The sequence below is a fragment of the Salvelinus namaycush genome, unplaced genomic scaffold (genome assembly GCF_016432855.1).
Source record: "Salvelinus namaycush isolate Seneca unplaced genomic scaffold, SaNama_1.0 Scaffold117, whole genome shotgun sequence".
Lineage (NCBI taxonomy): Eukaryota > Metazoa > Chordata > Actinopteri > Salmoniformes > Salmonidae > Salvelinus > Salvelinus namaycush.
Window position 1 is genome coordinate 338,815 of NW_024057864.1, and position 64,833 is coordinate 403,647.

General features: G+C 43.2%; 5 protein-coding genes across 5 annotated transcripts; 3 read left to right on the top strand and 2 right to left on the bottom strand.

Moving 5' to 3' along the window:
* Window positions 1-364: 364 nt before the first annotated feature.
* LOC120035960 (zinc finger protein 436-like) lies at window positions 365-4,409 on the bottom strand. Its single transcript, XM_038982445.1, has 2 exons — window positions 4,229-4,409; window positions 365-2,686 (listed from the first exon to the last, which is right to left on the bottom strand). The coding sequence occupies exon 2, from the start codon at window positions 2,611-2,613 to the stop codon at window positions 1,228-1,230; it is 1,386 nt and encodes a 461-aa protein (XP_038838373.1). The 5' UTR covers window positions 2,614-2,686; window positions 4,229-4,409; the 3' UTR covers window positions 365-1,227.
* A 7,250-nt stretch (window positions 4,410-11,659) lies between these two features.
* Window positions 11,660-16,443, bottom strand: LOC120035964 (vascular cell adhesion protein 1-like). The gene is made up of 5 exons (XM_038982451.1): window positions 16,301-16,443; window positions 14,737-15,003; window positions 13,263-13,628; window positions 12,856-13,095; window positions 11,660-12,257 (listed from the first exon to the last, which is right to left on the bottom strand). Exons 1-5 carry the CDS (start codon window positions 16,344-16,346, stop codon window positions 12,184-12,186), a joined length of 993 nt encoding a protein of 330 aa, XP_038838379.1. The 5' UTR covers window positions 16,347-16,443; the 3' UTR covers window positions 11,660-12,183.
* A 1,083-nt stretch (window positions 16,444-17,526) lies between these two features.
* LOC120035958 lies at window positions 17,527-25,312 on the top strand. The gene is made up of 3 exons (XM_038982443.1): window positions 17,527-17,749; window positions 18,032-18,326; window positions 21,772-25,312. The coding sequence occupies exons 2-3, from the start codon at window positions 18,038-18,040 to the stop codon at window positions 24,351-24,353; spliced, it is 2,871 nt and encodes a 956-aa protein (XP_038838371.1). The 5' UTR covers window positions 17,527-17,749; window positions 18,032-18,037; the 3' UTR covers window positions 24,354-25,312.
* Window positions 25,313-32,227: 6,915 nt separating this feature from the next.
* On the top strand, window positions 32,228-44,813 carry LOC120035976 (zinc finger protein 2 homolog). Its single transcript, XM_038982464.1, has 4 exons — window positions 32,228-32,339; window positions 39,895-40,111; window positions 40,603-41,649; window positions 44,809-44,813. The coding sequence occupies exons 2-4, from the start codon at window positions 39,913-39,915 to the stop codon at window positions 44,811-44,813; spliced, it is 1,251 nt and encodes a 416-aa protein (XP_038838392.1). The 5' UTR covers window positions 32,228-32,339; window positions 39,895-39,912.
* A 1,910-nt stretch (window positions 44,814-46,723) lies between these two features.
* On the top strand, window positions 46,724-54,384 carry LOC120035965 (zinc finger protein 239-like; the record flags this gene model as incomplete). Its single annotated transcript, XM_038982452.1, has 3 exons — window positions 46,724-46,838; window positions 51,123-51,337; window positions 53,737-54,384. Coding segments are annotated over exons 2-3 (847 nt in total), but the record flags the coding sequence as incomplete, so codon positions are not given.
* Window positions 54,385-64,833: the final 10,449 nt, after the last annotated feature.

Genomic DNA, 64,833 nt, shown 5'->3' on the forward strand with positions numbered 1-64,833 from the left:
CTCCCAGTGTAGTTCTGTCTGAACGTTCTGAGAGCTCCTCCTTCTCCCAGTGTAGTTCTGTCTAAACGTTCTGAGAGCTCCTCCTTCTCCCATAGCTGAATACAGGCACTAACATGGTAGCCGTTCTAAAACATGGCCGAACTCTCTCTCTCTCTCTCTGTGTTATATGCCTCCGGGTGGTGGTAGTTGATGTCATCTCTAACAGGTATCTAGTCTTCACATAGAATGAGGTGGTTATTTTACAACAACGGTGTGATTCACATAGGGAAATGTACAAGTATAAAATGCATTAATAAATATTAGGTGTGGTACCAAGATTTAAGGAGAGACTGATGAGTCAAAACAATAAAAAGGTCACGCACACTCCATGTAACTCAATGATTTTAATGAACCAATGTTTCTGTACACAGTGTCTTAAGTCATCTTAAAGCAGATAAAAGTACATGAGGCTATTTTATTCAATTTCTGACCACACCTCAATTTTAAAAAACATTTTCTATTGAGGAAAAAAAAAAGTTTGTATTTAATCTATTAAAACTGAATTCAGAATCTGTAGAGCTGGATTCAGGCAGAGATGAGGGAAAAGAGGTCAATGGAACTCAGGACGCTGTGACGTCGTCATTGGCTCACATTCAACACATCTGATCTAACCAAGTGGATATGTTCGTCAAATTAGTCATATGATTTATGTAATGTAACAGGCCCACACAGTGGTTACTGAAGTCCAGTTTCGATATATTTTCCTCTGCATAATATTTTTAAAGTTGTCCCTTTTCCTGTTTAGAAGATGTAACTGCTAAATGCTAACTCCTGTTCTCATGAGCTTGTAGCATACACAAATCGTTGATGGCAGTCAAAGTCCTTTTGTTACTATAATGCAGTTGATTTGGTGATGATGACATGAACATGTGTTGGGGGTTGACATCCATACAAGCATTATACTCTGATTTTAACCTCAACATATAGTGAGGGGACCATGAGGAGATTCGGGATCTTTCCCCCATGGCATCTTTCTCCCACCTGTGTCCATGGCATTTCTATTGTTTTGGTCGAGTTCCATTGACCTCTTTACCGCATATATATAAAACAGATAGGTGTCATAATTGCCTAGTGCTAGAGGAGTCCAGCAGCGGAACTTTTCAGAGTTTATGGAGGGTTCTGGAACTGATCCCGGGGAGGGAGATGGATCTGGAACTTTGTGCTGTTCAGAGTTTATTGAGGGTTCTGTTACTTTGGGCTGTTCAGATTTATTTGAGGGTTCTGGAACTGCTGCTGGGGAGGCAGATCTGTACACACTTCACCTGCTGCGTGTGATTTCTGGTGCACTTTCAATGTTCCTGTTCTAGCAAAGCTCTTTCCACACTCTCCACAGATGTATGGCTTCTCTCCTGTGTGTGTTCGCATGTGATCCTTCAGGTGTTGTGAATGAGCGAATCTCTTCTCACACTGATCACAGACAAACGGCTTCTCTCCAGTGTGTGTTCTCATGTGTGATTTCAGGTGTTGTGGTTGAGTGAATTTCCTCTCACACTGATCACAGCTAAATGGCTTCTCTCCTGTGTGCGTTCGCAGGTGTTCTTTCAGGTGTTGCGAATGACCAAATTTCTTCCCACATTGATCACAGCCGTAAGGTTTCTCTCCAGTGTGCATTCTCTGGTGAACTTTCAACCTTCCTGATTCACGGAAGCTCTTCCCACACTGGTCACAACAGTACGGTTTCTCTCCTGTATGAGTCAGCTTATGTTTAATCAGGGTTCCTGACAGAGCAAAACTTTTCCCACATAGATCACAGTTATAAGGCTTCTCTCCTGTGTGTGTCCGCCGATGGTTAGCCAGGGTATGTGATTCAAAGAAACTCTTCCCACAATCCGCACAGCTATAAGGCTTCTCTCCTGCATGTAGTTTTCGCTTGTGCTTTGCCAGGGATCCCGGATTGACAAAGCTCTGCCCACACTGATCACAGACATACGGTTTCTCTCCTGTGTGCGAACGACGGTGGCTGGCCAGTAGTCCTAACTGAGAAAAGCTCTTCCCACACTTCTCACAGCTGTAGGGTTTCTCTCCAGTGTGTGTTCGCTGGTGTCGGTTCAGATTGAAGGCTACGTTAAAAGTCTTCCCACATACATCACAGCTATGAGGTTTCTCTCCAGTGTGTGTTCTCAGATGAGTTGCCAGGCTTCCTGACTGAGTGAATGTCTTCCCACACTGATTACAGCTGTAAGGATTCTCTCCAGTGTGTGTTCGCCGAGTCACTTCCAACTGTCGAGGCTTCCCAGCTTCATGGCAGTCTGCAGCGTCCCCATCACCATCAGACTGGCTGGGACTCGAGGACATGCTGCTCGATGCACTGGAGCTCATGGTTACATGTCTAGCATCCTCCTGTATACCTCGGATGTCCTCTTTCAGTTGGAGTAACCAAGACTTTGAATCCTCATTTTCCCAGATTTCCTCCATGATTTGACGCCGCAGCGTGCGTTCACTGTTTTCTTTACCTTTGAACCTATCCTTGGAGCCTATTCCACAACGAACGCACAGGTAACATAAGTTGTCCTTGGTTAGAGTGTATAAACTCTGTTCCAGTCCATCCAACAGCTTGTCCCTCTTTCGACTCATGTTGTCCTGCTCATGTGGCAACAACGGCAATGAAGTCAAAAAGACAGCAGGAAATCCATACACTTTAGATGACCTGTAGTAGAAGACAGCAGGAAGTAAATTAACTGTAGAAGACAGCAGGAAGCCCATACACTTTAGATGACCTGTAGTAGAAGACAGCAGGAAGTAAATTAACTGTAGAAGACAGCAGGAAGCCCATACACTTTAGATGACCTGTAGTAGAAGACAGCAGGAAGTAAATTAACTGTAGAAGACAGCAGGAAGCCCATACACTTTAGATGACCTGTAGTAGAAGACAGCAGGAAGTAAATTAAATGTAGAAGACAGCAGGAAGTAAATTAACTGTAGAAGACAGCAGGAAGTACATACACTTTAGATGGCCTGTAGTAGAAGAAATATAGTGTCAAAATATATACATCCAATACTTTGATGCTTAATATAGTCATAGTCACACGTTACCGATTGAATATTTCCACAGCATTTCAACTTTTGATGTGAAACCAACATGCTGTTGTAATATCAATGAATGCTTTTTATATAGATTGTATGTTTATATAACATTTATATTTAGGGGCTATTGATTTCAACACTTTACCCTCTAGCCCGTAAACGGGTTGAAAATGGCAGATTAGGTCACTGATAAGGGAATACATTGGAACGCAGTGGCTGTACAGTAACATTCTATACATGATGTCAGAGCTCAGCGCTGTATGAGGTTCAACTGATAGACGCTATAAATCGTGAGCACCACACACACAACAAGATCTTACCCCTTAAAAAAAGGTTAAATTGATGCACACCTTTATAGGGTTTGTGTTCCCACACGGCCATATCGCCTTGTTACAGCGTGTGTTTACAGAAAACATACGGAAAACAGCGTGGACTACATGCATCTCCGAACACCTGTGTGTAAACGGGAAGACGGAAGCCACAAACGTAACCGGTTAAAACAGTAAGTGTGTATTTCGTATTTGTGAAATTATTTTGATGTGATGATATGAAAGTCGAGAGATTTATGTTTCTAGAACCGTACCGCAATTGAGCATCGATTCACATGTATATGTAGTATTTGGCTCTTTTTGGCTTCCAGAGACAATTTACCCTTTAAAAACAGAAGATGTAAGGTTCCTGGACTATTGAGTAACGTTAGACTCCTTCAGTCCAATATTGAGCTACACCTACCCCAAATTGACCATGAATATTCTAATTATGTTACTGAATGTATCCAGTATTTTAGGGAGTATTTTAGGCAGTATTTTAGGGTGTTATAAAGAGAGGACCATAGATGTTATTTATATAATACCATCTACTGTATTCTGTGTAGCCATGTTCTAATATCTAAAAAGTTGTGTCTGGAGGGAACCATTTTAAGGGAACGCATCTCATTTCGTGACGTAATTCATCAAATCGTCTCTAGAACATTATTATCATACGTGTATAATACAACATTAAAAAAACGTTAACTTTAATTGATTAAGACACAAATAAACCTTCCACTATTCAATAAAGACGCGTCCAGCAAAGTCACATAAGTTTACCACACATATTCATTGAGTTGGCGCTGCCTATTTAACTTACAGCTAGCTGGTTAGCTAACGATAGCATGCTAACTCACCAGAGGTAGAAGGCCAAGTCCAAAGTTTCCACGGGATGACCGTTACTTTCGTTGAGATTGGATTGTCGTTGCTCTGAGGTCAGTTTATCGATGTACTTTATAGATCGAGAGTATAAAGTATGCCCAGCACAGAATATTTGGTGAAGAATCGCCAGAGTAGGCCGGAAGCGAAGTGACTTCCGCTTTCCTATGGCCACTTCTTAAATGATGTAATGGCGGTCGCAAACCAACGTTAAAGGTGCATGCCGCCACCTACTGTGCTGGAGTGTGTGGTCAATCACGGTTTACAACATTTCTAAATCCTCCTACCTAACTCAGTATTTCTGAGAAAATAAAAAAGAGCCTACTAACTTCTAATAGACCCTCCCCCATCCCCAAAATCCCTTCCAACCTCATCCAACCTCAATGACCCTATATTTCAATCTGTCCCTCTCTTAAACACACTTACAACAATATAACAACACATACTCCATCGTTTCATCGACCGTACACTCGAGACACAAACCATTCACATGCTTGCAAAACAGATGTAATGATGAGTTCAATGTACAATGTCCAAAGCGCAATCGAGCAAACACCACCTCTTCCTTTGCATCTTGGTCCACAACCTTTCTTTGGAGGGCATATGAATGCCGGCCCTTGGGCTCAGAGTCCCATCTCTTCTGTCACACATCTATCAAAATGGCTCTGATCTTACATTTGGCCTCACCTCTACCCAGTGGAACATTAATATCAATTATATCTAATTTCAAAACTCTTTTGGCTAACTGGTCTACAATTTCATTTCCTTCCACACCCAAATGTGTTGGGACCCAGCAGAATCTCACTAATACACCCATTCTCTCAATTCTCCATAATAACATGAATACCACCAATAGTGGGTCACTCCTATCAGATTTACCAAATTCTAAACTATTCAATACAGACAGAGAATCTGAGTATAGTATAATTCATTTTTTTACGCCATATATCCAAAAGGCATCTCACCTGCCTCCACTAGTAAGGCACATACAGATGTTGATTGTCTGGTAAAATCAACTGATCATGACCTGGGGCTGTATATCCACAGCCTGTTAAGGCCTGAACACGTCTCAAATCGACATCCAAAGAAGAGTCAACAGTATCTCTTTTCTTATACACATTAACATAAGCATTTAAAATCTCACACCTGTGTTGCTAATAAAATAAAATAAAATTTTATTAATATAATATACATGGTTAGCAGATGTTATTGTGAGTGTAGCAAAATGCTTGTGCTTCTAGTTCTGACAGTGCAGCGATATCTAACAAGTAATATCTAACAATTCCACAACAAATACCTAATACAAACAAATCTAAGTAAGGAATAAAAATATATAAATGTATGGATGAGCAATGTCAGAGCGGCATAGGCAATATGCAATAGATAGTATAGAATACAGTATATACAAATGAGATTCAAGATATGTAAACGTTATCAAAGTGGCATTATTAAAATGACTAGTGTTCCATTTATTAAAGTGGCCAATGATTTCAAGTCTGTATGTAGTCAGCAGCCTCTCTGTGCTAGTGATGGCTGTTTAACAGTTCGATGGCCTTGAGATAGAAGCTGTTTTTCAGTCCCTATGTACCAGCATTGATGCACCTGTACTGACCTCGCCTTCTGGATGGTAGTGGGGTGAACAGGCAGTGGCACGGGTGGTTGTCCTTGATGATCTTTTTGACCTTCCTGTGACATTGGGTGCTGTAGGTGTCCTGGAGGGCAGGTAGTTTGCCCACGGGGATGCGTTGTGCAGTCCGCACCACCCTCTGGAGAGCCCTGCGGTTGTGGGCGGTGCAGTTACCGTACCAGGCGGTGATACAGCCCGACAGGATGCTCTCAATTGTGCATCTGTAAAAGTTTGTGAGGGTTTTAGGTGACAAGACACATTTCTTCAGCCTCCTGAGGTTGAAGAGGTGCTGTTGCTCCTTCTTCACCAAACTGTCTGTGTGGGTGAACCATTTCAGTTTGTCAGTGATATGTACACCGAAGAACTTAAAACTTTCCACCTTCTCCACTGCTGTCCCGTTGATTTAGATTGGGCTCGTTGATGTGGATAGGGGTTGCCCCCTCTGCCTTTTCCTGAAGTCCACGATCATCTCCTTTGTTTTGTTGACGTTGAGTGAGAGGTTATTTTCCTGACACCACACTCCGAGAGCCCTCACCTCCTCCCTGTAGGCTGTCTCGTCGTTGTTGGTAATCAAGCCTACCACTGTAGTGTCGTCTGCAACTTGATGATTGAGTTGGAGGCGTGCATGACCACTCAGTCATCGGTGAACAGGGAGTACAGGAGGGGGCTGAGCACGCACCCTTGTGGGGCCCCAGTGTTGAGGATCAGCGAAGTGGAGATGTTGTTTCCTACCTTCACCACCTGGGGGCGGCCCGCCAGGAAGTCCAGGACCCAATTGTACAGGGCGGGGTTGAGAGCCAGGTCCTCAAGCTAAATGATGAGGGTACTATGGTGTTGAATGCCCAGCTATAGTCAATGAACAGCATTCTTACATAGGTATTCCTCTTGTCCTGATGGGATAGGGCAGTGTGCAGTGTGATGCCGATTGCATCGTCTGTTGACCTATAGGGGCGGTAAGCAAATTGAAGTGGGTCTAGGGTGACAGGTAAGGTGGAGGTGATATGATCCTTGACTAGTCTCTCAAAGCACTTCATGATGACAGAAGTGAGTGCTGCGGGGCGATAGTCATTTAGTTCAGTTACCTTTGCATTCTTGGGTACAGGAACAATGGTGGCCATCTTGAAGCATGTGGAGACAGCTGACTGGGATAGGGAGAAATTGAATATGTCCGTAAACACACCAGCCAGCTGGTCTGCGCATGCTCTGCGGACACGGCTAGGGATTCTGTCTGGGCCGGCAGCCTTGCGAGGGTTAACACTTTTAAATGTCTTACTCACGTTTGCCACGGAGAAGGAGAGCCCACAGTCCTTGGTAGCGGGTCACATCGGTGGCACTGTATTATCCTCGAAACGGGCAAAGAAGGTGTTTAGTTTGTCTGGAAGCAAGACGTCGGTATCCGCGACGTGGCCGCGACGTGGCTAGCAGCTTCATTAAATAGTACCCGAAAAACACCAGTCTCAACGTCAACAGTGAAGAGGCGACTCCGGGATGCTGTCCTTCTAGGCAGAGTTCCTCTGTCCAGTGTCTGTGATATTTTGCCCATCTTAATATTACATTTTTATTGGCCAGTCTGAGATATGGCTTTTTCTTTGCAACTCTGCCTAGAAGGCCAGCCAAAAACAAGGACATTTCTAAGTGACCCCAAACCTTTTGAACGGTAGTGTACATCAACCAGTCTCGCTAAAGACAAACTGTCCAAACAGACTTTAAGCAATGATCACCAAACTTCTCCCAGTCTGCTTTATGAAATCACCATCTTCTGAATGGTGACCCTATCTGGAATAGTGTCATCAAAGTCATCACAAAATCAGGAAATGATCGCTTCCAACGGCATAATCATCCATTACATTACATTCACACATAGATGGCAATAGATATCAAATTGTATCGGTCACATACACGTGTTTAGCAGATGTTATTGTGGGGGTGTAGCGAAATGCTTGTTAGTTAGAAGCCAGTTGTGAGGTCCAGGCAGGATGTAACCCCTGTAACAACATCAACTCTTGCACCACATCCATCGTTATGACACACTAATGCTCTTGTATCCATCATATCTTCCACAATAGTACCATTTAATCAAATCAAATCCAATTGTATTTGTCGCCAGCGACGATTACAACAGGTGTAGACCTTTACAGTGAAATGCTTATTTAAAAGCTCTTAACCAACAATGCAGTTTTAAGAAAAACTACGTGTTAAGTAAAAAAATTAAGAAATAAAAGTAACAAATAATTCAAGAGCATTAGCATCTGAATGTGTGCTTTGCCATAAACTATTAGGTGCATTAAAGTCACCAGACCATATCTCCCTAGAGCCCAATCCTCCTGATATTTCGTCAAACATCGCTACAGATCGTTGACGACATGGGTTGTAAAAAAAAAAAAAAATGTTGTAACTTAATATTACTACCTGCACTGCAGATTTTCCACCATCACACATTGATTTTCAGATGGGACAGTTATATGTCGATATACAAGACCTTCCCTTAGGAACGTAGCAGACCCGCCACCCCGTCCAGTTGATATTCAGATGGGACAGTTATATGTCGATATACAAGACCTTCCCTTAGGAACGTAGCAGACCCACCACCCTGTCCAGTTGATATTCAGATGGGACAGTTATATGTCGATATACAAGACCTTCCCTTAGGAACGTAGCAGACCCGCCACCCTGTCCAGTTGATATATCAGATGGGACAGTTATATGTCGATATACAAGACCTTCCCTTAGGAACGTAGCAGACCCGCCACCCTGTCCAGTTGATATATCAGATGGGACAGTTATATGTCGATATACAAGACCTTCCCTTAGGAACGTAGCAGACCCGCCACCCTGTCCAGTTGATATATCAGATGGGACAGTTATATGTCGATATACAAGACCTTCCCTTAGGAACGTAGCAGACCCGCCACCCTGTCCAGTTGATATATCAGATGGGACAGTTATATGTCGATATACAAGACCTTCCCTTAGGAACGTAGCAGACCCACCACCCTGTCCAGTTGATATATCAGATGGGACAGTTATATGTCGATATACAAGACCTTCCCTTAGGAACGTAGCAGACCCACCACCCTGTCCAGTTGATATTCAGATGGGACAGTTATATTACGATATACAAGACCTTCCCTTAGGAACGTAGCAGACCCACCACCCTGTCCAGTTGATATATCAGATGGGACAGTTATATGTCGATATACAAGACCTTCCCTTAGGAACGTAGCAGATCCGCCACCCTGTCCAGTTGATATATCAGATGGGACAGTTATATTACGATATACAAGACCTTCCCTTAGGAACGTAGCAGACCCACCACCCTGTCCAGTTGATATTCAGATGGGACAGTTATATTACGATATACAAGACCTTCCCTTAGGAACGTAGCAGACCCGCCACCCTGTCCAGTTGATATATCAGATGGGACAGTTATATGTCGATATACAAGACCTTCCCTTAGGAACGTAGCAGACCCACCACCCTGTCCAGTTGATATATCAGATGGGACAGTTATATTACGATATACAAGACCTTCCCTTAGGAACGTAGCAGACCCGCCACCCTGTCCAGTTGATATTCAGATGGGACAGTTATATGTCGATATACAAGACCTTCCCTTAGGAACGTAGCAGACCCACCACCCTGTCCAGTTGATATATCAGATGGGACAGTTATATTACGATATACAAGACCTTCCCTTAGGAACGTAGCAGACCCACCACCCTGTCCAGTTGATATATCAGATGGGACAGTTATATTACGATATACAAGACCTTCCCTTAGGAACGTAGCAGACCCACCACCCTGTCCAGTTGATATATCAGATGGGACAGTTATATGTCGATATACAAGACCTTCCCTTAGGAACGTAGCAGACCCACCACCCTGTCCAGTTGATATATCAGATGGGACAGTTATATGTCGATATACAAGACCTTCCCTTAGGAACGTAGCAGATCCGCCACCCTGTCCAGTTGATATATCAGATGGGACAGTTATATGTCGATATACAAGACCTTCCCTTAGGAACGTAGCAGACCCACCACCCTGTCCAGTTGATATATCAGATGGGACAGTTATATGTCGATATACAAGACCTTCCCTTAGGAACGTAGCAGACCCGCCACCCTGTCCAGTTGATATATCAGATGGGACAGTTATATGTCGATATACAAGACCTTCCCTTAGGAACGTAGCAGACCCACCACCCTGTCCAGTTGATATATCAGATCTGATTGAACAATAACCAGGAACAATACAATCAAGACGTGGTCTAAGCCATGTTTCTCGAACACATTTCACATCAGGTTTGATCTCTAAATCTATTACACATTTCTTAAACTCCTGAACAGTTAGCAAAAAGGCTTCTGGCATTCCACTGAAGGATAACAAAAACCATAACTCTACTTATCGTCATACTGAGACATTCCATCATTGGTATTATTAGGAGTCAACATATCAACTATCCCGGCGACAGTAACATTCCATCATTAGTATTATTAGGAGTCAACATATCAACGATCACGACGACAGTAACATTCCATCATTAGTATTATTAGGAGTCAACATATCATCAATCCCGGCTACAGTAACATTCCATCATTAGTATTATTAGGAGTCAACATATCAACGATCACGACGACAGTAACATTCCATCATTAGTATTATTAGGAGTCAACATATCAACAATCCCGGCTACAGTAACATTCCATCATTAGTATTATTAGGAGTCAACATATCAACGATCCCGGCAACAGTAACATTCCATCATTGGTATTATTAGGAGTCAACATATCAACTATCCCGGCGACAGTAACATTCCATCATTGGTATTATTAGGAGTCAACATATCAACAATCCCGGCTACAGTAACATTCCATCATTAGTATTATTAGGAGTCAACATATCAACAATCCCGGCAACAGTAACATTCCATCATTGGTATTATTAGGAGTCAACATATCAACGATCACGACGACAGTAACATCTGTTACTTCTAAAAACTCTGTTGCTGCTTCCACAATGAACTTGGCAGTTCTTCTTTCCACAAACGCAGTCAGGTTGATGACCTTTGACCTAGGCTTCATTAAAAAGGTTATCAAGTCAATCTGATTAACTATTAAGGTGAAACTTTTTTTTTTAAACGACACATTTGTGTGAGAAGAAGATTTCTGAACAGGTCTGGTATCAGTGTCTGGAGCCAACATTAACAACATGTCCTGCAGTAGCTCTACTTATACCAGGACTGAACCTGTCGTCTCCATCATTCTGCCTAGCCGCTTCCATCGCACGCCGACAGCGTCATGGCGTTTTGGTACACCAGAATTACATTCATTTTCAATGGAACGCTGCGTTTGCCTTACAGCATTGCGTTGCAGAGGCAGTTGCAGTGTGCGTTCGGTGTGGTTTGGGTTAGGCATAACGTTAGCAGATTTAGGTTTTAAATCTGATTTTAAGAAGAGAATTGTAGCAATATGCAGGGTTTTTTACTTTACGGCTGTGGTAACGGCCCATGCTATCTGGGATCCCTGGGACGTCCATACCGCACTACAACATTGAAGTCGACATTTAAAATGGTAGTGGTTAGGTTTAGGGTTTAGGTTAGGGACATCCCAAGGATCCCAGATAGCACAAACCCTGTGGTAAATAGTGACGAGGACTCCTCCTGCGGATCTGGTTGAAAATGCATAACATGGCACGGCTACGTCACCTACGGCTACATCCACCCACACTCATCATCATCATCATCATCGCAGCCAACCTGATAACAAATATGTTAAACCAATGACAGTTTGTGGGTGAACTTTTATTAGTCACAGAAGACATTGATAACACATTGCAAAAAGGATAATGGCAGATCTGTTGCTAGAGACTGGGTTAGGATTAGGCCGAAACATTTTATATAGTTTATTAGTAATAAACATTTAGGGTTAGGATTAGGCCGAAACATTTTATATAGTTTATTAGTAATAAACATTTAAGGTTAGGGTTTGAAATCAACATTTATACCGTTGTGTCGTGCATAAGAACAGCCCTTAGCCGTGGTATATTGGCCATATACCACACCCCCTCGGGCCTTATTGCTTAATTATAGACCTGTTCAATAGCACTACTTCAAAATAACACATTTCAAAACAGCTAATTTCACATTTAGGCAAAAGGGGTTTTCTACTAACACAGATCTGATTCCAGATCTATTGAAGACTGCCCTCACAGATCACTGTCAAATCACAAAGCTCCAGCACAGAGACCGATGTCCTGATTGGTCAGTTATTAATAACTCAACCGTTCAATCAATAAAATAATCCTTCAATACAGCCAATGAATGAGCTGGAGGAGCAGCACAGCCACCGTGGCACTCCCAGCAGCCTGACAGGAAGCTCCTGAGGAGGGAAACAGACGTCGAACAACACCTTAAAAATCAGTTTCTAACACACACACACACACACACACACACACACACACACACACACACACACACACACACACACACACACACACACACACACACACAGATAGACACACAGACAGACAGACACACACACACACGCAGACAGACACACAGACAGACATACAGACAGACACACACACACACACACAGATAGACAGACAGACACACACACACACACAGATAGACACACAGACAGACACACACACACACACACACACACACACACACACACACACACACACACACACACAGATAGACACACAGACAGACAGACACACACACACACACACACACACACACAGACAGAAACACAGACAGACATACAGACAGACACACACACACACACACACACACACACACACACACACACACACACACACAGATAGACAGACAGACACACACACATACAGATAGACACACAGACAGACACACACACACACACACACACACACACACACACACACACACACACACACACACACACACACACACACACACACACACACACACACACAAACAAACAAACACACCTCTAGCAGCAGGGCCATGTAGGACCTCCACCTCCACTGTGTGATTGGCTTTTCCGATACGGTTCAAAGCCATGAGGGTGTAATTCCCAGCATCCTCTCTGCTCAGGTGTGTGGGCGGGGTCAGCACCTGTCCGTCTCTCAGCCAGGTGACCGATGGGAGGGGATTGCCTCTGACATCACACGTTAGCCCCTCCCCCGCTCCCACCTGCAGCTTGGCAGAACAGGAGAACTCAGGAGCGACTGGGGGGGAGAGAAAGGATACGAAACTTCATCATCATCATCATCATGACCTCATAATTACATCCCCATCATTTGATCCCCGTCATCTTTACAACCATCATAACCACAGTACTGATCTGTACAGATAGACATTACCAATCAAGTCACGAATCACCAGATGGACTCACAGTGCACGTTGATGTTGAGGCGGTCTGATTCCATTACAGGAGGAGGTTGGGGTCCCTCTGGTCCCAGATCCAACATGGCTGAACAACACAACTGGGCCCCGTCGTCAACACTAGTGGGGGAGAACTGCAGGGAAAAGCTCTCATTCACCGGTTCCCTAATGCCATTGTTCCGTTGTTGAATGTCATTGTTCAGTGGTTGTGTGTATAACACTGTCTGTTCACCATTGGTAGAGACTTTGAAGAAGGTCACTCTGAGGTGCTCAATAGGAGCGATGTTCTGGACAACACAATGCAGAGAGTACTGATGCCCCTCAACCACGGGACCAGAGTGGCTTAAATATCTGATGGAGACTCTGTCTGGAAGCTCTGTGGAGGAAGGGAAACACACACCATTGAAATGAACAGAGTGTGTTTCTGGTCAGTGTGTCACTAACAGGTTTCTGGTCAGTTACTAACAGGTTTCTGGTCAGTTACTAACAGGTTTCTGGTCAGTTACTAACAGGTTTCTGGTCAGTTACTAACAGGTTTCTGGTCAGTGTGTCACTAACAGGTTTCTGGTCAGTGTGTCACTAACAGGTTTCTGGTCAGTTACTAACAGGTTTCTGGTCAGTTACTAACAGGTTTCTGGTCAGTTACTAACAGGTTTCTGGTCAGTGTGTCACTAACAGGTTTCTGGTCAGTGTGTCACTAACAGGTTTCTGGTCAGTTACTAACAGGTTTCTGGTCAGTTACTAACAGGTTTCTGGTCAGTGTGTCACTAACAGGTTTCTGGTCAGTTACTAACAGGTTTCTGGTCAGTTACTAACAGGTTTCTGGTCAGTGTGTCACTAACAGGTTTCTGGTCAGTTACTAACAGGTTTCTGGTCAGTTACTAACAGGTTTCTGGTCAGTGTGTCACTAACAGGTTTCTGGTCAGTGTGTCACTAACAGGTTTCTGGTCAGTGTGTCACTAACAGGTTTCTGGTCAGTTACTAACAGGTTTCTGGTCAGTTACTAACAGGTTTCTGGTCAGTGTGTCACTAACAGGTTTCTGGTCAGTGTGTTACTAACAGGTTTCTGGTCAGTTACTAACAGGTTTCTGGTCAGTGTGTCACTAACAGGTTTCTGGTCAGTGTGTTACTAACAGGTTTCTGGTCAGTTACTAACAGGTTTCTGGTCAGTTACTAACAGGTCTCAGGTCAGTTACTAACAGGTCTCTGGTCAGTTACTAACAGGTCTCTGGTCAGTTACTAACAGGTCTCAGGTCAGTTACTAACAGGTCTCAGGTCAGTTACTAACAGGTCTCTGGTCAGTTACTAACAGGTCTCAGGTCTCTGGTCAGTTACTAACAGGTCTCAGGTCAGTTACTAACAGGTCTCAGGTCAGTTACTAACAGGTTTCAGGTCAGTGTGTTACTAACAGGTTTCTGCACAGACAAAAGACACCGGGAGACACGAGAGAGTCAGAGAGCAAACATAAGAGGGAAGTTACTCACTGTAAACAGTAACATTCAGCACTCTGGCACACTGGCCTCCCTCCTCAGACATCTCAAAGCATTGAGGCTTTATATTCCAGTCAGTCAGGCTGTCTACTCTCCAAGTCAGCTCTTTCACCCTAGTGCTAAAGACCTGAGATTCTCCCTGGCTCGGCTCCCAGCCCATAAAGGTGACCGTATCGGAGGTGCAGTTGGCCGAAGCAGGAGCTCCATACTTCACCACCAGCCCAGCAGGACTGACCACCAGGGAACAGGACTCACACACGCCTGGAGAGAGAAACGGATGTGGGGAGGGAAGAGATATGATGTCTGTGAGTGGAGAGCCTGGAAGTGTCAGGAAACCAACGTCTTAACAATTACGGAAATAGGAAACTCCGTCTTGGTCCGAGGGTGACACTGATTTTGAAGTCAGGGCTTCCTCATCAAAACAGCATAAGTCCGACTGACCTCTGGTACAGAAGCATGACTACACACTTTTAGAGAGAGAGAGAGCGAGAGAGAGAGAGAGAGAGAAGGAGGAGAGGTGATGAGGAGGATGCTGGTGGAACAGGAAGAAAGGGAGGTGACCTCACCATTGTCATTGACAGAGAATGCTGACAACGCCAACATCCAAACACAGCAACAGCACACGCATGCACACACACACACTTCATTTCCAAAAATGAGGAGAGGAAAGGAGTTCCTGACAGGAAGGAAGGAGTCCCTGACCTAGCCAATCGCCTCTCTGTGACCATTTATCAGCCAATTACCTCATTCCTCTCTATGAACATTGTTCAGTGGTCCTCTGGGATATTATGATCTCATTTACTTTTACTGACATAGGCAATACATGTACAGTCATGATAGCACTGTGTGTGTGTGTGTGTGTGTGTGTGTGTGTGTGTGTGTGTGTGTGTGTGTGTGTGTGTGTGTGTGTGTGTGTGTGTGTGTGTGTGTGTGTGTGTGTGTGTGTGTGTGTGTGTGTGTGTGTGTGTGTGTGTATTTGTTCAACCGCCATCTCTATCTCGCTCAACCTCAATCTCAGTGTAATATAATCCTAAACATACATGACATCAGACATCTGAAATCAAGTTTCAAAGTTTATTCGCCACGTGCAAAGCATACAACAGCTGTAAAACACCATACAACAGCTGTAAAACACCATACAACAGCTGTATAACACCATACAACAGCTGTAAAACAGTACAGTGAAATTCTTACTTTGAGAACTCTTTCCCATCAATGCAGTGATAATAATAATGATGATAATACTAATGATAATGATAATAATAGAAAATAGAATTTAAAAAAATACAAGAAGTATGATATATATATATATCATTTTTTTAAACAATAATTTCCTGGTGATCTAATTGTCACTGTTCTAAAGACTAAATCTCTTTCATGATCTACTGCTCTGTATCACGCCTCTCTCCCTCATTTTCTCACACACACACACACACACACACACACACACACACACACACACACACACACACACACACACACACACACACACACACACACACACACACACACACACACACACACACACACACACACACACACACACACACACACTCACCTGGCTTCAGAAGGAGGAGGAGGAGGAGGAGAGTGTGTGTGTGCATGCTGTGTATGTTTCTTTACTGAGAGATCAGTAGCTCCCCTCAAGAGTTCTCTTAGTAACTGTGACGAAGATAGCTGATCTCCTCCGATGTGTGTGTGTCCAGCTCATTGTCCCTTTTCTTTAGTCTTTTGGGTTTGTCCTGTGACCAACCTGGGTGTTCCTACTGTTCTGACTACGACCGCGTTCCTAAAATGGCTCCATATTCCCTATATAGTGCACTACTTTAGACCAGAGTCCTATGGCCAATGGCACCCTATTCCCTATATAGTGCACTACTTAGGGCGCAGGGTGCCATTCAGGACGAAGACCTGTGAGAGGAAGGAAGGGAGGATAGAGTGCTAGTCTAAACACAATGTGGCTTAAGAAGGGGTGGGCAGTACACACACCATTTACAGCACACAGTACATACACACTAAAGTATCAGATACTATGTCTGCTAATGAGTTGAATAGTGGGAGAAGGCTACACACATACACACTAAAGTATCAGATACTATGTCTGCTAATGAGTTGAATAGTAGGAGAAGGCTACACACATACACACTAAAGTATCAAATACTATGTGTTGATATGTGCTGCTTTGCGTGATGTATTGTTGTCTCTACCTTCTTGCCCTTTGTGCTGTTGTCTGTGCCCAACAATGTTTGTACCCTGTTTTGTGCTGCTACTATGTTGTGTTGCTACCATGTTGTTGTCATGTCTTGCTGCTATGCTATGCTGTCGTCTTAGGTCTCTCTTTAGGTAGTGTTGTGTTGTCTCTTGTCGTGATGTGTGTTTTTGTCCTATATTTTTATGTAATTTATTTTTATTTTTAATCTCATCCCCCATCCCCGCAGGAGACCTTTTGCCTTTTGTTAGGCCATCATTGTAAATAAGAATTTGTTCTTAACTGACTTTCCTAGGTTAAATAAAGGTTAAATAAATATGTCTGCTAGTGTGTTGAATAGTAGGCGATTCCAAAATAATAGGAGAAGGCTAAACACAGATCTGATCATAAGTGGAGAAATACATGTTTGATAACCAGTATACGATACGATTATAATTGTGCATATATTTCCAATCGTTTATTTAGCCTTCATTACCCATTTACACACGGTTTACAGGACAGGACTCTTATGTTGAAGGATTTCCCCCCCAAATGACGTCACCCGGAAGTTATTGCTAGCTGGCGTCAAGTAGTTTTCCATCGATATTCTCATCCAAACAAACAATTATTTCAGGTAGCTAGGACATTCGTTTAAATGTGTTTTACATTTTCATTTAGAACTTTTTAATGAGTTATTTAAATAACGCATGTCTCAGACAAACTCTTGAGTCTTTTAGAGTGCGTGTTATCCTAGCTTGTAAGCTAGCTAACGTTACACTAGCCATTGTCTTGGGTTGGAAAGTGACTGCAGCTAAATAGGTTGGTATCTTTCTAGCTAGCTAACACTTTGCATTGTGTTTTGTCCGTAATATATTATTTAGCTATTGCTGTTGGCTACGAAAAGTTATGCACTCGTATGTTGCTCTGGATAAGAGTATCTGCTAAATTACTCAAATGTAAAATGGCTAGCTTGCTTTGTTTACTACCACTTCAGCGTACACACGTTTGCATTGCACCCCTTTCCCAAATGTGGTATATAACCTGTTTGTTTGTGAAACTCACCTTTTTATACCGCCTCTGGTTCTACTGACCCACCTCTAGCCCACCATGTCTGAACCGAGTTCTGGCTGTGGCGTTCCAGGCCAGAGAAGCTCACAGCCTGGTCCAGAGATTGTGTCAGTGAAGCTGGAGGACTGCATCTCAGTGAAGCTGGAGGACTGCGTCTCAGTGAAGCTGGAGGACTGCAGTCAAACACTGGAACTCAATGTGATTGTCAAAAAGGAGGAGAAGGGACATGTTAAAGAAGAAGAGAGTGAAATCAAAGAAGATAAGGAAGAGGGGGAGAAGAGAGAGGTCCAAGTAGAAGAGGAGAGAAATGCTGATATGGCTCCTCCAGGTCAGTTAGGTTGGATGTGGGGTATGGAGAGATGTCAATGACAAAATAATACAGTTAACCTAAAATTTCCCGAGTGATTACATACATTGAAACTAGTTGGGTGGAGTTTGCCTTCTCCCCCTCTCTCTCCCGGCAGCCTAGAACTGGAAAGCTACATAAAAGGGTCACGTGACATGGAAAAACAGATAACAATAATTTTACGTTTTTGTACCCATATTTTTGGAACTAGACTACGTCTGTATATACCTACATTCATAAAAAAATAAATGGTACCGTGCTACCTTCAGATGAGTATTGTGGCCGTCCTAGAACAAAACAAGTGTGTAGCCCCAAGCTGTTCGGACACTACAGACAGAAGTTGGGCAGATCGGCGGTACTGACTTCAGGCGAGTTCCGTGACGTTTGTGAACTATCGTGTTCGTGAGAGTCTCATCATTCCATAGTGGTCATAGTAATTTGTAGCCCAAACCGTTCCTGATGTTTTTTGTGAGAAAGACCAATTTTCGTGATGTCTCGTGGTCTGACAAAAACCACTGTAGTTTGCCCACCGCAGATGCAGAAGGCTGCCATTGGCGGATGCAGTAGATTGAGGCGCAGCCCATACAACAACAAAAAAATAGCAATCTCTATCTTAAATAGATGGATTTTGATGGGGATTGTTTTGTCTTATGCAAGGGGGTTAAAGAGTATATGCATTGATTTTAATCTGACTCAATTGATCCTAAATGTGAAAAACCCTGTTAACTCCTCATTGATTTATAAACTTCTGACTAATAACATCCATAAATATTTGTCTAGTGGAGTATTTGCATATGATCTCAGTGATCATTGTCCCGTAGTTGTTACGGCTGTCCTCGCTGACAGAAGGTGGGGACCAAAACGCAGAGTGGTTAGTGTTCATTCTTTTAATGAAAATCAACAAAACACTTCATAATACAAAAACAACCAACGTGACAAAACCGAAACCGTCCTGTGTGGCAACAAAACCTCCACAGGAACAAACACCCACAAAACACAAGTGAAACCCTGGCTGCCTAAGTATGATTCTCAATCAGGGACAACGATTGACAGCTGTCTCTGATTGAGAATCATACCAGGCCGAACACAAAATCCCAACATAGAAAATCAACCATAGACAACCCACCCAACTCACGCCCTGACCAACTAAAATAAATACAAAACAAAGGAAAACAGGTCAGGAACGTGACAGTAGTATGTTTTTCGAGATGCCAAACGGCAAAATACTAATCTTCGTTTAATTCAAAAGATGCATTTTAAAATGTTTTCTCAAGGGATTTTACATGACATGTTCAACTCTGATTTAGCCACTGACCATGTTTACATATAAACACACATATCCCGTTATTATTCAGGATACTCAACTATTCTGTTTTTGAGTTGACGTGTATAAACACCCATATCCCGTTTTACAATAACCTGAAAAAAGCTTGTATCCCGGTTATGAGAAACCCGGATAAGATGCCTAGAGTTGATCTAAGACAGGATACTGTGGCATGTAAACATCTCCTCCCGTACACTGTAGTTTCTGCGGTCTGTGCGGGCTCAGTTTCACATATCATGGGTGTTGTGTGATGCCGTTTTCATCTGATTTTCAAACAAATCACTTCAAAGAGTAGGCTACCTGCGCAGTTAGATCCACCATAATAATTACCCTATAATTTAGAGACACAGACACACACACAGCTGGTGGTTACTAGTAGGCTAAGAGTAGGCTACCTGCGCAGTTAGATCCACCATAATAATTACCCTATAATTTAGAGACACAGACACACACACAGCTGGTGGTTACTAGTAGGCAAAGAGTAGGCTACCTGCGCAGTTAGATCCACCATAATAATTACCCTATAATTTAGCCAGCCATAATTCATTTACTACTGGCTACTTTCACCCCTAATTTAGACAAGTTTCTGCTTATAATTTCTGACATTTGCTAGGCCATATTATAATTTCTGAAATTTGGTAGTCCATTTGTTTTGTCAACTATAGTTTGATACATGCAGCTTCTCTTCTGTCATAACTTGTTGCCACAGAAAACTAAATAAAGTAATGCTCACCAGAATAATGTCTTGCATCGTTAGAATGAATGCATTAGTAATCTAGTTAACACCAGTAAAGTTGTCTGTTTCATTTAGGGACCGTGGAGGAAACGCCATAACTTCAAAACAGTGGAAAGATTGGTCATATGCAAAATGTCCAAATGTCATCCGTTTTACCAGTTTTAAGGAAATTAAAAGCTGAGAAAACGACGAAAGACTTCAGTGATGAGATCCTGAGGCCCATTGTCGTGCCATTTATCCACCGCCATCACCTCATGTTTCAGCATGATAATAAACGGCCCCATGTCGCAAGGATCTGTACACAATTCCTGGAAGCTGAAAATGTCCCAGTTCTTCCATGGCCCGCATACTCATTGAGCATGTTTGGGATGCTCTGGATTGACGTGTACGACAGCGTGTAATGGTTGGAATGGAATAAATGGAACGTTATCAAACATATGGAAACCACAGGTTAGACTCCGTTCCCTTTATTCCATTCCAGCCATTACAATGAGCCTGTCCTCCTATAGCTCCTCCCACCAGCCTCCACTGGTCAGAGTTTGCCCCACGAGAGCGCACATGCACAGTTGTTACCCATCTCTGCTGTTGTTGCAGTCGGCCACATAAAATAATCGCAATCGTTTTAGGTGGGAAAGTACACATTTCCTGACTCAAAACCATAGGTTTTGGTTTAAAAAACTTGCTGATTTGGCCATACGCTTTCAATAAATCAAAGAATCTGTCCACAATTCGCAGATTTCACAATCACTCTTTGACAACAGAGCAGAGTTAGTCGTACAGAAAGACGAGTAACGTGACCCTTTTAGCAGCTTTCCAGTTCTAGACTGCAGGGAGAGAGAGGGGGAGAACTCCACCTAACTAGTTTCAATGTATGGAATCACTTGGGGAAATTTGGTATTTTAGGTAAACTTCCCCTTTAACCTCATACATTCTGATAGGCGCTGTCATTTAATTGGGGAGATGCCTTTGTATCATTTGGTGTTTTAATCACACCTGAATTCTAAACAATCAATGCATCATTTTTTTTTCTTTTCTGATTGTAATCCCATATTACTTGCACATTCATCTTCTATCACGCCAGTGTTTAATTGCTAAATTGTAATTATTTCGTCACTATGGCCTATTTATTGCCTTACCTCCTTTATCTTACCTCGTTTGCACACACTGTATATAGACTTTTTTTCTAATGTGTTATTGACTGTGTGTTTGTTTACTCCATGTGTAACTCTGTGTTGTTGTTTGTGTCGCACTGCTTTGCTTTATCTTGGCCAGGTCGCAGTTGTAAATGAGAACTTGTTCTCAACTAGCCTACCTGGTTAAATAAAGGTTAAATAATTTTTTAAAAATCTGTTAATATATTCTCACAGGAGAGAGCTCCAACTCGGGCTCACTCAGCGAGCCCAGTACCACAGTGTCAGGAAACCAGCAACAACACAGAGGGAGGAACTCAAGACAGAAACGTCACCACTGCATGGACTGCTTCACTAGTTTCTATGAGCCAGAGGAGTTGAGAAGACACACTTGTAAAGACCGCAGCCACGGTGTAACGTGTCCTCCCAAACAGAAAAAGACTTCCAGCTCCTTCTCACCAATCCTCCCACCAGTCCTCCCACAATTTTCTTTCATCATCATGTCAGCTAATGGGGATCCTAGTAAACATAAAGATATATGTGATGAGAGCTTGAACCAGGCCAGAAAACCAACATCAATCAGTAACCATGTGGATTTTCTCCTTACTAACCGTTACACTTTGTCGCAGGAGGAGAAACTCCAGATAAAAAGTCTCGGTCCCCACCAGCCACCTGATGTAGAAATAACACTTCCCCAACACAGAACAAAGGGAAAGGACCCGACCCGTTCATTCAACCCCTCGTGGTTCCATAAGAAATCGTGGCTGACGGCTAGCGTCTCCAAAAAAGCGCTGTACTGCTTCCCGTGCCTTTTATTCGGCAAAGAGGGCACTTGGTCAACGGTGGGTTTCAAGGACCTGAAGCACCTCTCCGAAAGGATTTCGAAACACGAGAGTTGTTGTACTCATTTGGAAAACGGCATGAAACTAGGATTTCTAGGGAAGACTAACGCCGCTGGTCAGCTGGTCAGCGTAAACCCAAGCTCCATTGAGATACACAACAGACAAACCGAGGAGAACAGGTACGTGCTGGGTAGAATGGTCAAATGCTACGTGCTGTGTGGGAGACACATGGCTGCCACGTGGTGGCGGAGCGGCCGGGTCGAGCCGGACTCTCTAAACACATCCATGTTTAAGTGCATCTTTGAGACGATGTGCGAGGGAGACTCGAGACTCCAGAGGCATTACGATGCTCACGGCTTCTTTAAGCACCCAAGAGGCTATGTACAAAACAAACTGTTTGACTGTATGCACAAGGTGTACAAAGAGGCGATTACCAAGGAGGTGTGGGCGGCTAGCTTCGTAGCGGTGCAGGTGGACGGCATGCCGTGGACAGGGGAGGTCTCCTCCAGGGTGACAATACCCCTAGCTACAGATCTAGGATCAGCGTCTCCACTCCCAACCTTGACCATTAGTGTGGAAAACGCCATACTGGCCCAAGATCAGCTTCTTGGGCTAACAATCTACTCCTGTACGCCACAGCAGGTCTCTGTCGTGCTACGGTACATGCTTCCAGACAATACCGTCACCGAGAGGTTTTGGGAGTTTGTGGACCTAAAGGATAAAACGGCCGCCGGTCTCACCAACGCAGTCAAGGACTCGCTGGAACCACTGAAACTGGAGCACAAGCTGATCGCTCAGACGTACGACGGGGTCGCTGCGGCAGCAGTGGACGGGGCCGACGTACGCGACCTGGAAACTCACCTGAAACGCACCTATCCCAACGCTAACTTTGTGCACTGCTACGCTCACCCGCTACGTGTCACACTCCAGCAGATCTGCTCGGCGACAGCGACCCAACTCAAAGTGTTTTTTGCGGATTTGTCTTTGTTCGAGACCTTCTTCCAAGATCAGCCAAAGAGAGCTACAGCTGCAGGGTGGAACTGTGAGCGAGAAACGGTCAGTGTGGTTTGGGAGAATCGCGTTGCTCTTCAGAAGTGTGTGGAGGATATTAGGACACAGCCGATGTGGGACCAGGACTCTATCAGAGAGGCTTATGGCCTGTCAGCCAAACTCAGGGACCCCACGTTCCTACAACTACTGGAATTATTCTATTTGGTCATGCAAGAGGTGGATGTTCTCACTGTCAATATACACAAAAGGGACATTGTCGTGGCGGACATCGAACAGGCAGTTGATAGTTTTGAGAAGTACGTTCAGGCCCAACAGGGGAGAGCTGAGGCCACAGCACACGTAGGCCCCACGTCGGACAACGACAAGAGAGACACAAAGACAACTGCAGCGGTCATGAGAAAGGCATGTGACATCATCGTCACACATGTGCATCACAGGTTTTCTCAAAGTAGTGACCATTTAATTGCAGCCAAACTGGTGAATCCCACGCTCTTCTCTAAGTTCGTAGGCTGTTTCCCGTGCTCAGCCCTACAGTGTGCTGCCAAGCTATGGCCGGTGGTTAACACTGGGAAGCTGAAAGATGAATTGACCTCTCTGTACCAACACACGGAGCTCCACAGGGGTACAACAGCTCTTTCTTTACTGAAAACAATCAGCGAGCTCAACCTCCAGGATGTTTTGTCAGATACGGTCTCTCTTCTCAAAATCATCATCACCACTCCCATGCAGACCGCCGAGTCTGATAGAAGGTTCCCCACTCTGAAAAGAATCCAGGCGTTGCCGTGTTCTCGGAACACCTCGGGATCCGCGGTCGCTTGGCAACAGAACAATGGCAGGCTAAATGCACTGTCCATGCTCTCTGTCGAGAAGGACTTCATTCAAGGACTCAGGTCAGACTTTCACGACAAGGTCGTCGATAAGTTTGTCCAAAATAAAACCTGCCCTGGAGCCTTCCTGTTTAAATGAGCAGTAAAGCATCTGAGAAAAATCTGAGAAGGCTTGGGCTGTGTCTGTATATAGTATATACTGGGGCTGAGTGTCCCAAATGGCGCACAATTCCCTCTGTAGTGCACTACATTTGACCATGGGCCCTATTCTGCAGTGCACTGCATTTGACCATGGGCCCTATTCTGCAGTGCACTACATTTGACCATGGGCCCTATGGGCTATTCTATTGAATACAAAATAAGTCCATAGACTCCAGTAGAATTCAGTTGTAAATAATTTTTTTGAATACATAATTCAAATCAGTAGAAGGGCTGGTTTGTATTGACATTAGAGGTCTTCACGGGTCCAGATATCAGCCAAGTTGCTATTTTGGGTCTTCATATGTTGGCTAGGCCTTCTATAAGTCAATCATTTCACCTCATTTGCATAAAATGTATATGCTATAGACTATGCAAAGCCGTTCTGTCCATTCGATATATCAGCTGTAGTTACATAGACCCGAGATCCGATGACAATCAAACCCGAGGGCCAGGTTAGAATTTACGACCCGAACGGGCCCAGGTCTCGGGTATATTCGGGTATATGGAGATCTCTAATTGACATCAAAAGTCAACCATATGATGTATCGTTATGTCATGTGATCTGCTTGTAAACTGTGTAAGATGTCAACTATCCTTCAACTGAATTATAAATACAAACAGTTCCAACTGTCTGTGTGGCTCCTCTTCTTCGTTGAAAGTGTATTATGTTGGTAGATTGTCTTTATCGATGACAAGTCAGTATAGTAACATTATGATAATAATGGATAACAGATGCTATACACTGTTGTAATAATATAACATCACACTGCTGATAGAAATATAATGTAATGATTTTTGTTTTGGTTGAAAAATCTACACTGAACAAAACTATAAATGCAACATGTAAAGTGTTGGTCCCATGATTCATGAGCTGAAATAAAAGATTCCTGAAATGTTCCATATGCACAAAAAGCTTATTTCTCAAAAATGTTGTGCACAAATTTGTTTACATCCCTGTTAATGAGCATTTCTCCTTTGCCAAGATAATCCATCCACCTGACAGGTGTGGCATATGAAGAAGCTGATTAAACAGCATGATCATTACACAGGTGCACCTTGTGCTGGGTAGAATAAAAGGCCACTCTAAAATGTGTAGTTTTGTCACACAACACAATGCCACAGATGTCTCAAGTTTTGAGGGGGCGTGCAATTGGCATACTGACTGCAGGAATGTCCACCAGAGCTGTTGCCAGAGAATTTAATGTTAATTTCTCTACCATAATCCGCCTCATTGTCATTTTAGAGAACTTGGCAGTACATCCAACTGGCCTCATAACCGCAGACCACATGTATGGCGTCGTGTGGAATAGCTAATGTCAGCGTTGTGAACAGAGTGCCACATGGTGGGGGTGGGGTTATGGTATGGGCAGGCATAAGCTACGGACAACGAATACAATTGCATTTTATCGATGGCAATTTGAATGCACAGAAATGCTGTGACGAGATCCTGAGGCCCATTTATTTTAAGGTATCTGTGACCAACAGATGCATATCTGTATTCCCAGTCATGTGAAATCCATAGATTAGGGCCCAATGACTTTATTTTAACTTCTTGTCAATAGGGGGGCGCCATTTCGACTTTGTAAAAATTAGTTCCAAAATTAAACTGCCTCGTACTCAATTCTTGCTCGTACAATATGCATATTATTATTACTATTGGATAGAAAACACTCTCTAGTTTCTAAAACCGTTTGAATTATTTCTCTGAATGAAACAGAACTCATTCTGCAGCACACTTCCTGTCAAGGAGTGAGATTTCTGAAATCGAGGTCTCTGTTTTAGGGTCAGTTTATAAATTCCCATGTAAGCTATGGGGCTACATGCACTGCATACGCCTTCCTCTAGATGTCAGTAAGCGGTGAGAATTTGAATGGAGTGGATTGCACCATCTGGGGCACTATATAAGCCCGTGGAACGGAAGGTCCGACCTTTTCAACGGGGCGCCTGGCGCAGGAGGGACATCACAATGGCGTCCTGAAAAGCTTTCGTTTTAGCAGTTCTATATCTCTGGCTCTGATTTAATTTGATTTTTGTCTTAAAAACTTCATAAGGTAGTTAATTTAAACCGACTTATAGCAGTTTATATCAGTTTATTGCGATTTTCTGGAATTTCTTTGTGACGCGCTATCAGGAGTTGGACACCTTTCCGGCACATAGCTAGCGTTAGCTGCTATTTCTACAGGAGAAGAGGACATCTTTCAACCAAAAGACGATTGTTCTGGAGAAAGGACACCTTGCCCAAGATTCTGATGGAAGCTCGTCAAATAGTAAGAAGTCTTTATGCTGTTAATTCGTATTTATGTTGACAAATGTTAAACAATAATTCCGCCATGAATTTCGGTGCGGTCTCGCTTTAGCGCACGCTGTATGCGCAGTAACGTTAATTTTAAAAATCTAACACAGCGATTGCATTAAGAACTAATTTATCTTTCATTTGCTGTCCAACCTGTATTTTTTTGTCAAGTTTATGATTATTTATCGATTAGAATAGGTGCCTTTCCCAAGATTTCTCCTGACATTTTCTTTGCAGCTTGGCTACTTTTCTCATTGTATAACCACGATTTGTGCCGATAAATATGCACATTTTCGAACAAACTCTATATGTATTGTGTAATATGATGTTATAGGACTGTCATCTGAAGAATTCTGAGCAGGTCAGTGAAAAAATGTATATCTTTTGCTGGGTTATACGTTATCGCTATTTTTGGCTTGAATCAATGCTGTTGTGTGGTTTGCTATTGTGGTAAGCTAATATAATGCTATATTGTGTTTTCGCTGTAAAACACTTAAAAAATCTGAAATATTGGCTGGATTCACAAGATGTGTGTCTTTCATTTGCTGTACGCTGTGTATTTTTCAGAAATGTTTTATGATGAGTATTTAGGTAATTCACGTTGCTCTCTGTAGTTATTCTAGTCGCTTTGGTGAGAGTTGTGATGGTGGCTGCAATGGTAAACTATGATTTATACCTGAAATATGCACATTTTTCTAACAAAACATATGCTATACAATAAATATGTTATCAGACTGTCATCTGATGAAGTTGTTTCTTGGTTAGTGGCTATTTATATCTTTATTTGGTCGAATATGTGATAGCTACTGATGGAGTAAAAAAATGGTGGAGTAAAAAAAGTGGTGTCTTTTGCTAACGTGGTTAGCTAATAGATTTACATATTGTGTCTTCCCTGTAAAACATTTTAAAAATCAGAAATGATGGCTGGATTCACAAGATGTGTATCTTTCATCTGGTGTCTTGGACTTGTGATTTAATGATATTTAGATGCTAGTATTTACTTGTGACGCTATGCTAGGCTATGCTAGTCAGCTTTTTTACTGATGGGGGTGCTCCCGGATCCGGGTTTGGGAGGAATTAGAGGTTAATTGACTGATTTCCTCATAAGAACTGTAACTCAGTAAAATTGTTTAAGTTGTTGCATATTTTTTTTGTTTTGCCTGACTTCTTTCCGTCAGACGTATCAAGCGCATGAAGCGAGACGGTGGATGGCGGGTGGAAGAGCGAGATGGTGGATGGCGTTTGGAAGAGCGAGACGGTGGATGGCGGTTGGAAGAGCGAGACGGTGGATGGCGGGTGGAAGAGCGAGACGGTGGATGGCGGTTGGAAGAGCGAGACGGTGGATGGCGGTTGGAAGAGCGAGACGGTGGATGGCGGTTGGAAGAGCGAGACGGTGGACGGCGGTTGGAAGAGCGAGACGGTGGACGGCGGTTGGAAGAGCGAGACGGTGGGCGGCGGTTGGAAGAGCGAGACGGTGGATGGCGGTTGGAAGAGCGAGACGGTGGATGGCGGTTGGAAGAGCGAGACGGTGGATGGCGGTTGGAAGAGCGAGACGGTGGATGGCGGGTGGAAGAGCGAGACGGTGGATGGCGTTTGGAAGAGCGAGACGGTGGACGGCGGGTGGAAGAGCGAGATGGTGGATGGAGGTTGGAAGAGCGAGACGGTGGACGGCGGTTGGAAGAGCGAGACGGTGGATGGCGGTTGGAAGAGCGAGACGGTGGACGGCGGTTGGAAGAGCGAGACGGTGGACGGCGGTTGGAAGAGCGAGACGGTGGACGGCGGTTGGAAGAGCGAGACGGTGGATGGCGGTTGGAAGAGCGAGACGGTGGATGGCGGGTGGAAGAGCGAGACGGTGGATGGCGGGTGGAAGAGCGAGACGGTGGATGGCGTTTGGAAGAGCGAGACGGTGGACGGCGGGTGGAAGAGCGAGACGGTGGATGGCGGGTGGAAGAGCGAGACGGTGGATGGCGGTTGGAAGAGCGAGATGGTGGAAGAGCGAGATGGTGGATGGAGGTTGGAAGAGCGAGACGGTGGACGGCGGTTGGAAGAGCGAGATGGTGGAAGAGCGAGACGGTGGATGGCGGGTGGAAGAGCGAGACGGTGGATGGCGGGTGGAAGAGCGAGACGGTGGATGGCGGGTGGAAGAGCGAGACGGTGGATGGCGGTTGGAAGAGCGAGACGGTGGATGGCGGTTGGAAGAGCGAGATGGTGGAAGAGCGAGATGGTGGAAGAGCGAGATGGTGGATGGAGGTTGGAAGAGCGAGACGGTGGATGGCGGGTGGAAGAGCGAGATGGTGGAAGAGCGAGATGGTGGATGGAGGTTGGAAGAGCGAGACGGTGGATGGCAGTTGGAAGAGCGAGACGGTGGATGGCGGTTGGAAGAGCGAGACGGTGGATGGCGGTTGGGAGAGCGAGACGGTGGACGGCGGTTGGAAGAGCGAGACGGTGTATGGCGGTTGGAAGAGCGAGACGGTGGACGGCGGTTGGAAGAGCGAGATGGTGGACTGCGGTTGGAAGAGCGAGATGGTGGAAGAGCGAGATGGTGGACTGCGGTTGGAAGAGCGAGATGGTGGATGGCGGTTGGAAGAGCGTGCTTGTTAGAAATGGAAAAGCATCGCAGTAGCTTTTGATAAAGAAGAACATCAAGACGAAGCAGCTGCTTTATAAGTGGGATGCACTGTTTAGCGCTACATCCCGGGGGGTTCGTGCTGATTGTACGGAGATTGTGACAGCCGGTTAAATGGCATCCCTTGAGAAGGCAAGAACAAGATGTATGTCAGGAGAAGTGCAGTATTATCATAAGGAGACGTATACTTGGAATACGGAGGAGGAATAGAGGGGGAAAAAGAGGTCTAAGAAGCTTTATTTAACTAGGCAAGTCAATTAAGAACAAATTCTTATTTACAATGATGGCCTACCGGGTTGGCCTACCCTTGTTCAGGGGCAGAACGATAGATTTTTACCTTGTTAGCTCGGGCATTCAATCCAGCAACCTTTCGGTTACTGGCCCAACGCTCTAACCACTAGTCTACCTGCTGCCTCTGGCAGGGAAATTGTTTGTTAAAGAAGAATGATAGAAAGTGTAAGCAGAGTGAGCTGAAGACCGGAGGAGAAATGGAAGTGAATGAGGGCGTAGTATCAGAGGTGGTCGGTGTGGTGAAGTTCTCGGAGCCCGAGGCTTGCACCGGGGATCAGGATAACGATGAGTCTGTGATAGTAGGAGTGAAGTTTTTGGAAGAAGTTGCCTTTTGGCTGATCCATTTGTGGTTTCAGGGTGGGTGAAAACAAAGTTGGGTGCTGTGAAATCGGTGAGGGTAACCAAAAGTGGTCTTGTGATAATTGTTTGTGTTTCTGCTGGTCAGAGGGAGAAGGCGCTCCCTGTTAAATGAATGGGGGCAAGAAATGTGAATTGTTTTTGCTCTCAAGAAAAGGCTGCCATTGAAAGGAGTGATTACTGGGGTATCAGTAAATGTAAAAGTGGACCAATTGAAGGGAAGATTCCCGGTGTTTGTGATGCTTGTCGTTTGGCGACGCAGACAGGGTGGTGTGAGTGGTGAAACAGAAGTCATCGTCTGTTCTTTTGAGTTTGGATGTTGATTCTTTGCCCGACAAAGTGATGTTAGGATATATAAGTTATCCTGTACAAACTTTTGTGCCGAATACGATACATTGTTACAGGTGTCAAGCTTATGGGCATGTGGCAGCAGTGTGTAGGAGGGAGGTTCCTAGGTGTGAGAAGTGTGCAGACGGGCATGAGACAAAGGAATGTGTAGCATTGGGGAAAGTAGTGGTATGTGTTAATTGTAGGGGTGCTCATGGGGCTGGGGATCAGAAATGTCCGGTGCGAGAGACTCAGGTTGAGGTTTCCAGGGTTAGATTAGTGCAGCAGTTGTATGCTGAGGCAGTGAAGAAAGTAGATAGATGGGTCAATGGGAGGGATCCTGAGAGGAGTGGTGTAAGTAGTAGATCTGCACCAGTACAGAGGGATAGGCCGAGGAGTGATGTATGCTTCAGTAAGATTGTCTTTTTAGCGTTCATAGCAATGGTTATCAACTTTACTGAAAGGATGGAAAATAAGTCGCAGAAAATAGAGGTTGTGGTGGCAGCTGCATAGAAGTATTTGGTTGTACGAGAAGAGATACAGCGTGTAGAGTTGAGAAGATGGTGTCCTGTCCTTTCAGGCTGTTGGCCTGAAGTATGACTAAATAGATTAGTGGAGTAGGGTGGTGGGTTTTTAACGAATGTAGGGTTAGATGTGAAATGACACAATCCAACAATTATTCGGGAATAGGTTTGATTTTTGCTCTTTCGCATGCCCAAATAAGCTATTTACCAACAGGGGTATTTCTAGGATTTTAAAACATTGGGGGCTTAGCCCACAGCCAGTAGGGGGGTTTGTGGGCATCCTCCCCCACCCCCCAAAAATAAACAAAAATCAGTTGAAGTTGGAAGTTTACATACACTTAGGTTGGAGTCATTAAAACTCGTTTTTCAACCACTCCACAAATTTCTTGTTAACAAACTATAGTTTTGGCAAGTCAGTTAGGACATCTACAAGTCATTTTTCCAACAATTGTTTACAGACAGATTATTTCACATAACTCACTGTATCACAATTCCAGTGGGTCAGAAGTTTACATATAGTAAGTTGACTGTGCCTTTAAACAGCTTGGAAAATTCCAGAAAATGTCATGGCTTTAGAAGCTTCTTATAGGCTAATTGACATAGTTTGAGTCAATTGGAGGTGTACTTGTGGATGTATTTCAAATGGACAGTGACCCCAAGCATACTTCCAAAGTTGTGACAAAATGGCTTAAGGACAACAAAGTCATTGTATTGGAGTGGCCATCACAAAACCCTGACCTCAAGTCTATAGAACATGTGTGGGCAGAACTGAAAAAGCATGTGCAAGCAAAGTAGAGGAAGTAGAGGAAGATGGGTCAAGGGGGAGGGATCCTGAGAGGAGTGGTGTAAGTAATAGATCTATACCAGTACAGAGGGAAGGCCAACAAGTGATATATGTTTCAGTAAGATTGGATTTTTAGCATTTATAGCAATGGTTATCAACTGTACTGCAGGGATGGAATGTAAATCACAGAAAATTGAAGTTGTGGTGGCTTAGCTGCAGAGGTATTTGGGTGTGTGACACTTGACATCAGAAGAGTTACAGGGTGTGTTAAGTGGTGGTGTCCCATCCTTTCAGGTTGTTGACCTGAGGTAGGAGTAAATATATTTAAATAGTGGAGTAGGGTGATGTTATTTAAAAATATATATATATATTATTATTTTTTGTGAGTGAGTGTTATATGGTAGGGTATTTGTTTATTTTTTTTTCAAACAAAGTATAAGGAAGTTCTACTCCAGTCTAGTAGGTGGCGGTAATGCAACATGTATTGGATGCCAACCGCCGTTAAACCACATCGAAGAAGAAGACGTATTTCCGCCAGAGGCCAGCAACACATGCACAACGACCACGCTGATACGACGCTCACGAACATTTTCTGCCGCATCTCATAATCCAGACCAAACGCACTCGGGAAGTGGATGAATGTTTCCGCATGCTCTACGAGACCTCACCATTTCATCAAGTTCTTCTCGGCTAAATAATTAGCTACAGGGAATCAGTTCAAGGTAACATATTGCGAATTTCAAATGTTAAACTTGAGCTTGTAGCACGGTCTGTAAACTAACGCAGTCCACGATTAAACGGCAGTGGTTGCCGCGGCCTGGCTTTGTTGTTCTCCCAGCTAGCTAACTAGCGAGCTGTTAGCCACTCGTTAGCTAGCTACACATCTCCCGTCCAACCCGTTTGTGTCGATAGCTAGCTAACAAACTAACTTAATTTCGGGGTAACGGTTGAGTTGAAGTGACTTTTACTTAATAGTTAGCCAGCTGTCGTCTCATTGTGAGTAAACTGACTGTGGCGATGAATTAGCTAACCGCCAGCTCATTGTTTAGCCACAGATGGCTTAACGAAATATGTTTTATAACTACAGTAACGTTAATCTATTTAGCTACTGTAGGTAGCAACATTGGCTGGACTAACCGTTGCTAATCTGACTACCGGTTATGAAAACAGCGAATCCCTAACCCTTTTCCATAACGTTTTCAAGCAAATTTAAGAAGGAATGTCTACTTGTAACATCTTTCGTGTTTCTATCAAAAATAATGGCGCTGTGAAGCAGGCACACAAGCGTTTCGCTACACCCAAAATAACATCCACTAAATATGTGTATGTGACCAATTTGATTTGAAGAATAACTAAATACTTCCGGGTCACGGATGTTTTTGAATCCTTCAGTATAAGAGTCGTTATGTGTACGTATGCAGTAAGGCCAGAGGAGGTGTGGTATATGGCAAAGAGCGGGGGGGGGGGGGGGGGGGGGGGGGGGGGGAGAAGAGATGGGAGGGGGCACAGCCAGAACCATGCATCTGTAATCCAAAAGATGTAGGCTATCGCAAATCAAGTTTTATTTGTCACATACACATGGTGAGCAGATGTTAATGTGAGTCTAGTGAAATGCTTGTGCTTCTAGTTCCGACCGTGTGTAACAGTTTAGCTTCCGTCCCTCTCCTCGCCCCTACCTGGGCTCGAACCAGGGACCCTCTGCACACATCGACAACAGCCACCCTCGAAGCATCGTTACCCATCGCTCCACAAAAGCCGCGGCCCTTGCAGAGCAAGGGGAACAACTACTTCAAGGCCTCAGAGCGAGTGATGTCACCGATTGAAACGCTAATAGCACCACCGCTAACTAGCTAGCCATTTCACATCGGTTACACGTGCAGTACTGTGTTTGCATTTTCTTAGTTCACTAAAGTAGGGGCTATCGACTCTCTTCTACACCCAGCAGACAGAAGACCAAACACACTCTAGCGTTTTTCATAGTGAAGAGAAAGAGGAGCCAGCGAGTTAGAAAGAGGATCGGGGCAGACAGAACCATTTGTATAGGCTATGTATCTTGGTTACCTGTCTTGTCTAGCAATGCATCGTAAATTTACCAAAAGTATACATTAGGCTGTCAATGACTATGGTTAAGCTATTCTTCATGGTGCCAGTGTATTGAAGCTGAACATTGCTAAATGCATCAGTTTAATTGGCCCTAAATATGCAATAAAGAAGTATTGCCTATAGCTTATTTAATGAAACCATGGCTGGCTGTTGATGTCCTAGGTTAGGGCTCTCAATCCTGTTCCTGGAGAGCAACCTTTCTGTAGGTTTTTTGCTCCAACCCCAATTTGTAACTATCCTGATCCAGCTTTAAAAAGCAGCTAATTATTGAATCACATGCGCTAGATTAGGGTTGGAGCGAAAAACCTACAGGAGGGTAGCTCGACACGAACAGGGTTGGAGAGCCCTGTCCTAGGCAATAGATCTCTAAGCAGCGTCCCCCGCTAAAGCTTTTGGAAATAGCAAGTTCACTTGTCATCCATAAACACAATCAAGTGCAAATACGGTTCAGCAACTGGAGTCAGCAGGATTGTGGGGCGTTATTAGGAAGGACGTCTACCATGGATCGCTACAATAATGAATAGGATCACATTTCATCAATTTAAATATTATGAGGAAGACCTATACATTTGGCAGACAAGCACGAGTTATCAGTGTAGCCTGTTATTGTCTAGACGTGACGTTAAAATATCTTCACGCCTACAATAAAAACCGCCGGGCTTCCGTCATAACTTCAATGTAAAAAAAGATATATATATATATAGTCCTACACATCACCTAGGCCTTTTTTATAGGCTGCGTTGATGAGCAAATGGGCAGTATCGAGCTCATGTCAGTTCTCTAGAACGCAAATGTAGTCTTCCTAGTAGGACTGCAATAATGAGGTGGTGTGTGCGTATCCATTTCAGCGTGTTTTGGGAGTCGGGCGAGAGTCGACTCCTAAGACTCCAACCACAGGGGGGTCAGAGTCGACTCCAACCACAGGGGGCCAGAGTCGACTCCAACCACAGGGGGGTCAGAGTCGACTCCAACCACAGGGGGGTCAGAGTCGACTCCAACCACAGGGGGGTCAGAGTCGACTCCAACCACAGGGGGGTCAGAGTCGACTCCAACCACAGGGGGGTCAGAGTCGACTCCAACCACAGGGGGGTCAGAGTCGACTCCAACCACAGGGGGGTCAGAGTCGACTCCAACCACAGGGGGGTCAGAGTCGACTCCAACCACAGGGGGGTCAGAGTCGACTCCAACCACAGGGGGGTCAGAGTCGACTCCAACCACAGGGGGGTCAGAGTCGACTCCAACCACAGGGGGGTCAGAGTCGACTCCAACCACAGGGGGGTCAGAGTCGACTCCAACCACAGGGGGGTCAGAGTCGACTCCAACCACAGGGGGGTCAGAGTCGACTCAAACTCCTGAAGTTGTGCACAACTACCTGGACACAAGCCCTTAGCCGTGGTATATTGGCCATGGGCTCCTGAGTGGCGCAGCGGTCTAAGGCACTGAGACGCGTCACTACATACACCCTGGTTCGAATCCAGCTGTATCACAATCATCCGTGATTGGGTGTATCATAGGGCGTCGCACAATTATAAACTGGTTAACTAAAGTAATTTGACCAGTAAAAATATTGGTCTTATCACACCCGCGGTGTACGTACGGGATATTCAACGAGGGTTATGTGTTCTATGGAAAATAATGAGTGACGTGGAAGGTGTTTTCGGGAACTGATACAACTGACCTATTTTCCAGAGAACGCATAGAGCCCCGAGTTGATTATCCCTTTTATAACATGGCTATAATTTAACACATTTGCCGGTAGAAATGTGTTCAACATCCACTGAAGTAGCTAGCAAGTTTACTAGATAGCTACAGTAGTTGCTGTGGTAACAGACAGACTTGCTAGTTTAGCTAACCAAACCACCAGTCCTAGCTTGCTATTATGAAAAACGAATTCAACAATACAAATACTGTTTTCAATTTGACTTTTGCAGCTCAAAGACAACTTGTAAAAATTAACTATAGCAATTTTTTCCTAAGAGTTCATATTAAAGAGACGCCAATCAATTTAAATCCACTTGTTTCATATTGGACATAAATATTGTACCGTACATAATCGATTGTGTGTCCATAAAACCAGGGTCCAGCCAACAAACTAAAGTCCATAGCATACAAAACGGAAGAGTTTGACCCAAAAGTTTGTGTCTAATATGGAGAAAAAACCCTCTTGGATTTATGCTGATTGGCCACTCTTTAAGGCCCACAAAAGGGGTGTTACCTCTGTGTATTTAAAAACTAAAGGTGCTCCTGGGTAGAATGGACCCCCCCCCCCCCCGTTACTGTGACACAACGTACAGGCAATTATGTACAGTGCAATATGCATGTCCAATGTCAAACATTCTGCAATTAGAATGGGCTAAATAACAATGGGATTTTAATGTTTTCTAACGTTTATTCTAATATTACTATTTAGATTTTTTTTTGTTTTGTTGTGGTTACATTCAATATTTTTTATGACCTTAGCGGCCTATATAATAATAATAATATTAACAGTAGCATAAATGTTTTATTTGTATTACTGTTTCCATAGCTATCTCGTAACCATTACTCTTAATGCTGTTAACAATATTGTCAATGCTATAATATTATTTGTGCTACTAAGCCTATTAACTGTTAACTTTTTTGATATTGCTAAACAAAATTCTAAGTCTGCTAACATTTCCTTAAACATGTTTTAGTATGTTTATTCGTAACATTTTATAAGTCAATTATCAGTTTCCAACAATGTAATCCAAAAATTTGCATATTTCGCAAGATAAAATAATATTCTACTTCGTTAAACTCGTCGGATCATTTTCCATAAATGGATGTTGATATAACTCGTTTGAATGGTACATTTTATTATATTATGAATAAATCCATTTTGTGCATAACTCTAGATAAATCCAACAGAAGACCAACAAAACAATCTTGAAGCATGGAATCCGATTGGTCAGACTAGTGTTAAATATTCCTTATCACGGGTACATCCTGTTTTGGGTTTCTGCCTATAGGAATGGAGGAGAAAAATGGAGTTGTGGTCAGATTTGCCGAAAGAAGGGCGGTGGAGGGCCTTGTATGCATCGCGGAAGTTAAAGGAGCAGTGATCCAGTGTTTTGCCAGCGCGAGTGCTGTTAGAATTTAGGTAGCCTTGTTCTCAAATTTGCTTTGTTAATATCCCCAGTTACAATAAATGCTGCCTCAGGATATATGGTTTCCAGTTTGCATGAAGTCTAGTGAAGTTCCTTGAGGGCTGTCATGGTATTGGCTTGAGGGGGGATGTACACGGCTGTGATAATAACCGATGAGAATTCTCTTGGGAGATAATTTGGTCAGCGTTTGATTGTGAGGAATTCTAGGTCAGGTGAACAAAAGGACTTGAGTTCCTCTGTTACAATTACACCATGAGTTGTTAATCATGAAACACTTCTTCTTCCCGGAGAGATGTGTATGGACCAGCATCCCTGTGGAACGCTTTTGACATCTTGTAGAGTCCATGCTCTGATGAATTGAGGCTGTTCTGAGGGTGCAACTCAATATTATGACGGTGTTTCTAATGTTTGGTATTACTCCATGTGTACAGTAACACTTCCTCAAAATAGTCCAAATCAATCTAAAATAAATCAAGAAATATTTTCTTTGAGTTTTTACTGAAGAGGTATTAGTCGTGCAATGTTACATCTAAGATGTTTGGAGCAGTATTTCTCAAGTGTTTCTACTGGGAAGCATATGGTAAGCTTAAGGGATGGTTGATTGATTTACATTTAAGTCATTTAGCAGACGCTCTTATCCAGAGCGACTTACAAATTTAGACTTTATTTAACTAGGCAAGTCAGTTAAGAACAAATTCTTATTTTTCATTGACAGCCTAGGAACAGTGGGTTAACTGCCTTGTTCAAGGGCAGAACGACAGATTGTATCTTGTCAGCTCGGGGATTCGAACTTGCAACCTTTCGGTTACTAGTCCAACGCTCTAACCACTATGCTACCCTGCCGCCCCGGGAGGGTAGCATAGGAAGGAAGGAAGGTCCAATATAGTTTCTTGTTATTCAGAAAAGTTGGGTCTATCAATGATGTTCTGCGTGATGCAGAAGCTGTTGGCAAGTTAGGGACTTTGTTTCTGCATTTAGTTTGTAGACCCCTCGCTATTTTTATTGATTTTAGTCTAGCGACAAATTCAGCTACTTTTTTAGGCTGCCATGGGGAGTTTTCTATGGTTTTGATTAGGGATGCACCGATATGACATTTTTGGCCAATATCCGATATTTTCCTTGCCTTTAAAAAACGATACCGATATTTTTATAAAAGCGTCCATTTAAGCATTCTAGTAAATAGTTGAAATGCACACACTGAGCAAGAAGTTATTTTTTGGGGGCATTTACGTATTTCCCCATTACCCATAAAACATAATCAAAACCTATTTCTTTCACTTGTGCTGTTTTCGTTGTTCCGTCTCAACCTGGATTTCATCATATATGTCAAGCAGTGAAGTTTCAGCTCTGTTTTGTCCGTGGCTTCTCTTCCTCGGTGCGCACTGTCCATTTCCATCTTGTCCAGCTGTCTAACATTTCACGTAAACCCTGTTTCTTGTCTGCATCGAAGTAGTAGCGGTCCTTGTACCTAGCATCGAGCATGGTGGCGACGCCGTAAAGAGGCTCAGAGAGAATACCACCGAATTGCTTGTTCACAGACTCGTACTTTTCCAAGTTAACTGCCGACACAGACTGTGGGGTTTTGTTGAGCAGGCCATGAGGGTATCTGCAGACGCAGTTGATGAGCTTGTTTCTCGAGTCAGTTGTTCGAATGGAGCTAGGAGTGTTCATGCTTCCAAGTTTCAAACATGTTCTCAAATGCCATTTTGAAATGGAAGCAGCGGTATGAGAACCAGCACAGTCTTGAGCATGCAATACGGCTTTTCCTCAGTACGAAATCCTTGTCGACCCACTTTGCCGTCAGACTGAATGCTCATCTCTGGTCCATATGTCAGTTGTGAAGCTAATAGCAGTGACGCCCATAGAAAGTAGCTCATGGATGTGCGTTTCAACAATACTGTGCTACTCCGGTAGGGCTACATCTGAAAAATAGCGCCTACTTGGTAGTAGTGTACCGGTGCTTATATAAGCTACTATGTCAATCAATGATTTGTTCGTTCATGTCATCACACAGCATACAAGTCATTCATGATTTGAAATGCAATCAAGCATTTTAGTTAAAATAAAATAAAGCAAGCCTTGAATAATTAGCTTAAACAATAAATAAACTGTTCCATTTTCGGGTAATTGCATTCGCAAATGAATGTGACTGTTTTCTTTGCTGTAATAAAGGCTTGACAAAAAAAATTATCACGTTACAGGACTCTGGTATGCTGAAAGTATTGTGTTGTTAACATTGTTCCAAACAGTAAACATCCTCTGTGTCCATTTTTGCAGTTATGGTGTTTGGAGTTTGTTATAACCAATTTATGATATGCTATTGGTCAGGCCCTATCGGTCACGTGCATGCGATGCATACGTCTCACATAAAGAGCTAAATTAATATAGTTGATTTGATTAAAACATAGTATATGTCTATATATGGAGAAGTTAAAAGAACAGACAACTCTGTCTGTTCTTTTAACTTCTCCATATATACAGTGGGGAGAACAAGTATTTGATACACTGCCGATTTTGCAGGTTTTCCTACTTACAAAGCATGTAGAGGTCTGTAGTTTTTATCATAGGTACACTTCAACTGTGAGAGACGGAATCTAAAACAAAAACCAGAAAATCACATTGTATGATTTTTAAGTAATTAATTTGCATTTTATTGCAAAATTATTAAAATAAAATGCAAATTAATTACTTAAAAATCATACAATGTGATTTTCTGGATTTTTGTTTTAGATTCCGTCTCTCACAGTTGAAGTGTACCTATGATAAAAATTACAGACCTCTACATGTAGTAGGAAAACCTGCAAAATCGGCAGTGTATCAAATACTTGTTCTCCCCACTGTAGACATATACTATGTTTTAATCAAATCAACTTTATTAATTTAGCTTGTCTGATGCTTTCAGATCTTTTTTTTTTTATGGAAAAAGTGTTCCTGCTGGATGGGATGTGTGGTTAGCTAGCTTAGATACATTTTGGTATTTTCCAGAGCTATACCACAATCTAGGTTTGAAAGTCTCACACTCAACTCTTTCGGTCTCCTTTTTTAGATCCACCTCTAGCCTACCATGTCTGAACCGGGTTCTGGTTGTGGTGTTCCAGCCCAGAGAAGCCCACAGCGGGCTCCAGAGATGCTATCAGTGAAGCTGGGTGACTGCAATCAAACAGTGGAACTCAATGTGATTGTCAAAGAGGAGGAGGAGGAGAGAGAAATCAATGAGGGGGAGGAGGAAGAGAGAGAGGAGGACAGGGACTCTGTTGACTCAGGTAAATTCAGGCTAACAACCTCTTTAGTTCAGAGAGGTAAACTACAAAGCAATGAGTTAGTCAGCTAACTTTGATAAACAACCTGAAATAGCTATTAATTTTCTGGTTCAATAATTAAGAAATGTTTTCTTAGGTTTTTGGTTGTTGAGTTAATTAGACCATGACAATGTCTATCATATCTTTTTTTTTTAAGTTGTTATTTCTGAATTTTTAGGCTAGTTAGCTGGCTAACTCATTGATTCTGCTTTGTATTATAACCCTCCGGCTTCTGTATGTGTAAGAGGGAAGGTGAGTGCCAAAACAAAAATGACTACCGACCATTGCGCAACGCATTGTAATTTGACAATGGCATTATCTATGTGTAATGCAACAAGCCCATTGCAAAGTATTTCTTTCAATACTCTGTTAATTCTAATGACTGAATCTGATTCAACTTAAATACTTTGTTTCTCTCTGTCTTTCTTACCCTATATCTGTTCATATTCTTACAGCAGAGAGCCCCAACCCAGACTCAGTCAACAAGCCCAGTTCCACAGCATCAATACTACCTGGTTGTGGGAGTTACCCATGTCCTCAATGTGGAAAGTGTTTCAGTTCCTCAACTTTTCTAAAGAATCATCAGAGAGTACACACTGGAGAGAAACCTTTTGACTGCTCCGCATGTGGGAAAAGTTTCAGTGAGAAAGTAAACCTTAAGAGACATGAGAGAGTACATAGTGGAGAGAAGCCTTACCACGGCACCACATGTGGGAAGAGCTTCAATCATTCAGGAAGCCTTAAGGAACATCAGCGACTACATACATGGGAGAAACCTTACCATTGCTCTCTTTGTGGGAAGTGTTTCAGACGAGCAGGAGACCTGAAAACTCATAAGAAATCACACACTGGAAAGAAGCCTACCTGTACTTTCAATGTGATTGTCAAAGAGGAGGAAGAGGATGAGAAGGAAATCGAAAAGGAAAAGAGGGAAGAGGAGGAAAATAGTGTTGTAGTTGACCCACGTTCATCAAGACTACCTGGTCGTGGGAGTTACCCCTGCCCTCAATGTGGAAAGAGTTTCAGTTCCTCAGGTAATCTAAAGAATCATCAGTGTGAACACACTCAAGAGAAACCATTCCACAGTGCCACATGTGGGAAGAGTTTCAGTGTAAAAGTCAACCTCACGAGGCATGAGATGGTACATAGTGGAGGGAAGCCTTACCACTGCACCAAATGTGGGAAGAGCTTCGATCATTCTGGAAGCATTACACATAAAAGAGTACATACAGGGGAGAAGCCTTGCCACTGCTCTCTGTGTGGGGAGGGATTCACTCAGCTAAGAAGTCTTAAAAGTCATGAGAGAATATCCATTGGAGGGAAGCCTGCCTGTGCTTTCAATGTAATTGTCCAAGAGGAGGAGGGAGAAAAGATGGATGTTGAGGATACGGAGGACAATAGTGGTGTAGTTGACAGTGCACGTCAGAGCAAAAAACGAGGCGTAAGGTCGAAGGAATTGTCCATAGAGCTCCGAGACAGGATTGTGTCGAGGCACAGATCTGGGGAAGGGTACCAAAAAATTTCTGCAGCATTGAAGGTCCCCAAGAACACAGTGGCCTCCATCATTCTTAAATGGAAGAAGTTTGGAACCACCAAGACTCTTCCTAGAGCTGGCCGACCGACCAAACTTAGCAATTTGGGGAGAAGGGCCTTGGTCAGGGAGGTGACCAAGAACCCGATGGTCACTCTGACAAAGCTCCAGAGTTCCTCTGTGGAGATGCTTGTCCTTCTTGAAGGTTTTCCCATCTCTGCAGCACTCCACCAATCAGGCCTTTATGGTACAGTGGTCAGACGGAAGCCACTCCTCAGTAAAAGAAACATGACAGCCCGCTTGGAGTTTGCCAAAAGGCACCTAAAGGACTCTCAGACCATGAGAAACAAGATTCTTTGGTCTGATGAAACCAAGATTGAACTCTTTGGCATGAGTGCCAAGCGTCACATCACCATCCCTATGGTGAAGCATGGTGGTGGCAGCATCATGCTGTGGGGATGTTTTTCAGCTGCAGGGACTGGGAGACTAGTCAGGATTGAGGGAGAGCTGAACAGAGAAAAGTACAGAGAGATCCTTGATGAAAACCTGCTCCAGAGTGCCCAGGACCTTAGACTGGGTCAAAGGTTCACCTTCCAACAGGACAACAACCCTAAGCACACAGCCAAGACAACCCAGGAGTGGCTTCGGGACAAGTCTCTGAATGTCCTTGAGTGGCCCAGCCAGAGCCCGGACTTGAACCCAATCGAAAATCTCTGGAGAGACCTGAAAATAGCTGTGCAGCAACGCTCCCCATCCAACCTGACAGAGCTTGAGAGGATCTGCAGAGAAGAATGGGAGAAAATCCCCAAATACAGGTGTGCCAAGCTTGTAGCGTCATATCCAAGAAGGCTCGAGGCTGTAATCGCTGCCAAAGGTGCTTCAACAAAGTACTGAGTAAAGGGTCTGAATACTTATGTAAATGTGTTATTTTAATTAAATTTGCTAAAATTTCTAAACCTGTTTTTGCTTTGTCATTATGGGATATTGTGTAGAGTGACGATAAAAAAAAAAAAACTATTTTATCCATTTTAGAATAAGACTAATGTAACAAATGTGTAAGAAGTGAAGGGGTTGGAATACTTTCCGAATGGTTTGTATATGAACGCAGCTGCCACTTCATTAAAGCCGTTAGATGCAGTTTATCACAGCGCACTGCTCTTTATTATGGGATTCCCTACCAGCAAGTTGGTTGGCCCTCTGTGATGTCATCACTGCATTCTCTACCAGCAAGTTGGTTGGCCCTCTGTGATGTCATCGCTGCATTCTCTACCAGCAAGTTGGTTGGCCCTCTGCATTCTCTACCAGCAAGTTGGTTGGCCCTCTGTGATGTCATCACTGCATTCTCTACCAGAAAGTTGGTTGGCCCTCTGTCACGTAGGTAAATAAATTGCTATCTTTTCATTTATAAAGCCCTTTTACAAAAAGTCTCACCGTACCTAACCTGTTTACCACACCCGGTCTCCGGGATGGTTAACTCTGGAAACTCCTTTGGTCTCTACTGAGTTAGTAGGTACATCAGCTTTTAGTTTTCTTGCACCTTATTTGTGGAACAATCTTCAAAATGTTGTTAAATTTGTTTTGATGCCGCTATGGGCAATTCAGAAAGCTGATTGAGGACCTTATAACTGATGAATGTTTATTTCTGCTTGCATTTTGTATTTATACTGGGGGGGGGGGGGGGGATATTAACGCAACAATTTCTACGATTTTACTGAGAGTTCATATAAGGAAATCGGTATATTGAAATCAATTCCTTAAGCCCTAAAATGTAATAGTTTGGTGGCCATTTGATTAATTGTTCAGCGGTCTTATGGCTTGGGGGTAGAAGCTATTAAGGAGCCTTTTTGTCCTATACTTGGCGCTCCGGTACTGCTTGCCGTGCGGTAGCAAAGAACATTCTATGACCTGGGTGACTGGAGTCTCTGACAAGTTTATGGGCTTTCCGCTTTCCTCGTATATAGGTCCTGGATTGCAGGAAGCTTGGCCCCATTGATGTACTGGGCCATACGCATTACCCTCTGTAGCGCCTTACGGTCCGATGCCGAGCAGTTGCCATACCAGGCGGCGATGCAACCAGTCAGGATGCTCTCGATGGTGCAGCTGTAGAACTTTTTGAGGATCTGGGCACCCATGCCAAATCTTTTCAGTCTCCTGAGGGGGAAAAGGTTTGGTCGTGCCCTCTTCACGACTGTCTTGGTGTGTTTGGACACTGATAGTTCGTTGGTCATGTGGACGCCAAGGAATTTGAAACTTGACCTGCTCCACTACAGCCCCATTGATGTTAATGGGGGCCTGTTTGGCCCGCTTTTCCTGTAGTCCACAATCAGCTCCTTTGCCTTGCTCACATTGAGGGAGAGGTTGTTGTCTTGGCACCACACTGACGGTTCCCTGACCACCTCCCTATAGGCTGTCTCATCATCGGTGATCAGGCCTACCACTGTTGTCGTCTGCAAGCTGATGGTGTTGGAGTCGTATTTGGCCATGCAGTCGTGGGTGAACAGGGAGTACAGGAGGGAACTAATTACACACCCCATGAGGGGCCCCAGTGTTGAGGATCAGCATGGCAGACGTGTTGCCTGCCCTTACCAACTGGGGGCGGCCCATCAGGAAGTCCAGGATCCAGTTGCAGAGGGAGGTGTTTAGTCCCAGGGTCCTTAGCTTAGTGATGAGCTTCGTGGGCACTATGGTATTGAACGCTGAGCTGTAGTCAATGAACAGCATTCTCACATAGGTGTTCCTTTTCTCCAGGTGGGAAAGGCAGTGTGGAGTGCGATTGAGATTGCGTCATCTGTGGATCTGTTGGGGCAGTATACAAATTGGAGTCGGTCTAGGGTTGTGGTCTCCAAACTTTTCATAGTCCCGTACCCCTTTAGACATTCAACCTCCAGCTGCGCACCCACTCTAGCACCAGGGTCAGCCCACTCAAGTGTAGTTTTTTCCATCATTGTAAGCCTGCCACACACACTATACGATACATTTATTAACATAAGAATTTGTGTTTTTTTCACAACCCGGCTTGTGGGAAGTGACAAAGAGCTCTTATAGGACCAGGGCACAAATAATTATCAATCATTTTGCTCTTTATTTAACCGTCTTACATATAAAACCTTATTTGTATAACTCACCACAGGTTAATGAGAAAGGTGTGCTTGAGTGGATGCACATAACTCTGCAATGTTGGGTTGTATTGGAGAGAGGCTCAGTCTTAAATCATTTTCCACGCACAGTTTGTGCCTGTATTTAGTTCTCATGCTAGTGAGGGCCGAGAATCCACTCTCACATAGGTACGTGGTTGCAAAGGGCATCAGTGTCTTAACAGCGAGATTTGCCAAAGCCAGGATACTCTGAGCGGAGCCCAATCCAGAAATCTGGCAGTGCCTTCTGATTTAAATTCAATTTTCACAGAACACTTGTTGCAATTTCGATGAGGCTCTCTTGTTCAGATATCGGTAAGTGGACTGGAGGCAGGGCATGAATGGAATAACGAATCCAGTTGTTTGCGTCATCCGTTTTGGGAAAGTACCTGTACCAGTAAAGCTTTCATCCGTCCCCTCGCCCCTGGGCTCGAACCAGGGACCCTCTGCACAGAGACAACAGTCACCCACGAAGCATCGTTACCCATCGCGCCACAAAAGCCGCGGCCCTTGCAGAGCAAGGGGAACAACTACTTCAGGTCTCAGAGCGGGTGACGTCACCGATTGAAATGCTATTAGCACGCACCACCGCTAACTAGCTAGCCATTTCACATCGGTTACACCTGCGTAATTGCACACCCATCTCACTAAGGTGCTTCGCTATATCACATTTGACATTGTCCGTAAGCTTGAATTAATTTGCTCACAAAAAATCATACAATGATGGAAAGACCTGTGTTGTCCTTGTTAATTAATGCAGACAGAGAAGAGCTCCAACTTCTTAATCATAGCCTCAATTTTGTCCCGCACATTGAATATAGTTGCGGAGAGTCCCTGTAATCGTAGATTCAGATCATTCAGGTGAGAAAAAACATCTCCCAGATAGGCCAGTCATGTGAGAAACTCGTAATCATGCAAGCGGTCAGACAAGTGATTATGGTCAGTAAAAACTTTAAGCTCGTCTCTCTAAACGTGTCAACACTTTGCCCCTTGATAACCAGCTCACTTCTGTATGTTGTAAAAGCGGTACATGGTCGCTGCCCATACCATTGCATAGTGCAGAAAATACACGAGTTCAGGAGCCTTGCTTTAACTAAGTTAACCATTTCACTGTAGTGTCAAACGTCTTTCAAGCTGTCAGGCATTCCCTCGGCAGCAAGAGCCTCTCGGTGGATGCTGCAGTGTACCCAAGTGGCGTCGGGAGCAACTGCTTGCACGCGCGTTACCACTCCACTACGTCTCCCTGTCATGGCTTTTGCACCATCAGTACAGATACCAACATGAGCAGCAGCTATGTTTGGCTACATACGGACCGTTAGTGGAGTTACCGTGAGCAGCGGTTAATGTGATTGGATGTTAATTATTTGACTAGGCTACCTGTATTTGACATTTTGTTATTTCGCTGAACACTAGATGGTTTAATTTTATTTTTGGCAGTGAAACGAGGCAACTCAGGCGAGGGGGGAAAAAAACTCACCCAAATGTATAGCCCTGTTGGAAAATATTAATGGACTGTTTATTAATGTGAATCACATTTTTAACACCTGGTCTACGGTATCCGGAAGGATGCTGTTGTGAGCCATGCCTTTCAAAACACTAAATGGCACTTCATGGCTACTGTCTGTAACGCCTCTTCTTCGTTGAAAGTGTATTATGTTGGTAGATTGTCTTTATCGATGACAAGTCAGTATAGTAACATTATTATAATAAAGGATAACAGATGCTATACACTGTTGTAATAATAACATCACACTGCTGATAGAAATATAATGTAATGATAGCTGTTTTGTTTTGGTTGAAATATATATTTTCGTTTGTTTTGCCTGACTTCTTTCCGTCAAAGGCCGGTAAAACATGCACAATGACTACGCTGATACGACACTCACGAACATTTCCTGCAGCATCTCATAATCCAGACCAAACTCACTCGGGAAAGTGGATACATTTTTTCGGTTTGCTCTACGAGACCTCACCATTTCCTCGAGTTATTTTCACCCAATCATTAGCTACAGAAAATCAGTTCCAGGTAACCTATTGCTAATTTCAAACTTTTTAAATTACGCTTGTAGCATGGTCTGTAAACCAACTCATTCAACGATGAAACGGCAAGTGGTTGCCGAGGCCTGGCTTTGTTCTTATCCCAGCTAGCTAGCTAGCCGTTAGCTAGTTAGCTAGCTACACATCTCCCGTTCGTGTAGCTAGCTAACATGCTAACTTTATTTCAGGGTCACGATTAAAGTGTGACTTTTATTTAATAGTTAGCCAGCTGTCGACTCATCGTGAGTAAAATGACTGTAGCGATGAGTTGACTAGCTAGCTAACCGGCTGCTCATTGTTTAGCCACAGATAGCCAAACCAAATAGTTGTATAACTAACCTATCTAGGTAGCTAGCTAGCATAGTAGGACTAACCGTTGCTAAACTACCCGGCTACCGGTTTATGCAAACAGTTAATCCTTTGAACAAACCTATAGTGTATTTGCGCAAAATGGTACGCAGCATCATCTGGATATTTGTGCAACAAAAGTTCAACCTTCAGCCTCCATTTCTGGCAAGCCGTCCACGTATGCACTTATGCATACGTTCGATAAATTCAACGTATGCACCACACAGAACGCACTGCAACGCAAGGCAAACCCATTGTTCCGTTGGAAATAAATGAATGTACTTCTGGTGCACCAAAATGCAATGATGGTGGTGGCGTGATCAAGGTGTAACCATTTATCCATAACGTTTTCAAAGCAAATTAAGAAGGAATGTCTACATAAGAATCAAAATTCGGGTTTCCATCAAAATAATAAGGCCAAAGATTTTTTAACTAAAGCAAGATAAACCACAGCCTGTCGTTTCAAACTCTGTGAAATGCGCCGTGTGCAGTAACTCAATTGGACTTTGCACTCCTAAATTAAAAAATAAAATAACTTTGGCAAGGCTAAAGTCTACAAAACTTTGTCAACTCTGTTCATAACAGATTTTAGTTTTCGGAACAGAACTGTATTGAGAGAATGTTTAACGATCAAGACAATTTACAGAATGTAGTTCAAAATCCATCTTCTCCCACTGCCCGCCAGTGGGCTTCCTCTCACTACCGTAGTGAGTTGAACCACCAAGCAGATGCTTCATATTTATACATCCAGTGAAATATCTGTCTCATTGTTCTTTCCGTGATACAGCTGTGACGCAGGCAATAATAACTAAGTATTTCCAGGTCATGGATCTTCTTATTCTATGGTATAATGGCATTCTCAACAATTGGATGTGCATTCCGCCACCACCTGTGGGGTGGATAATAAGGATCCGGGTATTTATTATATTATTTTTTTCATACAAACTATCAAAAAAGAAATTAACTAAACAAAATCAACCTGCTTTTCTGTAAAAAAAAAAAAAGGGAACTAATTCTAATCAGGTCCCTAAACAGGCTCAGAAGACTCCTGTGAGGACGGGACATTTCCTAGCGACAATAGTCCTTGCTGTGCTTCTGCCGTGAAGTCTTGGAGACTCAAAAACATATCTGCTGCAGATATGATGTCCAGCTTCTTGGACATCTTAGACACTTGTGCTGTACAATTTAATCACTGTGGCTATAAATGCCACACAATACACCTTCTTCACAATGAGTGGATCCAGATGCCTCCCCCGCCGTATCTTCAACACTGTTGCCTCTTTCGACTCTCTTCACCGCCTCCACATAGGAGATCAGCCATGATTTTTTGACACCTCGACCTCCCTAACAGGACACTCAAGGAAGTATGATCCCCACCACAGTTGCAACATTTTCCATTCACCGATTCTTCAATATCACACTTCTCCCATCTGCAAACATTTGACCATATCCTTTACAATTCCCCCGACTGTAATGGTTTGGACATAAACCCTCTCACTGCATACCTCACATATCCAAGCTTCACATGTTCAGGTAGAGTCTCCTCAAACAACAATAATATCGATAGGCTTTTCTCCTAACTTCTATTCACCATAGGGCTCAGGTGACGTGCACTGACCACACCTGGGATGCTCTCAGTGGTGCAGCTGTAGAACTTTTTGAGGATCTGCCAAATCTTTTCAGTCTCCTGAGGGGGAAAAGGCATGGTTGTGCCCTCGTCACGACTGTGTTGGTGTGTTTAGACCATGATAGTTCCTTAGTGATGTGAACACAGAGGAACTTGAAGCTCTCGACCCCTCCCCTGTCAATGTGAATGGGGGCGTGCTCGGCCCTTCGGTTCCTGTAGTCCACTGTCAGCGCCTTCATCTTGCTGACGTTGAGGGAGAGGTTGTTGTCCTGGCACCACGCTGTGTGTTGTCGGAAAACTTAATGGTGACTCACCTAGCTGTATAGTGCCATAAGCAAACAAGAAAATGCTCATCCAGAGACGGCACACCTAGTGGCCGGTGATCAGTTTTACCTCATTTCTACCAGCATGTCACCTGTGCAAAACTCTAAATCACCTTTACTACACATACAAAGCTCTGACTCGCTCTCCGTTTGGAAAATCATCCTCCTGATTCCTGCTTACAAGCAAAAACTCAAACAGGAAGTACCAGTGACTCGCTCAATACAGAAGTGGTCCGATGAAGCGGATGATAAGCTACACGACTGTTTTGCTAGCACAGACTGGAATATGTTCCGGGAATCATCTGATGGCATTGAGGAGTTTACCACATCAGTTACCGGCTTCATTAATAAGTGCATCGATGATGTTGTCCCCACAGTGACTGTACGTACATATCCCAACCAGAAGCCATGGATTACAGGCAACATCTGTACTGAGCTAAAGGCTAGAGCTGCCGCTTTCAAGGAGCGGGACACTAATCTGTACGCTTATAAGAAACCCCGCTATGCCCTCTGACGAACCATATAACAGGCAAAGCGTTAATACAGGATCAAGTTTGAATCCTACTACACCGGATCTGTCGCTCGTTGGATGTGGCAGCGCTTGCAAACTATCACAGATTACAAAGCGAAACCCAGCCACGAGCTGCCCAGTGACACAAGCGTACCAGAAGAGCTAAATGCCTTCTATGCTCACTTCGAGGCAAGCAACACTGAACCATGCATGAAAGCATCAGCTTTTCCGGACAACTGTGTGATCACGCTCTCCATAGCTGATGTGAGTAAGACCTTTAAATAAGTTAACATTCACAAGGCCACCGGGCCAGACGGATTACTAGGACGCATATGCAGAGCATGCACTGACCAGCTGGCAAGTGTCTTCACTGACATTTTCTCCCTGACCCAGTCTGTAATACCTACATGTTTCAAGCAGACCACCATAGTCCTTGTGTCCAAGAACGCCAAGGTAACCTGTCTAAATGACTGCCACCACGTAGGACTCACATCTCTAGGCTGGTCATGGCTCACATCAACACCATCACCCCAGACACCCTGGTCTCACTCCAATTCACATACCGCCTCAACAGTTCCATAAATGACCCAATCGCTATTGCACTCCACACTGGCCTTTCCCACCTGGACAAAAGGGAACATGAGAGAATGCTGTTTGTTGACTGTAGCTCAGTGTTCAACACCATAGTGCCCACGAAGCTCATCACTAAGCTAAGGACCCTGGGACTAAACATCTCCCTCTGTAACTGGATCCTGGACTTCCTGACAATCCGCCCATTTATATGACAATCTAAGGTTGATTATCTACAAGGTTATGGTTGAATGACTGTTTATTTTTTTATATCTTTAAAAAAAAATGTACCCCCTTTTTCTCCCCAATTTCGTGGTATCCAATTGTTAGTAGTTACTATCTTGTCTCATCGCTACAACACCCGTACGGGCTCGGGAGAGACGAAGGTCGAAAGCCATGCGTCCTCCGAAACCCAACCAAGCCGCACTGCTTCCTAACACAGTGCGCATCCAACCCGGAAGCCAGCCGCACCAATGTGTCGGAGGAAACACCGTGCACCTGGCGACCTTGGTTAGCGTGCACTGCGCCCGGCCCGCCACAGGAGTCGCTGTGCGCGATGAGACAAGGATATCCCTACCGGCCAAACCCAATAGGCGAATGTTTGAATCGGCTACTGAGGATGGGGTGGTAATTTCAATCACTGAGTGTTTCAGATATTAGTAATGAATTTTAACTGAATATGCTTGTACTCAACAGCCAGTGTTTTTCTGCACTTATAGCCTAATCTGACTGGCTGTTGCCGTCAATCCTATATTTATTTTATGGAAAAAGGTTTCCTGCTGTATGGGATGTGTGGTTAGCTAGCTTAGATAAATGTTTGTCTTTTCCGCGGCTATACCACGATCTAGGTTTGTGAAAATCCCCCTGAACTCCTTCGGTCTCCTCTTTTTTTAGATCTATCCAGCCTACCATGTCTGAACCGGATTCTGGTTGTGGTGTTCCAGCCCAGAGAAGCTCACAGCGGGCTCCAGAGATGCTGTCAGTGAAGCTGGGTGACTGCAATCAAACAGTGGAACTCAATGTGATTGTCAAAGACGAGGAGGAGGAGAGAGAAATCAATGAGGGGGAGGAGGAAGAGAGAGAGGAGGCCAGGGACTCTGTTGACTCAGGTAAATTCAGGCTAACAACCTCTTTGGTTCAGAGAGGTAAACAACCCAAAATAACCATTGATTTTCTGGTTCATTAAGAAATGTAAACATATGTTTTTTGGTTGTTGAATAAAATGTTAATTCAGAATATTTAGGTAAGTTAGCTGGCTAACTCATTGATTCTGTTTTGTAGTATAACTGTTGAGGGAATTAAATAATTCCTCCATTAATTAAAATCAATCTGTCTATAAGAATTTGTAAGATACTTATTAACATAAAATAGACAGGATACAGTCTTATTAAAATTAGATAATAGTATTTATTCTCGGAGCACGCTCCCATTTGACCATAAACAACAGTTTATATACAAGATATGACGTCATAGGTTACAGAATAAATCTCCTCCTGACCTTTATAAAACAGGTTCAAAAGTTCATTCCAACTTCCCAGCGCACGCACATGACACACAATATAATCTATTCTCCTGAAGGCTCACTATAATTTATTACCACTTTAGCAGACAACTCAAGATAATGGAAGACCTAAAAAGTTACTCACTTCCTTATCTAAACATCTCAGGGCTAAGTTGGGTCAGTTCAACCATAGTTTAATGACCCTTTTTGCTTATTTTATAACCCACAGCACAAATCTCTTTTCACTAGGCGTGCAGAGTTCAATTAGTTATAGTTTTATCTAAATCTAGAAATTGTTTTAGTTATTATCAACAAAATTCCTAACAATAACCCTCAGACCTGACCAAGGCTTTCGACTCTGTCAATCACCGTATTCTTATCGGCAGACTCAATAGCCTTGGTTTCTCAAATGACTGCCTCGCCTGGTTCACCAACTACTTCGCAGACAGTTCAGAGTGTCAAATCGGAGGGCCTGTTGTCCGGAGCTCTGGCAATCTCTTTGGGGGTACCACGGGGTTCAGTTCTCGGGCCGACTCTTTTCTCTGTATATATTAACAATGTTTTTCTTGCTGCGGGTGATTCCCTGATCCACGTCTATGCATAGGACACCATTCTGTATACATCTGGCCCTTCTTTGGACGCTGTTAATTAACCTCCAAACGAGCTTCAATGCCATACAACACTCCTTCCGTGGCCTCCCAACTTCTCTTAAACGCTAGTAAAACCAAATGCAGGCTTTTCAACCGTTTGCTGCCCGCACCCGCCCGCCCGACTAGCATCACTACTCTGGACGGTTCTGACCTAGAATATGTGGACAACTACAAATACCTAGGTGTCTGGCTAGACTGTAAACTCTCCTTCCAGACTCATATCAAACATCTCCAATCCAAAATCAAATCTAGAATCGGCTTTCTATTTCGCAACAAAGCCTCCTTCACTCACGCCGCCAAACTTACCCTAGTAAAACTGACTATCCTACCGATCCTCGACTTCAACGATGTCATCTACAAAATAGCTTCCAATACTCAGACTGCATCCAGTTTGCTGAGTAATCACAGTGCCATCCGTTTTGTTACCAAAGCCCCTTATACCACCCACCACTGCGACCTGTAATGCTCTAGTCGGCTGGCCCTCGCTACATATTTGTTGCCAGACCCACTGGCTACAGGTTATCTACAAGTCTTTGCTAGGTAAAGCTCCACCTTACCTCAGTTCACTAGTCACGATAACAACACCCACCCGTAGCACGCGCTCCAGCAGGTATATCTCACTGGTCATCCCCAAAGCCAGCACCTCCTTTGGCCGCCTTTCCTTCCAGTTCTCTGCTGCCAGTGACTGGAACGAAATGCAAAAATCGCTGAAGCTGGAGACTTACATTTCCCTCACTAACTTTAAACATCAGCTATCTGAGCAGTTAACCGGTCGCTGCAGCTGTACATAGTCCATCTGTAAATAGCCAACCCAATCTACCTACCTCATCCCCATATTGTTTTTATTTATCTTTCTGCTCTTTTGCACACCAGTATCACTACTTGCACATCATTATCTGCTTCTCTATCACTCCAGTGTTAATCTGCTAAATTGTAATTACTTAGCTACTATGGCCTATTTATTGCCTTACCTCCTCACGCCGTTTGCACACACTGTATATAGATGTTCTTTTTTCCCCTATCGTGTTATTGACTGTACGCTTGTTTATTCCATGTGTAACTACGTGTTGTTTGTGTCGCACTGCTTTGCTTTATCTTGGCCAGGTCGCAGTTGTAAATGAGAACTTGTTCTCAACTAGCTTACCTGGTTAAATAAAGGTGAAATAAAAAATTAAGAAATTGCGCAATGCATTGTAATTTGACAATGGCATTATCTATGTGCGATGTGATGCAACAAGTCCCTTGCAAAGTATTTATTTCAATACTCTATTAATCCTAATGTCTGTTGAGTCCTACATTGTTAAACTTAAAGCCTTTGTTCCTCTGTCTGTTTCTTACCCTATATCTGTTCTTACAGGAGAGATCCCCAACCCAGACTCGGTCATTTCCACAGAATCAATAATACCACCTGGTTGTGCGAGTTACCCTTGTCCTCAATGTGAGAAGAGTTTCAGTTCCTCAACTAACCTAAAGAATCATCAAAGAGTACACACTGGAGAAAAACCTTTTGACTGCTCTGCATGTGGGAAGAGTTTCAGTGAGAAAGTAAACCTTAAGAGACATGAGAGAGTACATAGTGGAGAGAAGCCGTACCACTGCACCCAATGTGGGAAGAGCTTCAATCATTCTGGAAGCCTTAAGGAACACGAGAGAATACATACAGGGGAGAAGCCTTACCACTGCTCTCTGTGTGGAAAGAATTTTCGTGTCGCTGGAGGCCTAAAGAATCATCAGAGATCACACGGTGGAGAGAAGCCTTACCACTGCACTCAGTGTGGGGAGGGATTCACTCAGCTAAGAAGTCTTAAAAGTCATGAGAGAATACCCATTGGAGGGAAGCCTGCCTGTGCTTTCAATGTAATTGTCCAAGAGGAGGAGGGTGAGAGGGACATCAATGTGGAAGAAAAGAGAGAAGTTGAGGGAGAGGAGGACAAAAGTGCTGTAGTAGACAGTGCATGTCAGAGCAAAAACCAAGCCATGAGGTCGAAGGAATTGTCCATAGAGCTCCGAGACAGGATTGTGTCGAGGCACAGATCTGGGGAAGGGTACCAAAAAATTTCTGCAGCATTGAAGGTCCCCAAGAACACAGTGGCCTCCATCATTCTTAAATGGAAGAAGTTTGGAACCACCAAGACTCTTCCTAGAGCTGGCCGCCCGGCAAAACTGAGCAATCGGGGAGAAGGGCCTTGGTCGGGGAGGTGACAAGAACGTTACGCTAACCGTATTACCGCCACACTGGGGGTCATGATGGCAGTTAAATTCCACGTGACCGTTTAGTCACAGTAATTAGGCTTCTCCAAGCTCTGATGCAGCTGATAGTTATTAGTAGCCTACCAAACGTGCTTAACTGCCTGGTACTCAGCATTCTGTTGTCCCTCTAATCACTCTGGGATCAATGCAAATGTAATCCAAAATCTAATCAAACACTTCATGATAATGGTCCATTCTAAATCAAAACTAATTTCACACACATTATTTGGTAAATGTGAAGACAACATTAAATCAAGAATAGTCTGATAGGTGACAATATTAGCTTGTGAATTATATATTGTCACTTGTGAATGATGTACTGTCACTTGTGGATGATGCCCAGCTCGTGCAGTAAGGCAAGAAACAGCGTATGTATGCCTTTTTTGTTTGTGACTTTTTCAAATCAAAATTCGAGGCCTTCTGATGAGAATATTATCAAGTGCTTGTCAAAATTGTGAATGAGAGACTGATGAAGTGTGTGCAGTTTGCAGACTATTTTCAAATCATCATTAAGAGTCCCATCGTGCAGGCTTAGAATGTATTAAAAATCAGAACTTATATCCCAACGTTTGTATCATAACTAAAGTTGCATAAGTAACTCTACATGAAGCATATAGGAGGACAGGCTTCTTTGTTAACGTTAATCGTTTGGAGAAAATATCCTTTCTATTTTATTAAGCTGTATTTGTCATACTATAAAATAAAATAATTGAAAAAAATAATGCCACGGAATTCTAAGCAAATCTTGTCTGCTAAATGAACTAGTGTAGCCCACAGCCATATCAGGACCTAACACAAGGACAACTTTTACAGAGTATGCTATTCTGTTCTTCTGAAATAGACTACATTTTTATTCATATCATGTTTCTTTAGACCTGTCTAAAATAAATAATGGATTTATTGTGATGTAGGCTACGTTAAATGGATGTATTAGACTTTCAAAATGTTCAGGCCTTTATGGTAGAATGGCCAGACGCAAGCCACTCCTCAGTAAAACGCACATGACAGCCCACTTGGAGTTTGCCAAAAGGCACCAAAAGGACTCTCAGACCATGAGAAACAAGATTCTCTAGTCTGATGAAAGGAAACCAGGCACCGCTCATTACCTGGCCAATACCATCCCTATGGTGAAGCATGGTGGTGGCAGCATGATGCTGTAGGTATGTTTTTCAGCGGGAGGGACTGGGAGACTAGTTAGGATCGAGGGAAGATGAATGGAGCAACGTATAGAGAGATCCTTGATGGAAAACCTGCTCCAGAGCACTCAGGACCTCAAACTGGGGTGAAGATTCACCTTCCAACAAAACAACAACCCTAAGCACACAGCCAAGAGTGGAGGAGGAGGAGTGGCTTCGGGACAAGTCTCTGAATGTCCTTGAGTGGCCCAGCCAAAAGTCAGGACATGAACCCGATCGAACATCTCTGGGGAGACCTGAAAATAGCTGTACAGCGACGCTCCCCATCCAACCTGACAGAGCTTGAGAGGTTCTGCTGAGAAGAATGGGAGAAACTCCGTAAATACAGGTGTGTCAAGTGTGTAGCGTCATACCCAAGAAGATTTGAGGCTGTAATCGCTGCCAAAGGTGCTTCAACAAAGTACTGAGTAAAGGGTCTGAATACTTATGTAAATGTGATATTTTGTTTTTTTATTTGTAATAAATTAGCAAAAATGTCTAAACTATTTTTGTTTTGTCATTATGGATTAGAGTATTGTGTGTAGATTGATGAGGGGGGAAAACAATTTAATCAATTTTAGAATAAGGCTGTAATGTATCAAAATGTTTAAAAAGTGAAGGGGTCTGAATACTTTCCAAATGCACTGTATATAGACAGGTGTGTGCCTTAACCAAATCATGTCTAATCAATCAAGTTGTAGAAACATCTCAAGGATGATCAATGGAAACAGGAGGCACCTGAGCTCAATTTCAAGTGTCATAGGAAAGGGTCTGAATACTTATGTAAATAAGGTATTTCCATTTTTTTTTTTTATCCATTTGCAAAGGTTTCTAAAAACCTGTTTTCGCTTTGTCATTGTGGTGTATTATTGTGTTTAAATTGCTAGCAATTGTTTTATTTATCCATTTTAGAATAAGGCTGTAACGTAAACTGCATCTGCATTGTTATCATAGCGCAATGCTCTTTATTACGGGAGACAGTTTTAGTACTCATCACTGCATTCTCTACTATGAAGTTGGTTGGCCCTCTGATAAAGGAGAGCCGCACACTCTAGGAGCTCAGATGCAAAAATATTTAATTTACCAACGTTTCGACAGGCAAGCTGTCTTCATCAGGGTACAATCACAGACACTGCGGGATGACTCGTTTATATATAGTGTCAAGACACACAGGTGTCTGTAATCATGGCCAACAGTGGCCTAATATCATTGGTTAATTTCTCATATTAAAACGGCATAGAATGAGCAACATACAATAAATACGGGGACAATTCCACGGGGACTCAGGTGGCAAAAATAACCATCATTGGGACAGCGCACAGATGATTTCTGTGAGCGCTGGTGTGCCATCCTGAACAAATGCTCTATTGATTTAATGACATTAATTGTTGACCAGTTGAAAAAGGATTTTAGTGAAATGGATAACACGATTAAAGACAAACGCACAGCTCTACAAATAGCTGTTAATGATGATGTCATATTCAATGAACTGATGAAAACTAACCAAGCGCTCCAGGACAAGTTGTCTACAGAAATAAAGGAACTTAAAATCAAGAAATTCAACCAAGACAAAAAAGACAAGGCCGAGGATAAAGTCTACTTCTGGAGAAACCCTGACAAGAGAGGTCCTGCTCCTCCTCTCCATGGCAGACGCAGGAGGGATGCCGCTTACTTCGATCCATCCCGGTCTGACCAACACTCTACAACCAGCGCCTCATCGGCTTCCAGTGGTAGTTTTTTATTCAACGAGAGACTGGACGGACGGAAGGGCGGAGGTGGCCGCAGGCACGCACATCGACGAGATGCCGCACCCGACGGGGTAAGAAGAAACGACTATCAGAGGCAGAGGAGACCGTTCACACGGTCCCAGAACCCACGGGACTGAGTGTTTTCAATTTATCAAGCAAGATATTGAGCCCTGCCCATGTCTCTTTGCTTAATAAAGGGTTATCTTTTGTGCCTACGACCCAGTGCAACGACTTTGATGTTAAGGTAGACATGTTTAAGTTTTTTAGAAACATCCGTTTAAGGGAATACTTTAGCTCCCCTAATCCTGACATTTCTATTGAACCAGTATGTTGCTCACCTGCACATACTCTGACTCCTTTTAGAAGCAAGAGTTATTTTATACCTCCAACCAATCGCAATCACTCTATCGAGACATATTGTAGACTTGTTGAAAAAGATGTTGCGCAACTCCTTAAGAACAAACAGGAGTCCAAATCTTTCCACAATTTACATAAGGATGAAAAACAAGCTTTGCTTGATTTACAATCCGATACCTCAGTCCTTATTCGTCCTGCTGACAAGGGTGGGTCGGTTGTACTTATGGATAGGGCAGCTTATGTAAATGAGTGTCACAGACAGCTGCTTGGCAACACCTTTTACAAGAAACTCAGAAGTGACCCCACTTCTCAATTTCAGAATACTATCTTAACTGTCCTAGATGGGTATTTAGGTTGTGGTCAGATAACCAAAAAAGAACATGACTTTTTGGCTATTCAACACCCTAAAATTGCCACTTTTTATACTTTGCCGAAATTACACAAGAATGTTACTAAACCTCCAGGGCGCCCTATTGTAGCGGGCATTGATGCAGTAACGGCCCCTCTTTCTACTTTTGTTGACTTATTAGACCACTCGCAGAACAGCTCCCCTCCTTTGTAAAGGACACCAGAAGTATGATCTCTATCATAGAATCTCTTGATCCTCTCCCTGAGAACACATTGTTAGTTACTTTTGATGTTGAGTCGTTATACACAAATATTCCTCATGAGGGCGGTATTGAAGCTATGGAACATTTTCTTCTGCAACGTGACCCCAATAAACTACCTTCCAGTGAATGCATTATAACATTGGCTGAAATAGTACTTACACACAACTATTTCATGTTTCTAAATGATTTCTTTATTCAGACGAAGGGTACTGCTATGGGATCCCCCATGGCTCCTAACTATGCTAATTTGTATGTGGGTTACATGGAGAAACAGTCTATTTTCAATCCTCTCAAAAATGTTTTCTTGCCTAACATCATTATTTGGAAACGGTATATTGATGATATTTTTGTTCTATGGAGGGGTGATGCAAAACAGCTCCAGGCGTTCCATGATTTTCTTAACTCTTGTTCTGAACATTTGAGATTTACTATGCAATCTGATACATGTCAAATCAGTTTTCTTGATCTTCTGATCTTGTGTGAAAATAATGTTCTATACACTGATCTTTACAGGAAACCTACTGATCGTAACAGTTTGTTGAGGGCTGACAGTTGTCACCCACTTCCCTTGAAAAATAGTTTGCCCTACAGCCAATTCTGTCGAATCAAAAGAATTTGCAAAAAACAATCAGATTTCGACAGAAATATGGCTGAGACGCAAAGAAAGTTCAAGGAGAGGGGGTACAAAAATGATCAGATTAATAATGCCATTGAGAAAATTCAAAACAAAACGAGACATGACCTTTTTCAAGGGCAGTCTCGCAAAAAGACGCATTCTTGCATTCTAACTACCCGCTATTCAAAGCGCTCTGAACAAATTAAGGGAATCGTTCACAAACATTGGCATATTCTAAAATCCGATGATAGTCTCGGTAATGTGTTTTCTGACCTTCCCTTGGTCGTATTTTCGCGGGGCAGAAATCTCCGAGACCAATTGGTACACTCTGATTTACCACCCCAAGATATTCCTGAACAACGTCTATTTGCGCCCCTACTGGATGGAAATTATAAGTGTAATGGCTGTGCTCAATGCAATGGCACTTATAAATGCAGATCCTTCAAACATCCACAAACAGGGACATCGATCCCAATCAAAGGTGTTATTACGTGCTCCACTAAGGCAGTTATTTATCTTATAACTTGTCCTTGTGGTAAAACAAAGCGTGAATTAAAAGTACGTATCTCAGAGCATCGTAGCACCATTAGGTACAAAAACTTGACTTACCCAGTTGCGGCCCACTTTTTGGAGGCAGGCCACTCGATTTCATCTTTGCGTTATATTGGCATCGAACATGTCACCCTCCCTAGGAGAGGGGGTGACCTTGATAATTTATTGTTAAGACGAGAGGCTGCTTGGATATTTAATTTAAAGACCCTTGCTCCCTTCGGTCTTAACGTGGACTTTGATCTGAAGCCATTCTTGTGATTGTTGTGTTTGTTGTGACTTTGCCATTGTGGTTGTTTGTGGGCTTGTGTGGTCTTTAGTGAGTCTATGATCGTATGCTATCCATTTGTATTTATTGTATGTTGCTCATTCTATGCCGTTTTAATATGAGAAATTAACCAATGATATTAGGCCACTGTTGGCCATGATTACAGACACCTGTGTGTCTTGACACTATATATAAACGAGTCATCCCGCAGTGTCTGTGATTGTACCCTGATGAAGACAGCTTGCCTGTCGAAACGTTGGTAAATTAAATATTTTTGCATCTGAGCTCCTAGAGTGTGCGGCTCTCCTTTATTTTCAAGTTTTCTACTCCGCTAGCCAGCACCTCGCCTATATAGGTGTGCGTTTCTTTTTCTTCTAGTTTGGCCCTCTGTGATGTCATCACTGCATTCCCTACCAGCAAGTTGGTTGGCCCTCTGTGATGTCATCACTGCATTCTCTACTATGAAGTTGGTTGGCCCTTTGTGATGTCATCACTGCATTCTCTACCAGCAAGTTGGTTGGCCCTCAGTGCCTGGGCTGGAATAATACATTATGAACTTTCTCTTGCATTTCAAAGATGATGGCACAAAAAAAATCATGTTTTTTTTCTGTGTATTATCTTTTACCAGATCTAATTTGTTATATTCTCCTACATTCATTTCACATTTCCACAAACGTCAAAGTGTTTCCTTTTCAAATGGTATCAAGAATATGCATATCCTTGCTTCAGGTCCTGAGCTACAGGTAGTTAGATTTAGGTATGTCATTTTAGGCACACACACAAAAAAAAGAGTCCGATCCTTAAGAGATTTAAAAAAAATATCATCCAGCTACTGAAGCTACTTCCTTAACATTAACAGGCAGTACTACTGTAGCTACTTCATTAACATTAGCAGGCAGTACTACTGTAGCTACTTCCTTAACATTAACAGGCAGTACTACTGTAGCTACTTCCTTAACATTAGCAGGCAGTACTACTGTAGCTACTTCCTTAACATTAACAGGCAGTACTACTGTAGCTACTTCCTTAACATTAGCAGGCAGTACTACTGAAGCTGCTTCCTTAACATTAACAGGCAGTACTACTGTAGCTGCTTCATTAACATTAGCAGGCAGTACTACTGAAGCTACTTCCTTAACATTAACAGGCAGTACTACTGAAGCTACTTCCTTAACATTAACAGGCAGTACTACTGTAGCTACTTCATTAACATTAGCAGGCAGTACTACTGTAGCTACTTCCTTAACATTAACAGGCAGTACTACTGTAGCTACTTCCTTAACATTAGCAGGCAGTACTACTGTAGCTACTTCCTTAACATTAACAGGCAGTACTACTGTAGCTACTTCCTTAACATTAGCAGGCAGTACTACTGAAGCTGCTTCCTTAACATTAACAGGCAGTACTACTGTAGCTGCTTCATTAACATTAGCAGGCAGTACTACTGAAGCTACTTCCTTAACATTAACAGGCAGTACTACTGAAGCTACTTCCTTAACATTAACAGGCAGTACTACTGTAGCTACTTCCTTAACATTAACAGACAGTACTACTAAAGCTACTTCCTTAACATTAACAGGCAGTACTACTGTAGCTACTTCCTTAACATTAACAGGAAGTACTACTGAAGCTACTTCCTTAACATTAACAGGCAGTACTACTAAAACCTGAAAAAATCCAACCAGGAAGTGGGAAATCTGAGGTTTGTAGTTTTTCAACTCATCGCCTATCGAATGCACAGTGGGATATGGGTCATTTTTCACTTCCCAAGGCTTAGAAGCTGTCAACAGTCTTTAGAACCTTGTCTGATGCTTCTACTGTGAAGTGGGGCCGAATGAGAGGGAATTGAGAAAGGTCTACCATGACCTGAACATGTGCGTTCATGTGAGAGCGAGCTCTGTTCTATCGCATTTCTGAAGACAAAGGAATTCTCCGGTTGGAACATTATTGAAGATTTATGTTAAAAACATCCTAAAGATTGATTCAATACATCGTTTGACATGTTTCTACTGACTAACGGAACTTTTTGACATTTCGTCTGCTTTTAGTGAACGCACTTCGTGACTTTGGAATTGTTTACCAAAGGCGCTAACAAAAGTAGCTATTTGGACATAAATGATGGACAAATCAAACATTTATTGTGGAACTGGGATTCCTGGGAGTGTATTCTGATGAAGATCCTCAAAGGTAAGTGAATGTTTAGAATGTTATTTCTGACTTCTGTTGACTGCACAATATGGCGGATATATTTTTGTCTTGATTGGGCTCTGAGCGCCGACCTCAGATTATTGCATGGTTTGCTTTTTCCGTAAAGCTTTTTTAAAATCTGACACAGCGGTTGCATTAAGGAGAAGTGGATCTAAAATTCCATGTATAACACTTGATCTTTGATCAACGTTTATTATGAGTATTTCTGGAAATTGATGTGGCTCTCTGCAAAATCACCGGATGTTTTTGGATATACTGAACATAACGCGCCAATGTATACTGAGATTTTTTTTATATAAATATGAACTTTACCGAACAAAACATACATGTATTGTGTAACATGAAGTCCTATGAGTGTCATCTGATGAAGATCATCAGAGGTTAGTGATTAATTTTATCTAATTTTCTGCTTTTTGTGACTCCTGTCTTTGGCTGAAAAATGGCTGTGTTTTTCTGTGATTTGGCGGTGACCTAACATAATCGTTTGTGGTGCTTTCGCTGTAAGGCCGTTTTGAAATCGGACACTGTGGTGGGATTAACAACAAGATTACCTTTAAAATGGTATAAGATACTTGTATGTTTGAGGAATTTTAATTATGAGATTACTGTTTGAATTTGGTGCCCTGCACTTTCACTGGCTGTTGTCATATCGATTGCGGGATTGCAGCCATAAGACGTTTTAACAGGCAGTACTACTGAAGCTACTTCCTTAACATTAACAGGTAATACTAGTAGTTCAACAAATGAAATAGAAACCAAAAGTAAAGTTCCTGACTCCTCCTTCAGTCTGAATTTGGAACATTCCTGTTCGTGGGCTTAGGCCACTGACCCTTAACCTGGATGTTCTTTTCTGCGTTGTGTACTATTCTAATAATTTGAAGTTTGATGGTATAACCATTTTAACTCTCCTACATACAGATCCTTGCGACATGGGGACGTGCATTATCATGCTGAAACATGAGGTTATGGCCGACGGATGAATGGCTCAACAATGGGCCTTGGGATCTTGTCACGGTATCTCTGAGCACTCAAATTGCCATCTATAAAATGCAATTTTGTTCATTGTCTCTAGCTTATGCCTGCCCGTACCATAACCCCAATGCTAACATGGGGCACTCTGTTCACAATGTTGACATCAGCAAACCGCTCGTCCACATGACACCATACACATGGTCTGCGGTTGTGAGTCTGTTTGGACATACTGCCAAATTCTCTAAAATGACATTGGAGGCGGCTTATGGTATAGAAATGAGCATTAGTTTCTCTGGCAACAGCTCTGGTGGACATTCCTGCAGTCATCATGCCAATTGCACGCTACCTCAAAACAGTGGCCTTTTATTGTCCACAGCACAAGGTTCACCTGTGTAATGATCATGCTGTTTAATCTGATTCTTGATATTCTACACCTGTCAGGTAGATGGATTATCTTGGCAAAAGAGAAATGCTCACTAACAGGGATGTAAACAAATTTGTGGACACATTTTGAGAGAAATTAGCTTTTAGTGCTTATGGAAATTTTCTGGTATCTTTTATTTCAGCTCATGAATGATGGGGCCAACACTTTACACATTGCGTTTATATTTTTGTTCGGTGTATGTTGGCTAGACCTTCTATAAATCAATCATTTCACCGTATTAGCGTAAAATAAATATAGACTATGCAGAGCCGTTGGTCCATTCGGATCTATCAGCTGTAGTTACATAGACCCGAGATCCGATGACAATCAAACAGGACCCACCCTGACCCGAGGGACAAGTTAGAATTTCAGACCAGAACGGCCCGGGTCTCGGCTATATTGGGTCCACCGGGACCTTGAAGACCTCTAATTGACATCCAAAGTTAACACACTCATATTGTTATGTCATGATCTGCTTGTAAACTGTAAAATATCCTTCAACTGAATTATAAATACAAACAGTTCCAACTGTCTGTGTGGCTCCTCTTCTTCATTGAAAGTGTATTATGTTGGTAGATTGTCTTTATCGATGACAAGTCAGTATAGTAACATGGTGATAATAAATTAAGGATAACAGATGCTATACACTGACTGTTGGAATAATAACATCACACTGCAGATATAAATATAATGTACAGTAATCCCTCGTTTATCGCGGGGGTTACGTTCCGAAAATGACCCGCGATAAGTGAAATCCGCGAAATAGAAAACTTTTTTTTTTTTTACAATTAGCAACTATTACATGTATACAAATACAGTGACTCACGTGTAGGCCGTTTCACTGCTCTTCAGACTGGGCCGCTGCATCCTGACTGCGCTCTGCAGTGTTCTCTTCTTCTGAAGCCCGCGGTGCAGGTGTGTTTGTTCGGGAGAAGAACATAGTGATAGGCAGCTGTTGTCGCTCTTTTTTCTTCTTTGCAAAAAGATCCTTGTACACCGACATGCCACCATCGATTACGTTGGAGAACTGTAATGAACGGCTCATCAAAGGGTCCCATTCCTCAGCTACTCGCTTAAGTTCAGTGGCCATTCGCACCATGGTTGCTAAGCGACCAAGCGTTAGTCCTTCCTCCTCATCTCTCGTGTCCTCTTCTCCCTCTTCTCTTTCATCGTCGCTTTGTGGCTTTGTCATTTCTGCCAGCTCTGCATCGGTCAGCGGCTGTGCGTCTTTTATGTACGTACACATAACTGCACGAGACGACAAAATGATAGCACA

Bases quoted from the DNA above. Each gene is read 5' to 3' on its own strand.
- LOC120035976 (XM_038982464.1), top strand. From the start codon at position 39,913: ATGTCTGAACCGGGTTCTGGTTGTGGTGTTCCAGCCCAGAGAAGCCCA. The intron at 40,112-40,602 runs GTAAATTCAGGC...ATATTCTTACAG, and splicing joins CAGGGACTCTGTTGACTCAG to CAGAGAGCCCCAACCCAGAC.
- LOC120035964 (XM_038982451.1), bottom strand. From the start codon at position 16,346: ATGCACACACACACTCTCCTCCTCCTCCTCCTCCTTCTGAAGCCAG. The intron at 13,629-14,736 runs GTGAGTAACTTC...CTTCCTCCACAG, and splicing joins GCTGAATGTTACTGTTTACA to AGCTTCCAGACAGAGTCTCC. The intron at 13,096-13,262 runs GTGAGTCCATCT...TCTCCCCCCCAG, and splicing joins CCTCAACATCAACGTGCACT to TCGCTCCTGAGTTCTCCTGT.
- LOC120035960 (XM_038982445.1), bottom strand. From the start codon at position 2,613: ATGAGTCGAAAGAGGGACAAGCTGTTGGATGGACTGGAACAGAGTTTA.
- LOC120035958 (XM_038982443.1), top strand. From the start codon at position 18,038: ATGTCTGAACCGAGTTCTGGCTGTGGCGTTCCAGGCCAGAGAAGCTCA. The intron at 18,327-21,771 runs GTCAGTTAGGTT...ATATTCTCACAG, and splicing joins TGCTGATATGGCTCCTCCAG to GAGAGAGCTCCAACTCGGGC.